This window comes from Paramormyrops kingsleyae, chromosome 9, assembly GCF_048594095.1.
Source record: "Paramormyrops kingsleyae isolate MSU_618 chromosome 9, PKINGS_0.4, whole genome shotgun sequence".
Taxonomy (NCBI): Eukaryota; Metazoa; Chordata; class Actinopteri; order Osteoglossiformes; family Mormyridae; genus Paramormyrops; species Paramormyrops kingsleyae.
The window spans coordinates 11,145,499-11,198,974 of NC_132805.1; the positions used below are offsets into that span (position 1 = coordinate 11,145,499).

Here is a 53,476-nt window from a genome sequence, read left to right on the forward strand (position 1 = left end):
TTGGCGTGGGAATTGCTAAATTACCGAAAAGACTACAAACGCTGCGCCGGTTAAAATAGAAGCGTCCCGTCAGGTTTTAATTAATAACTTAATGTTATGGCTATCGGCCCGGGTCCGTATGGGACAGCTTCTGGGTCCGGACCCGGCCCGCGGTCCGCCTGTTGGTGACCTCTGCCCTAGAGGGGATGCCAGTCCATCTGAGGCACACACACACACACACACACACACACACAATGGGCCCCATAAACACGAAGCTAGAGGAAGCCCTCATCCCCACACATGTCACAGAGTTACCCTCTAAGCCACAGCATCATATAAACCACTCTGCATAATCACTTACTAAGAGCGACTCATAAAATGTTCACATAAACATTTTATTCGCTGGGACATAATTAAACGAGTCCCGTAAAGCATGAATGACTGTCTGCTTTCCAACGACCAAAACCATAAAACTTAACCAGCTGAGTTATAATTACGACACTTCAGTGTATAAAGAGTAACGACCCTTAATGTGAGACATGAGGCTTCATTAGCCAGTCTGAGTAAGGCTACGTTCACACTGCAGGCCTTAATGCTCAATTCTGATTTCCTGCTCACATCGGATTTTTTGTTTGCCTGTTCACATTACTCTTTTTAATGTGGGCAATATCAGATTCCAATGTGATTTCACTTTATTGATTTGAAAACTGCCCGGTTACGATATGAGCCTTTCAGTTTTGCCTGAACAGATTTATCTCCCCAAATACTTATTAAATCCAGCACCTCACTGTTCCTCCACTGGCCAACTTCTGTGCTCTCCTCCATGTTTGGCACTCTGACGGAGACATATGGTGACTTCCGCCTGTGCAGAATTGTGACGAACGTCGATCGGGAGTGACGTAAAAGTCACATGAATTCCGATTTCGCTGTCCAAACTGAGGTCGCATTGCAAAAAAATCAGACCTGTATCCGATTTATAACCACATACTGAAGTGGCCCAAATCGGAATTGAAAAAATCGGATTCCATGTGACTTGTGCTGTTCACGTTCTCATGAAAAAAATGCGATCTGAGTCACATACGAGCAAAAAATTGGACTTGGGCCACATTTGTCCTGCAGTGTGAACATAGCCTTAGATATGTGATTCTCGCTTTATCTCGTTTTGGTATCAGGACAGCTGCATCTTGGTCATACAGGTAGACACACCATTGTCATGAGGCTTAAATCCAACAGTACTTTTTTTTCCAAAGGTTAAAGGCCCTTATCATCTCTAGCCCAATCCATTCCTGCTCAGTTGTCTTATTCCACTTCGACAAGATACACCAAGGAAGGTGAATTTGGGCCAAAGTGGATGCAGTCATCTGCCAACCCTGAAGCAGAGGTTGATCCCACTCTGGAGGATAGAGTCGTTCACTTGGTAACACTGTGGCCTCACATTTCCCAGTTTGTGGGTTCGCTTCCTGCCCCAGCTCTTTCCAAAATTCCCGGTTCAAGATACAGAATGACACCTGTCCCTACTCAGGCATCAACATGCTCTGTGACTGTAGTTTAGTTCCCAGAGAGTCTCCACGCACTGCGGTTCCTTGGCGTATTGAACGTGCCAGATTACACACGCAGCATACCGGTCCTGTCCTTTGTACCACAGTAATAATATCAGGCTTGAATAACAGCATCCTGACAGCCCCCCCCCACCCTATGACCTTGACAGCGTTACCCCTCAGCAGGTGACACCTGCCACCTCACAAGCTGGGACAGAGTGGGGTTCACAGACATGTGCGCTAATGCTTTCTTGGTGCAATTTTCACTGTGCAGTAAGTAAAGGAGGGGTGGGGGTGGGGGGGGGGACTCCAGGGGATCTAAAGTCAAGGGTATTAACGGTGCTCTTTGCACATGAGACACTCTCGCTCCTCTGCTCTTCCCTGACTGTTAACACCCCACTGCAACCACGGAACCTCAGAATGTGCAGCTTGTGGCTGAGCAGCAGATAAACCCTCTGCACAGAAGCCTCAGACAAACAAGGTCACCTTTTCAGCCCAAGCGGTTCACAGTAGGAGATGTTTGTCCAGGTTGGTTCAGTCAGGATGAGAGATTTTGGGGGGGGCCTATGGGCTTGGGGTGTCTGGGGGTTCCCTGGGGGGGGGGGGGTTTCTGGGGGGGTTCGGCGCTGGGACTGCGGTCCTGGCCTGGATGGGGCTTTGGTGGCTCTTGGGTGGCGTCTTTCTGGCGGCTGCATGCAGCGCTGCTGGGGTAGCCTGTGCCGGCGGACGTAGGGTACCAGCCTGGCAGCCGTGCTGCTCCTGGGTGGGTCCGGGGCGGGCTTGGGGTTCTGGGGGCGCTCTGCCTCCGGGCTGGGGTTCCGGCTGGGCTGGGGGGGCTTGGGTCCTGGTGGGTGGGTCGCCGGGGTGTGGGCTGGCGCGTGCACTGGGGCCCGGCCCCGGCGCGGGGACCTTCGGCGCATTGGAGGGGCTGGGGGCCTCTTTAGCTGGTGGGGAGGTTGTTACCATCTGCCCGCAGGTGGTCCCTGCCTTAGGGGTATCCACTCTGCGGGGGTGGGGGGGAATCCAATAGAGTAGGAGAATGGACCAAACCTGGGTGTCTGTTGTCTTATGTAGTCTGGGAGTTGACTGAATGGTGGGGTGGGTGTAGTTTTTCCCTCTGTGGTGGGGTCTGGTTGGCTGCCCCGGGCTCTGTGGTGCCCGGTGGTGCCGCTGCTCTGGGCCCCCGGACTGGATGGGCCTCGGCTCTCCCACCCTGGGTGGATTTCGGGGAACGGGGGTGCTTATGGGGGTCAGCGGGGGGGCTGGCTCCAGAGGGGGGGTACTTTGCCCCCCCCGATCCTTTCCTCCCCATCCCTAAATGCTTCCCTCCTCCCGCTCCGTCACCCTAACACACATATAGGGCTTTGAGGTGCAGGTGCGTCGCTGGGATGCAGGGGATTCCTCCTCTGTCCCCCCGTGGCCACCTGTGTCTCAATCACACATCACAACTTAGACACTCTCATTACTTACTCTCTCATGACACATACATTTAGGGCCTTGGGGGTGGGCACAAGGAATGGCGTCCAGAGGGCGGTCTGTTCATTCAGCCTTACCTCTGGTGCCAGTGCCCACTTCTCAATTTTAAGTTGCATATAGACATTGAGGGTTCTGGGGAGGGGCCGAGCTGACACCAGCTGCTGATTGGCAGAGGGTGGTTAGCACCATGCCCTTCCCCTGTTTTAAAGCACTTTAGAACAACACGCACCAACACCACATATGAGCGGGCGGAGGGAAGCATGGGGTCTTTTCACACCCACGTTCTCTGTTCACCATCTGGGGCCGGGGGCTGGGAGGAGCTGGCCGTCCGGTCGGGGTCTGGGCTGGTGGGCTTCTCGGCTGCTGTGGGGTCCGGGGTGGTCTTCTTGTCCCCATGCCAGAGGAAAAATGGGATCCATCTCCGAGGTCTGGTGGCGGATTGCCCCTCTGGGGGCGGTGGTGCCTAGATCTCGGAGTATAGAGTATATATGGGGAGTGTGAGTGTGTGTACGGCGTTCATTTCTGTGTCTTCATGTTGGGCGAATGGGTGAATATTTGTTTATGTGTGCATGAGGGTGGGAACGTATGCTTGTGTATGTGTGTGCCTGTCTGTCTATACGTATGTGTCAGGTTGGGTCTTAGACTCCACCTGAAATAACATCTCAGGCTCTATTACCCCCCGCCACACTCCCTGCTGGTGGATGAGGCCCCCGGCCGCCGATGCGTTGGTGGTTCTCGATGTCTGGGGCTGGATGCTCTGGTGTGTGCTGGCTCACTCTCGGCGGTTGCCTGCCGGGGCCTGGCCCTTCCGGCTCTGTCGGGGCCCTGGCTGGGGGGTGGGGGGTCCCTTGGATCTCTGGGCCCGGGGTCCGGTCTGCCCTGGTGTGGCCGGCCGCCGGCGGGGCCTGCGTGCTCGTCGCCACGGCCCCCTGGGGCTCCTGTGATGTGGCTGCCGGATGGCCCCCCTCCGGAGCGCTCCTCTGCCCTTTTCTCGGTGGGGGCTGCAATTGTCCCTGCGTTGGTCCTCCTGGGGTTCCCGTGCCCTGGGGGGCCTCTGGATATCTGGGGCCCGGGTCTCCCCCGTGTCGACTTCATGTCCTGGGTGGGCGGGGCTGTGGCTCCCCACACACACTACTAGACAATTACTTGGAGAAACCTTAGGAACACCAGCGCGCTGACACACAGGTGTGCACACAGGTGCTCACGGACACGTGCTCACGGACACACACTGTCTTGATCGGCTGTTGTTTCTGGGCATGGGTTGTAATGCTGGTTGTGTGTGCTGTTCAATAACATTTAACGTTTGATGGTCGTTGTGATTAGTACAGATGTTGTATGTTGTCTTTCTCTTTTCAACAGACATGGAAGCAGATTATCTGTTTTGTTTTTTTCTTGGTTTTTTTGTTTTTTTTTTTTGTTTTTCTTTTGTTTTTTTTTTTTTCCGTTTTCTTTCCATTCCTCTCTCTCCCTCTCTCTCTCTTCCCTCCTTCTCCTTTGTCCCCCCCCTCCCTCTCCTTCTTTTGAGGAAGTAAATAAAAATATAAAATAAAATAAAAAAAAGATACAGTCCCCCGCAGAGGGGGGGTGGAGGAGGGAATATATAAAAAAAAAAAAAAAAAAAAAAAAAAAAAAAAAAAGAATGAGAGATTTTGGGGATGGGACCCAACCATGATAAACATGTTGTTTGTTTTAAACTTGACCTGAAAGTTACAAATTACCCTGGTTCCCCCACACAGTGCAGATACACTTCCCAGCCAAAAAAAAGTCGCCATTTGAATTTATATCAGCAAATACTTAAGAGCCAATGACTGGATCATTATTACAGCTCAGCAACGTCATGCAGCAATAGAGTTAAGTCAGCTGAGTACCTGAATCTACTGAATGGCCAGGTTACACCTCCATCCATCATCAATGGCTTTTTCCTTCCCTAACGGCATGGGGATATTCCAGGATGATAATGCCAAGATTCATCGGGCTCGAGTTATCAAAGAGCGGTTCAGGGAGCATGAGGAATCATTTTCACACATGAATTGGCCACTACAGAGTCTTGACCTTAACCCCACTGAAAGTCTTTGGAATGTGCTGAAGAAGACTTTGGTCTTTCTGGTTTGACTTCACTCATCAATACAAGATCTCGGTGAGAAATGAATGCAAATCTGGATGAAAATCAATATCTAGATGTAGCATAAGCACGTGGAAACAATGCATTGGCGAATGTACGCCATAATCAAAGCTAATGGTCTAACGAAAAATTCAAATGGCAACTTTTTTTTGGTTGGGCAGTATATGTAGTTAGGCTAATCGGTGTGGTTTAGTTGTCTCCTAACCGTCAGCACTGTATGATTATGCGTGTGTATGCATATGTGTGTCCTGTAATGGACAGCTGTCCCGTCCAGGGTGTGCCCCCGCTGCCTGGGAGAAGCCCTAAGCCCCCATCCCATCCTTCCAAGGACAAGCTGCTGAAGATGGATGTCAGTTTCATCTTAAAGAGCGTATTTACAGAAACTCAGGGTTTTAAGGGGGAGAGATTGCTGGCATGTCCCATTCCATATAAAAGCATGTATTTATGGTTTGGAGGGGGCAGAAGCTGTAGGCTCAGACCCCAGTATCCACATGAATTCATTTCACAGTATGCCTCAAAGGCAACATGCTCTAATCCAGTCTTTGCCAGTCTGATCCATGGGGACCCACAGACAGTCCAGGAACTGGAAGGGAGAATGAATGTGAATCGCCTGTGTGGGTTGGGATACAGTGCGCTAATTGCAGAATTCTGAAAAGTTGTTGAGGAAAAATTTGGAACAAAGAACCAGAAGTCAAAGTTACAAAAAAGCAGTGACTTTCCCTAAAGGACAAAACCACTGGCTTGGCACTTTCAGACAGGAAGTCGCCGTGGATGGTAGGAAAGTCTGCCTACGGCATGTCGCAGGGGACAAAACTAATTCTTAATAAGATGTGGTCAGGCTGGAGGCCTACACAGAAATGGTCCCTTTCCTCGCAGCTGCAACCTGAGGCTTTTATCGCAGCCACATCTTTGCTAAAAACTTGAGGCCAGCCAGTGCCACACTGTGAAAAGCGTTTACCTCCCTGCCTGTCGCACTTGCCCCCCCCCCGGGGGGAGGCCCAGGCAGTCCTCCTCAATGCCTGTAAACCACATTTGGACACTCCTTAAACCACCGGGACTCTTCGATCGTTCACACAGCACATCAAATCCAACATTCCCTTTAGAGCTCATACATTTGTTCAACCAGAAGAATATTCAATATTTGTGTCTAGGTGGCAGGAAGGACAAGCAGATTGTTCCCTGGAAGCTTTTCCTTGTTCATTCTGAGACTGTGGGGACTTTGCGGGTTGCTAAAGTCACCACACACATACACACCTCTGTTTGAAATAGCCATGACTGACCGTTTCAAGGTCACTGCCCAGCAGTATTCATCAGCAATAGAAATATATATATAATAAGGAAACATATGATGTTCTACTGGTTTTCTGCAGCTACCGTTATGCACGTGTCATGTTTAGCATCCAGAGACTTCTTCACATAGTCCTGCATCAACGTTTGACAAAGTATGCATCCATTATATATAATAATCAAGGTGGGTTGTGCCTTAAAGAATAATGATAGAGACTGGTTAGGTAAATTAAGGGTCTGTCTAAGCACATTCCAGGATTTTGGTTATGGCCAAGTGCAGAATGGTCCCTGTACCTATCTTGGTGGACCTGGGACTAAAAAAATTCATAGGCAGGACTATCTGGAGGAATGCTAAGAAATGTGATGGAAACAATCACCAAGGTGATTGGCCTGCTCTGATATAATAAAATGCTAAACTTGTAATTAGCTAATTGGATAACAATATCTGCTATGTAGCTGTATAATAATTGAAACCCAGAACAATCGCTATTCACTCGGGGTTGAATAGCATTCTAGGTTGGCCTTTTGGGGGCGCTGTGTGCTGTCTGGCTTAGAGCAGAACAGGGATCCCTGTCCACACCATCCAAGAATCATTCATCACCAGAGCTAGAGGCCCCGTTCAAAATCCCCATCCATCCCAGGGCTGGTTGACCGTGAGCAAATAGGGTTGTTGGGCGATGGGTTGCATGTTGGTTGAACCCCCTCCTCTCGTTATAATTTGTGCGCCTAACGAGCCTGATCTAAGGGCTTCCATTCATCCCAGTCCATCCAATGTTAAATGCACAATCAGCAGGGGCGGTTGGCAACTTTGCTATGGGCCCCAATGTTAGCCCTGGGGGGGTCCAGAAGGGTGACTCAGTGTGGTGCTTCATACAAAGATACAAAGGGAGGGTGAATGGACAGTGTGCTGCTGAGCTCCACAGAGGATGGGACAGCCCACGCCCCCCCCCCCCCCCCCCCCCAGGCTATCACCAGGCTGCTGCACTGGGCGACCCCCAAAAAATTATACTGGATGAAATGGGACATTTAAGGAACAGTGGCAGAATTTTTCTAATTTGTGCTTCGAAATGTTAGAAGTGTCATTTGTATTATATTTCCCCTGTCAGCTAATGAGTAATTAGCATTTGTATGTATATAAAGAAAGTAGTCAAAAGCTCATCTTTCCCCAACATCCTGTAAAGTTAAAGTATTCCTATTCTCCAGAATCCATTCCTATTCTCCAGAATCCATACAAAGCAAATTTATTGACCTGCAACGTAACTGTCAAATAAAATAACCAATACACAACCAAAAATATCACTTAACATGAAACCCAAGAAGGATATTTGAAGACATTTGAAGCATTTGTTACCATGAAACCAGTTAAAACCTGTATATGTGATGTTTGGATGTATTTTGTTTTTAATATGATTGCAACTGACTAGGTTTAATTTACAAGGAAACGCCAAAAAAGTTGCCATTTTATCAGTACAATGTTATTGCCTGATGTCTCAATAACTTAAAATTTTAACTTAATTTGATTAAGTTTGTACTTAGCTCCATGGCTATGAATTGCAGCTCTCGTAGCATAATTAATTACCTAGATATCCGGATACATTTCGTGATTATATAACCATGTAGGTTAGCCAGTTTTATTACAACTAATTATGCTAGGATTGTAACTGGTTGAGCATATATGTAAATATATAAATACATCTTGTGCAGGTTAATACGTTTGAAACGTGTTTATTGTGATTATAATATGTGTATTACGGTATAGGCATTGAGCATTCAGAGAGTGTTAGTAGGCCTGCTATAACTGATAAATGATAAACATAGCCATAAAACATTTAGAGAATGCCACGACGTATAACTACGCGTAACACGATTTATATGAGCATTACGGCAAATTGCGAGCATTAATTGTGAAATTATCGTTGATTTTTGGATTACATTGGAGGAAGGTCCAGAGGTCTAGCGCTGTCCGAGATCTCTGGTGGGCGGAGGCCGAATCAGATTGTGTGTCGGGCAGAAAGGCAGCAATCATTTCATTACGGCAGCATTAGTGCGGCATACAATTCAATCACTGCACTGTTTCCCCCCTTCATCTCTTTTCTTTCTTCTGTGGAAATATCGTTCGGACGTAAGCTTTCTCTCTTTTAAAAACACCAAGACTAGGAAAACGCCCTCTTAAGCATTTCGTATCGTCCCCAGATTTCTTTACTTGTTTTGTTTTCCTATACCGATGACATTTAGGGGGCTATCAGCCGTCGGACACTGTAAAAACATCGCGGCGCCTTTATGTGAAAGACAGTCCAGAGAGCGCTGGGGCTCTAACAGACTGGGGTATCTTTTGGTTGCTTCCGCCCCGACATCACTGTCTCTTGTACAAGAAAAAGTAGGTCTACATAAAAAAAACCCGGACCGATAAAAAGCAGTAGCTTACATTACTGTACTCATCCTTCAACAGCAGAACAAGGCAAAAGACCCAAAATCTAACCTTAAGAGAAGGTTGAGCCCTAAATTTACTTTAATACCAGTGAAAAGTACAGTATTACAATTAATTACAATTTTCAAATGCATAGAGGTTTAGCTACAGGCCAAGTATACAAGTCCGTCGTTTTTAACTAGTGAGACAGTTAAGAGTAATTCATGGGATATAATTAAGAGCATTTATGAAATAAACGCGGACAAAACGTATTGCAGGGCCAAATTGTAAAAACAATAAAAATTAAGAATTTTGGAAAACAAAGCTATGCTAAAACGAGTATTTAAATAAAGATTTTTCATGTTCGATATTTAACTTTTAAGAAAATGTGAAATAAAAGGCACATGCATAGTATTTTAAACACTGGATCCAGAATCCTGAAACACTGTAGGTACCACATTGTCTGAAACGGCACATTAATCCCTAGAAGCGATCTGTAGATCGACAGTAATAAATAGTTCATGACGTATGTTAACACCGTAGTTACCGCTTCTATATTTTTTCCATGTAAATGAGCAGTTAATGTACAATTAATAATTAAGTTTCGGCTTTATTATAAACATCGATAAAATATGTTCCTCAGAGTTTAGTAGGAGATAAAATTAAGAAATTTCAGTTATCACATTTCAAGTAAATCGAATCCGCAGTAGAAAAATGCATCAGGTCCTTGGACAAATGTCTGTGAAATTTGCCATTTTAGGCAGTTCTTGGAGAATGACATAAAGCAACAATAATAATAATCGTCGCCGTCATCATCAGTCCTCCAGAATTTCTCTTATCTTTATATTATTTTTATATGGGCTATTTCTAGTTATTATTATTATTATTATTATTATTATTATTTGTGATTATTTGTCATTGTTGACACACCACAGCACACACGCAGTTAAAAGATACTATTAACTTAAAATATTAATTTGATGACAACCAGATTTATAAATGTGGTACTTACTGTTCTGTCATTTTCAATAAAGTAATGGTTTGTGTTTTGTTGGTTTGTTCTGCTGTTTTTCACATGTATTCGTAGCAGCTGTATTATTTATTATTAAAAAAATACTGAGCAAAATACACGTAGATATTAGTTACCATGATGAAACATCTTTAATCGTGCCTTTATGTCCAGGCCGAACCATCTTTCAATGATGGCAGGTTGTTTGCTCCCAATTAAAGTAATTAAAATGAAGCGGAGCAAATGGTAAAATCACTTCAAATGAGCACAATTATTATCCCATATAGGCTATACAGGAGGTCAAAACGTAAAGCATGTCGGGGGTGATATTTCATAATGAAATGTACTCGTGCTTGTGTAGGTTAATTTGGATTTAAGTGAGCAAAAGACCCCACATAAAGAATTAAATCTATGGATGTCTAAGGCGATAAACACGTAAGCCTATGCCTACTACGGCTCAAACGTTACAGAGAAGAATTCGTTACTTTTAAGAACTTTATGGCGAGCATCTGCCTCCGTCTAAAGACTGCATGGTGTTAGATCTGGGGGAATCAATGGTGTAAATTATAGAAATGGTCTGTTATTAATGATGGTATTAATTAATCTTATATTTAATTTTTAGAATTTAATCTTGTATTAGTTTTTGGATTTACGCGTATTTTCCTCACATATACGGGCCTAACTGTCGTAAAGTTTCAAACAGCTGCGTGGACACCGGATTTGGTAATAACATAGCATGCAAAAATGGGATATGGAACTTACCTTTTTCCACGCTTTATGTTAAGTTTTGCGCACGAAAAGCACAGTTTTATGTATTTCCATGCATAGTCCGTGTTTTTAAAACGCTCTCGCGTCACTGATTATTCCATTGTAAAATAAAAGGCCATTACTGAAGTTATTCACTGAATCACAGAAACGCAAAGCAAAACGAATTATTAAATAAATAGACAACATTGCACAACATTCTTTTAAACTTAAAACAGGGTGAACTGCGGCTGCTGTGCCTTGTATTATCGAAATCAATGAAATTTAATTTCGCTGGGAAACATCCTCTTGTGTTTGTCATATGCGGTTATTATTGGTTCCAGGTTATCGAATATTACGGGCCTAACTCGCGTGAATTACAAGCTGCCAAACTATTCTGTTGACAATGACCTCCGTTTCAGGGTTTGCTGTATCTTTAAGAAGTGCATTCAGCCGCAAGAACAGTAGCCCCCAATGTGTGAATAATTTTCAGTAAGGAGTTACACTAAGTGGCAAAGCTTTTAGCACATTATCCACCGGCAATTGAAAGGTAATCTAATTTGTCAACCCAGGTCTCTTATTATATATCTGCAGCACGGGATTTGCATTTCGAAGTCACCTAATAGGTTTAAAAAGCTGTAGATCTCGGGTTCTTGTTTATATAAGCGTCCATTTCTCTGGCTGAGTGACATTGAGGCTGAAAGGTGATTCGTTGCCCGAGAAACCACGGTGTCAGCGCTTTGAAAATATATATTTATATACATAAGACGAGCGGCAGTCAGTGCGACAAGGTGGGAACCGTGCTTTCTGAAATTGGATTTATAGGCGAGCTCGGCTGCTATAAATCGCGAAGGACCGAACAAACGAGACACACGTACATGTTTAAGGTTTTAAAATTAAAACAAATCAACGAAATAAAAGTATATATTAAAATGTGCCGTAGTTTTAACGTGGACGTTACGTTTCCTTTACACTGACCAACCCTCCTAATTGCATTGTTGTTGTTATTTTTATTATTATTATTATTATTATTATGCAGTGAGCAATCTTGTTTTGCAACCAAGTTTATTTAAATACATTACACACAATATCAATGGACTCTTCCTTGCGCGGCATTGACGTTATTTGTACGCACACTTGCACGTCCCCGAGTTTGCAGACTGTGGGGTCCAAGAAAATAAATTAGTGAAACACGTCGAACTGATATGACGTCTAGAAGGATTTGTGTCGTTATCGAAGGATGAAATGGTAACGGGGATCTGATGACAAAAAATATACGCCTACCCGTTTCTCCACGTTTAATGGGTACGATATTAAATTAAGTATTACCTTAAATTGCGTTTATTATTGCTACTATTTCTGTTGCGAGTATCGTTGTCGTTAAGGACCAGTAACAGTAACAGTAACAGTCATTTTTGTTCTAGGCTACTCCGTTACGCGGTTACGTTGTCCGGCACCGAACCCTTACAGAACCCACCCTAAAAGTAATAAATAACGTGTTATTGAAGCCGATCACGGCATTGGGCCACAAATTCAAATTGACGGATAATAATAATAATAATAATATACTAACAATAATATAATAACAACACCAACAACAACAATAATAATAATAATAATGATAATAATAATAATAATAATAATAATAATATCACGGATAAAAGTTTATCTCGATGCTTATATTAATTATGTGTCATTAACCCCTGTCTGTGTCTCGTCATACTTATTAATATCAACCAACGGTCAACACCATGGCATATTCTGACGGACTTTGTGCTCAAAATGCGTTTTTTTTTACCATATAAAATATTTTAAAATGTAGTCTACATAGTTTTTGTAAATTATTATTGTTTTTTTTTTACACAGACGAGTCCTGCCACTATACCACGGGCGGGTTGACGATCCCTGCTCGTAACTGTCATTGGTACAGCATCAAATGTCTCTCAGATCATTGATTCATAGTAATACTAAGGTATTTTAATAAATGAATAATGCTTAATACACATTATGCGCACGTCCTTGATTTGTGCCTTGTTTCACGCGGGGAAAATTGCTGCAATAGCCCGAAAAGATATCATTTTAAGTTGATATTTTGAACATTGTTCCACCATAATTAACGCAGAGCAAAAAATAACATAAAGGCATGAACAGCCTGGCCATTCTATAATACTAGCATGTACAAATTAGCTTTATCATTCTAAGTTAAACCACTCAAAGTGAGTAATAGTTATTTGTTATCAGTGTTGCGTAAAAGGTCCAATCAGAGTCCCCTCAGGCTTTGCCTAATTGTTGAAATTGGACTGAAAGCTGTTTTTAATAGGCTCTTTGCCTGCTATTTAGTTCACAGGACGGCATAACGATGACGTCGAGCGCAGCACGCCGATTGGCTACCGCCGATAGCGATCGAGGGAGAACCGAAATTAAGGAGAGCGCAAGTGTCCGGTCATTGCAATGTTAAAGATCCCAACAAACTGGACGCGTTGACGAGGAAACGTTTCGCGCTATGATCTCGCCCTGCCGCATAGGTCAGCTTTAAAGGGCTCTGAAAGACTTTACCTTTGTGTCAGCTTTGTTTCGGTTTTTAACAAGGGGAGCTCGAGTTGGCACGCCGAACTCTCGGCACCCTAGAGCATCTTTGGTGAGAAGCTGCTTGGCAAATACACAACTTTCTCCGGCGACTGCAGCGAGCCGTCCCGCCATGGAGTACACGTCTGCGACCAAACCTCAGCTTTCCTCCAGGGCCAATGCCTTCTCTATCGCCGCTCTTATGTCAAGTGGGAAAACTAAGGACAAGGACGCGGAGGAAAACACTATCAAACCTTTGGGTGAGTTGTCTTAAGACTCCTGCGTTTCTCTTTGTGGGCAAAGATAATCACCGAATGAAAATTACAAGTTAAAATGTGTTAGCGGAATCAATTTAAGCTTCACCACTTAGACAAATAAAATAATTCTATGTTTAATTTATATGAAGATTTTACACTTTATTTCCTATCTAAGTGGGCATGGTAAATAGCACTGCTTAAGGAGAGGCAGATTTCTTCTTTTGATACACTCGTCGCTTTAAAGCGCACCGTAATTTCAGTTTCACTTTATTGTCGGTGATTTTAATAAATTCATTTAATGTACCCTATTAATTATCCTATTAACCAAAAATAAAACAAATTCTAAAATAGTGTACATGGATAAAAAAATAACTGGTTATTCACATATGGAAAGCAAAACAATATCGGCTTTCGAAGCGCACATGTAATTTGTCTATTTGCACGAATTGCTTTTGTCTCTGCCCTAAATTACCCACCGGGTCTCTTTGGGTCGCCCTGGTGAAGCGGGCCGCTCCTGCTGTCATTTGAAACATTCAGCGAGGGCTGTAGGCGCCAAGCTATGAAAACGAATGGGGCTCCTTTTCTAAAAACAAACATGTAATCGTCGTGTTTCTTGGACGTTGTCGTATGAAATATTGGTGCTTTCAGGTGCAGAAAAAAATAAGGTTGCGACCTTGTAGATAGAGGCTTTCTGAAAATGACAACACCCGGGGGAAAAACAGAAAAACCTTCTTTAGAGAACGTGGCATAGACCTATACAGTGTGAGAACAAAACAAGCACAATTTATTTTTACCCTTTGCAAACATGCATATTAAAATCAAGAGGTATAAAGTTTGAATTTATATTTGATTTAAAGCCCAACGATATCATCAACTTGCAGACCAAGCGCACATTTTAACGAAGAAAAACTGGAAGGGAATTAGCACGAATGATTTCGGACATCAAGGCAAATATCCACGTTAATGTCATCGGTGTCATGGCCTAAAGTATACGATGAACGTGTTATGACGGCCATGGTCTCAAACAGTTGCCTTTGAAGTGGAGCAGTGATTATTGAGAATTAGTTTACAGGGTACGCTGTGCATCTTAAGCCAGCAAAACTTATCGTAATTGGCTCGGTTTTGTAGGCTTAACTAGTGATGCTGCATTTTCCGTATACTGTAGTCTGTTAATTATAAATCTTAATGAATTTCCGCTGGTCGATTGTAATGAGAAATCTCTTTGGTTTCAAAAAGAGATTGTACTCAATTTATCACAAGCAAAATTCAACAAATGTTAAAAATAAGCTGTACCACAAAAAGCAACAATTACCCTACTACTATCAATAGGGCCTAATAATAATAATAATAATAATAATAATAATAATAATAATAATCATCATCATCGTAATAATATAATCATAATGATAGTAATCATAACTGTACTAACAATATTAATAAGAAATTAACTAGCAAATTATGTATTTTTAGAAATATCTATGGAATTTTAGCTCTTAGGGTACATAAAAATCATATATCATATTTTATCAGAAAAGTGTATTGTGAAAGGAAGGTGATAAATGTTGTAACATTCTTTCAGAGCAATTCGTAGAGAAGTCGTCCTGCAGTCAGTCCGTGGGGGACCTGTCCGCCCTGGAGGCGGCCGGAGAGTTCGGCGGCAGTTCGCCCGTGATCTGCACGGAACCGCTCATCCCCACCACGCCGAACGTCCCCAGTGAGGAGATGGCGAAGATTTCCTGCAGCCTGGAGACCAAGGAGCTTTGGGACAAGTTCCACGATCTCGGCACAGAAATGATCATCACTAAATCTGGAAGGTAGGCTATTTTAGTACAGGGAAAACGAAATCTTAATTAAGTTGTTTGGTCTTTTAAAAAAAACCATTAATACAGAATGCTACGTAAAATGTAAGCTTTTCATACCATGCGATTTGTCTCTTTATTAAATCTTTGTCCTTGTGGAACAAATTGTGATTACAAATGTTCGGTCTATTACTTGCATTAAATATTTTCGCAAATTAAAAATATTTTTCTGATTGAATGAAATATTTCACCCAGGCCTACTTGTTTTCGAATTTCATACAAGGCGGTATATAGATTTAAGGAAGTAAACTTCATTTGACAGTGTCTAAACCTGTCGTTTAAAATGGCTGTGATATTATAAGATTTTTTTAAAGCATTGACATTTTAAAATGCATTTTACATATATAACTATTTGTACAGATTATTTAAAAATATATATATATTTTTCTCCTGATAATCTTAACCGCTAGCTTACTGTTTATAACTATAGATTGTGCGTAACTGTAGATGTTTATTGCAATTGCATTCTGTTGCAATTATATTATGATGCACTTGAGGACAAATTTCTATTTTATGCAAACATTGCGGAGGTATTGCTTTTTATATGTTGTAAGTGTAGTGTTACTGCAATAGGATTAAATTGAAAAGAACATATTATTGATAAATTACTAAGGAATGGAAGTTGGAAATTTAGAATTTCCAACTATTCAATTAACCAATTATTTTTTCTTTTTCGAAATAAATGAGTTATCTTTAGAAGTGTATATGGCTTAGTGATTGAAGCCCGTAATAGGCCTAGCAAGTTACCGTTCCTGGTTCTTTGCTTTGCGGTGGTGATCACAATATCACAGAGAGAAAATCTTCCAGATGTTTTCTTCTCACACGGTTTTTCCGTTTTTTTTTTCCAACAGAAGAATGTTCCCAACCATCAGAGTATCCTTCTCTGGAGTGGAGCCGGACGCCAAATACATAGTGCTGATGGACATTGTACCCGTGGACAATAAGAGATACCGATATGCCTACCACAGGTCGTCGTGGCTCGTGGCGGGGAAAGCGGACCCACCGCTGCCGGCAAGGTGCGTACTTATTAAGAAACATTTTTTATTTTATCTGCGTTGTTGAATTTCCACAGTTTAGTCTCTTACATTGCTGATAAATGGCGGCGAATGACGTATTTTGTTTCCTGTTTCGTTGACGCAGTTAATTTGGATCCTCGACCCAAATAATGATAATGTTGCGTTTAATGTGAATCCAACGGCTGATAACAACCGACGCTGTTATCGCCAGTTATTAGACTGCGGTCAGTTTATATCTTGGGTGGAATTTGCAAAATGGGCCACAGACCTACATGCTTCCCCCACATAATGTAAACCAAAATCCAAAACGATGACAAAACGTGCAATTTTGAATATAGTCGGCATTTAGTTTTGGGATCACGGTCTAAGGGGCCTGAGGATAAGGCCTTACTCTTAAAAATATTTAATATATATTTTTCTAGATCTTAAAAAACAAATATATAGTTGTGGGATTTGTCTGCCATATAAGTGGTCCCTAAAGTAAAGCTTGTATCGAAAGGAGAGCCGGCGACTATTTCTTAAATTGATTAACAGTAATTTTGTTTCGCATTTGATTTTCTAAGGTGACCAGGCTCATAAGCCCACGCGAATTAAAGGCACACGCAGTTGTTTTCACACGTCAATTAGCCCAGTGTTTCTTTCTTTCTTTTAGATTGTATGTGCATCCCGACTCCCCATTCACCGGCGAGCAGCTACTGAAGCAAATGATCTCCTTCGAGAAGGTCAAACTGACCAACAACGAGCTGGACCAGCACGGCCACGTACGTCTTTTATTTCCTTAGCGTTTCATTGCAGGTACAGAAACGGAAGACGAGGAAAAACTGAAGCGCAATGCTGACAGGAAAACGATGCAGTTGAAACACATTCTAAATTTAAATACTTAAAAAAATTGCTTGGTAATGGTGAAGAGTCAATAAAAAAATAGCTAAATTTGTATTTTACTGTAATACATAATTCTACCGCATACTTTAGAAATTTCTCAGATCATTTCAAAGGTCTGAAGCTTACCAGCTTTTTTATTGTTTTATAACGTTTAATGTTTTTATCATCTGAAATATGTTTATGTAATCTCTATGTGTTCCCTAAACCGTAACATTTGCATTTTATGTGATCATGTCAGTCATTTTTCAATGTTGCTTTTGGAAGTTGAGTATTCTTTTGTCTAATTGCTTTTATTTCTTTGTCTAATAATTACATATAATGTATGTGTTTGAAATAAGGTGTATGTGGTCCGTTAGCCCATTGTCATTTTCCTTCCTGGGCCGTTACACGTTTGGGCCATTTCATATTTCATATTCTATTTGGGGAGGTTGCTAACGTTTCCAACCCTTAAACACTGGTAATTCTTACTGGCTGGATTCAAAATTATATAAGGTCATGTGTTTGGGAGCAGGGAAGCTGTCCGTACAAACGTGTCTGTAACAAGACTGTGTTTGTTGTACAGTGTTTTGATTGAGAAAAAAAATAAATAAATTGAGCAGGCTACATTTTTAAATAGACCTGCCCTGTCCATGATAAAAATTGCATTTTGATTAAAACGTCCATCAGAATTTGCTATATAGTTGACTTCTTTTTGAGGAGAATAACAGTGACTATTATGTTATGCTTTCACTAGAGCCATTATAGGTCTTATGCTAAAAAGTGACATTGATAAAAGTGTTAAAGGTCTCTTAATTTCCTCTCATCCATTTTCTGTACCTGCTTGTCTTATTCAGGGTCACAGGGGTCTGCTGATTTGGTTCCCATAATTTTAAACATGAAAACATATATTTAGTTCATGAAACATAACACTTTCGAATTTGATTCCCATAATTTTAAATAAGAAAACATGTCTTTAGGTCATGCACAGTGACATTTTTTATTTGGAATGATAAGAGAAAATAAAAAAAATCTTCCTTTATGCTTGACCTACCCTTAGGTTTTGGCTGAGTCGACCATCTCAGATGGGGGTTTTTCAAATGGCCAGGCAGGACACGGAAGTGAGGTCCAACCAAGCACAGGGAGGGGGTGTCGGACCATCCTGCTAACCCCAGTCTTCTCTCCACAGATCATTCTCAACTCCATGCACAAGTACCAGCCCAGAGTGCATATCATTAAGAAGAAGGAACACACTGCCTCACTGCTCAACCTGAAATCCGAGGAGTTCCGCACCTTCGTGTTCACGGAGACCGTCTTCACTGCAGTTACTGCCTACCAAAACCAGCTTGTAAGTGACACCAAGCAGATCCCAAATGAGATTTATAGTTATGGGTATTGACTGATAGATGGGTATTTAACAAATAATCATTCAAAAATATGTCAGAATAATATTAATATATACACATGATTTTTGGTAGTCAGCTTAGTTAGTTTGCCATGGAATTTTTAAAAATTGTACAGTTATGCTGCAAATAGGTGTGAATAACTTGTGCATAACTTCTCGATGACGTCGATGACGGTGGGTCTTGAACTGGACGCGCCACTGGCTGTATTGCAGATCACCAAGCTGAAAATCGATAGCAACCCCTTTGCTAAAGGCTTCAGAGACTCCTCCAGGTTGACCGACATTGAAAGGTATCTCCCATAATGCTTTGCTTTGTTCATTTCTGTCCCGCAACAGATGGGACAGACGCTGTCTTGAGAAAGAGCTTCTTGGCAGCACAGGGCTTCTTGAATATATTTTGGAAGAGCCTGTTTGCCTGTTATTTGTTTCTAATTGGGATACTAATCAGAGGGACTAGTGTTGAGACTCGTAGACTGTTAGAGACTTAACATTTACTGTACATATCATAGTGAAAACTGAGAATTTTATATACTTACAGTGTCTATAGAGACAGTCCTTTTGCAAATGTTTTTCCCTTCTAAAACACAAATCCACCACCTGCCAACAAGAATTAATGTTACGGTCAAAATATCCAAATTATAGTGCTTTTTCCATTAACCGAAACACATAGTCATTATCCTTTTAAAAGTTTTTTTTTTTCTCATTTTTAAAACACCAAAAATTTAAGCAAACAAACACACATGCACACCAGTCATCTCGAAACTGGTGTTTTGGCCCAGTTCTTTAAATTAGCGGCTTTGATTAAACCACACCATCCCTCTTGACACCGAAATCCAAATCCAGCCCGCTAAACGAAACCAAACACTAAGTCCTTCTCTTAAGGGGTTACGAATTAGATCTGATCAATTGATCTTTAGAGACCTGCAGAAATCGCATTAGGCTGGAGTCGGTTACTGCACTAAAACATGATGTAATTCAATTGGTCTGAGTAACTGATTGAAAACAGTATGCCTCTATTTGCCATGCAGAGAGGTCCTTCCAGGGATCAGATCGGAGATAAACACACACATATTCATATTGCATGCTGACAGATATTGCACTTTGCTAACCTGATTGCGAAGCTAATGTGAATCTATGTCTTTGATGGTACAGAACCACGAGGCCTAGGAAAATTACAGGCGGGGGGGGCATCTGTGGGGGTGGAGCTGATGCAGTTACTTGAGGGGAGGTTGGGGCTTGCTGTCATGCACACCACATGTGGGTGGGGCCTATGAACGGATGAGGCCAGACACCTGTGTGGAGCATCTAATGAAAATTCTGCTGAGTCTCTGCTGAAACAGAATTAGCTGAAGATGGCAGCTTCATTCAAGCCATTAGTGGCCGCTTCAGAGTTCAGTCGCAGCCCTTATCTGATAAGCTCTATTAAAATATGCACTTTTATTGAAAGGGTAAAATTGTAAATTTAGTTTCAGATGAATGTGTCTACCAGTTGCAGTGAAAGTGCTATATTTGTATTTATACTTATTATTATGTATTTATTAGGGCTGTCAAAATTAACGGGTTTACGTGGATTAATCCATCATCATGATTAATCTGATAAAAAAAATTTAACGCAATTAACCCATCTGCAGCGGAGAATGACTCAAAATCCCTGAAATGTCTCTGTCAACCCATTTCGGGCAGTTTTGGTGCGTTCCATTTGCCCTCGGAACTCGTATTCCGAGTCGGATTCTGAGTTTTGAAGCCGGAAAGTGACGGCATGCGTGCTCCCGTTTCTCGGAGATCCCAGAAATATCTCGGAGCAACACAGAGGATCCCGAGTTCAGAATCCAAGATGGCTGCACCTTTTATCAACAGAAGGGAAAGTTGTAGATTTATACTGTTTAAGCACTACTTCTCATTTGTGGCTCATTAAATCGGTTGCACACACTATACCGTCCAACTTATCTGTGGACGTGTTGCTGTGGAGTTTTATACGTAAAGCACCGCGTGTAATGTGTTATCAAGTGGTATTGCTAACAATGGCAATTAATCAGGCTAGAATTGGATTTCATGATTAGTCGGATTATTTGTCGGATTTACGGTAGTTCGGGCTAAGTGAACGAAGATAAAGACCATTTAAACTGAGGTACCTTAAATCCGACAAGTTGTCCGGCTAAGCAAAAAATCTTGCTTTTTGATGGGTCCATGGTATTGCACTTCTGTGGCAGATGGAATGCATCCGACTCGTGTTAAAGATGTGAAGTGCATATATATTCCCTTTTTTCTTGAGTCTGGTTGCTCATGCAAAATGAAATGTGATTAATATAGATTAAAAATTAATGATATTTAATCGAAATTAATCCACAGCAACCCTATGATTAATCTGATTTAAAAATGTAATCGTTTGACAGCACTAGTATTTATACTTACTTATTTTTTTTCCCAAACTTATTAGGGGATTAACTCAAACAGCTATGAGGACCTTGCATATTTAGTCTTGATAGATACGCTCTATCATGCATTTTCTGCTATTTAGTTTTATGTGTTTCTGTTTTTTTTAATTTTGGCTGTTGTGCTACCTGTATATTCACAGAAGATGTGTTTAACTTTCTGTTGTAGGGAAAGTGTTGAGAGTTTGATCCACAAGCACTCATACGCACGGTCGCCCATCCGGACGTATACCGGGGAAGAGGAAGGCCTTGGGGAAGATGGACACGCCACGCACAGTCGGGGTAAGAAACAGCGCCACACTGTGGCGAGTGCAGGCACTGAAGGGTGTTGGTGACACTGAAGGGACAGACAGTAAATTAGGCTTGAATAAAATGCTATATTTTTCCTATTAATTCTGAATGTTCTTTCCATCAGCAGTAATCTCACCCAGTCTATTATTCTCTTTCCCCCCCCACCTCCATTTTTACCCCTCCTTCCATCCTGGCTCCGTCTCTCAGGCTCCGCCTTCACAGCCTCAGATAACCTGTCGCTAAGCTCCTGGGTGACAACCACCTCCGGCTTCTCCAGCTTCCAGCACCCACAGTCCCTGTCCGCCATTGGGGGCAACACTGCCTCGCTGGCCAGCCCGCTGCCCCACCCCATCCAGGGCTCCTTGCCCCCGTACGGACGGCTGGGCGTGCCCCTCACCCCCTCTGCCCTCAGCAGCATGCCGGGCAGTGGGCCCAGTTTCCCCTCCTTCCACATGCCACGGTACCATCACTATTTTCAGCAGGGGCCCTATGCCGCCATCCAGGGACTGCGGCATTCCTCCACGGTCATGACACCCTTTGTATGACTCCTGCCATCCCCCACAGAGACCAGATCCAGCCCCTACACGATCCAGTATCCAACCCCCATCAACAGGCACCCTCCCTTGCCCTCCTTCTCTATATCTTCGTCAAGTTCCTCCTCAATGTAAATAAGAAACCATGTTAAAGTTCAGTGAACGACCTGGAGCCTCCGGCATAGTCGGCCGCTCTGGAGAAGAATCCAGAAGAATGTGGACTTTCTACGGGTTGGAGATCTGTAGAAAATATTTGTACAAAGACCATAACTAGCATACCTCCCCTTCTCCTTGTTTGGTGAGGATGAGCTCATAGTCCTTTTGCCAAAGTTTTCTGGACAGAGTTTTTGGGACGCAAACTTGTTGAGTATCTCACCAACTGGGGTTGGTGTTTGCTCTGCTTGGCTTACCTCTGTCGTGCATGGAGAAGAGCTACTGGCTAGGAAATGATGACACAAGGAGTATGTCACATGATGTGACTAAGACACACCCACAACGGACATTGGCACACGTGGCACAGTGACCTCAGAGGGACAATCTGCATACTTTGTGGCCAGACTCCACGGAGCCAGGAACAAGCTTACATAAACACAGAACACATATTCTGCAAGGCAGGCAGAGTCCTGCTTAAGGTGTGGAAAAGTTGTGAAAAAATCCTGGGAATGAGAATCAGTATATGTATGTGACAGGCCGACTATCAGAACAAGGCAATACAGTTCAGTGCTCTGACTTTGTGGTTTGGCCTCAACTTTCACCAGAAATTAAATACTTTTTCTAGCTTTTGTTCAGCTTGTTATGTATAGCATGATTTCCATGTCCTGATGTCTTTCAGACAAGCTTAGGCACAAACCACTAACAGGAAGAGTAAGAATTGTTTCCACCCTTTAAATATACCTGGAGCTTCTGTCTGCTTTGGGTGAAACATTCTGCATAGTGATTGCAGCCTCCACCGTCACTGCTAGCGGCTCCAATGACAGCGGAGTCCTGAACATCAGCCCACCCCCACCTTCACACCAGACCAATCACAGTGATGTCAGATTAAAGGGCAACAGAGATACAGTCGAGACATCCCCCCTCAGACAAATTAGGGAAATGGATGTATCGTTCAGATGTTCTCCATTTGTCACTCTCCATTGTCTGTGTTTAAGTAAATACAAGAATATACTGGTAATTTCCCTTTAGGATTTTTTTCTGTTGGAAATATATCAATTTTTGCTTACCTGTATCCTGGACTGTATGAATATTACAGGTAAACCCAGGGTTTGGTGTGTAGTTGGCCATTTTTTGGATGCAGACATCTAGGAAGTGTAGTTTATTTATTGGTGCGTGCTTGTTTGCTTAACAAAATTGGGGCAGCTAGATGGCTCTGCCGTGCTGTTGCTTCACATCTCCAGGGTTAGGGGTTTGAATTCCACCCTCGCTGTGTGTGTGTGTGTCTGTGTGTGTGTGGGCATGTCCTCCACATGTCATGTGGGTTTCCTCACATAGTCCATAGACCTGCAATTAGGCAAATTGGTGACTACATTAACTGTAGTGTGTGCATGAATGTGCCCTGTGATGGACTGGCATCCCATGCAGGATGTACCCCAGCCTCGTGTCCCCCGTGCTGCCTGGGATGGGCTCAAGTTCCCCTGCAACCCAGTTTAGGATAAGCAGTTGGTAGATGAATAGATGACTATATTATACAAAAGATCACTGCCTTAAAAAGTGACTTACAGCATAACACTGAGGACGGAAATGCAAGAAATTACTAATTTATATATTTTGAAAAAAGCTAGTTACTATCCTCCTTGTTTCAGATAATGAAATGGCCAGTGACCAACTCTGAGTGGATTTTACATAATATGGCAGCTCTGTGAGGAGAAGAGGACCTGTATGTTTTTCAGAACAATACATTTGTTTAAGTCTCGAAGCTCCCCATCCAGCCCTACACAATCCGCTAATTTGCTCATAATTTACAATCGCTGTAGCTAGTTTGTGGACAGCATGCCCTGGAACACACCTGTAAAGAACGAGCAACCCTGTCCTCTTCAATGCGTGTAGTGACTCATTGCTGAGTAAGTCCTGTCTCACTGAGAGTAATGTGTCAGAATTCAATAACCAATTCACAGCGAATCCTAAAAGGCGTAATGGACTAATAAGCAAACAAAACGGATTGTGTACATATGGGGAAGGGGCGACAGGCAAGACAGACAAAAATCCCCACTGTACTTTCAGCAGACAGTATTCTACAGATCTACCAGCGTTGCTGTAATGGCTCAGCTATGATCCTGCACAAAAGCCAATACGTTTTGTGTCTTGTTATATCCATTACAAAGAAGGGAAAATAATGTGTTACTTTGCACAACATCTGCCAGGGAACTGACACAAAATTATTCATTAATTGATTGTGACATCAACATTTAAGCAATTTAACCAACCAATTTAACCAAAACAAATAAAATAACTTCAACATAAACATTATCTCAGTGCCTAAAAGAAGAATAGGTGATTGCATTTCAGTCAGGCGTTTTTATTGAATACATCCTAAGAATTGTGGGAACTTAGATTGTGCATTTGGTGAGGGAAAAGAATATGTGCGCACAGTTGTACCAAGAAACATATTTTCGTTTTGGTATATGCCATATAATGTACCCTAAAGAAGAACGTTGTTTGGGTTTTTTGTTGTTGATTTTTAAAAGTGCAATATATTTATTTGTTCTCTCGAAATACGAAGCATTATGTAATATTGTACGCATTTAAGATCAGATATTATTTGTAAGCGATGACAAAAATATATCGATCCCATAAAAAATTGTGTGAGTGTTTTAATGACAAAAGTCATAATGTCTAAAAATACAGTGAATCATATTTTTATTGAATAAATACCGACGGCTACAGAAATCTGTTAACCATTAAGATTCATCTATGGATACCTTTCCACGTGACAGCTCTGAATAACTCAGCAGGCAGGTATTTGCATACTCCAGATCAAGTCTACTTATTACACTTAACATATAATAATATAATACACAGCTGAACAGGTTACCACAGAGTTGTATATTATCAAGTTTTATAGAGCAAACTTAATCATTTAAATGCAAGGGCCTATTTATAGGGGAGATGAACAAACCCAAATATATTTAATTTAAGTCAGGGAGTACACATGTCCTGAGTTGCTTTACCGCTAGCTAGTATTTTGTATGTGTGCTTGTGTTATTCACATGCACAAAACATGTTTCCCGGAAGGGGCATTTATAATTAGACATACTAAACACACAGCAGAGAAATCACAGTCTATCTCCATGTCGATGCTGAAGGAGTCTAGTCTAGATAGCTGAGGCGTAAAGACAGACGACTTGGAGATTCCGATGCTATGGCTGAGGTGAGGCACCGTAACCAGTCCCATGGAGGACATGCATGTTGTCCGAGCTTTTGAACAGTCAGGAAGCTCCAGGTGGGGTGTAATATCCAGCCCAGCCCACTCACTCCTAACACACTTAACCGATCGCTGTAAGAGATTCCAGTTCCATGTGAAGGGTGTTTAAAATTACAGCTCTACATCACTAGGCATGAGCGTCAAGAAATCAAGTAAATTCTGGGCTATTACGTAGAACTTAATATTTCAATCAACTTCTTGTCTTATTTTTACCAAGAAACACAGTGAAATTCCACAGAACACAGGCACCTCTAGTCATCAGAATCTGACCTTGCTGAATTCAATTTTTTAAACAAACGAACAACTTGAGTATTGAAAATGTAATGGTCTTACTTCTACCTTGGCAGGCTCAATTAATAAATAACCACCACATTATCTAAAAATGTGACACAGAACTTCACTTAGGTTATTAAATGTGAATTATATCTTTTAAATTGCAATTCACCTCAGTTTTGGTCATTAGGGCCATTCAAAACACCATTAAGTTATTCAAGATATAATAGGGTGGAATGTAGCTATTTTTTGTTTGTTTGTCCTCTAACCAGTGAGGCATGAATAACTTAAAACCTGAATCCATAACATTTGGTCCTAAGATTACGTGTTTAAGATTTTGATCGATTGTTGATGTTGACTTACAGTGGTCAGTGGTGGATTGCGATTAAAAATTGCCCTTGGACTTTGGGGTCCCCCACTATAAATTTTTCTAAGCGGGGGGCACAATAAATTTCCCGGCCCACATACCCCTCATCCAACCCAGAAGATGACCAGCCCAGCCCTAGTACTGATCATATTTTAGCTCAAGTTGCTGCAGTAAACACAAAAAGTGCAGGGGTAATTTGAGTCAAGGCTAAGGTAACGATATCCGTGAGCAGCATTTTCAGAGGTGTTCTCTGTTAAGTTGTTTCAGCAGATGCCGGAAAAGGCTTGCTGCCGATAAAAAAGAACAGTTGTGTCCTTTGACAATATATAAATAAAGAAATATCCTCGTGATTTTGATCAGATTATAAAAGGATGAACAGGCTGTACAGTGTCTGTGACTAATGGTCAAAGAAATTGAAATGACAGACCACCAGAATCACTACAGTGTGAGGCCACCAGGTGTAAAATACACAGCGTGTATTTAAACCAATTTAACTCTTATAACACCATGGCATTGCATTATAATATTACATGTATTAATCGCAGCATTTCTGCAAATATTGTGTCGTTCAGTGTGCAAAGTGAACAGACGATTGATAGGACAATCTTCAGGGCAGCAGGCCTACAGGTCGTACGGTACAGTTGGCCCTCCACATTCGGCCTTCCACATCCAGCCTTCCACATCCAGCCCTCCACATCCACAGATTCACCCAACCATGGGCTGACAATAATCGAAAAAAAAATCCAGAAAGTTCCAAAAATGTGATGATTGTTAACACAGTGTGTTGGTGTATATCTGTGTGTGTGAAAGAGCGACCGATGAATGCATATTTTGAGAGAAATAGAGAATTAATTTATATTCTCTACATTTAAAATTATATTTTTTGTATGTATTACGATGTTTATGTCTGTACTGAACATATACAGGGTTTTTTTTCATATAATTATTCCCTAAACAATATAGCATAACTATAGCATAGCAAATACATTGTATTAGGTATTATAAGTATCACAGAGGTGATTTAAAGTATAGGGGAGAGTATACGGTATGGAGGTTATATGCAAATACTAGAGTATCCACGAATTTTAGTATCCATGGTTGGGGGGGGGGGGGGGGGCCTGGAAACAATTCCCCAAGGAAAGGGAAGGCCGACTGAATGTGGAAGTGATACAGTGATAACAAATAAATTTAAATGTGTATCTTGATTTCCTTTAGATCAGTTTATCAGAGCCCTGTGATGGACTCCCATTTCAGCCGAGATGTCCCCCCTGCCCTGTACGTCTCTCCTCCCTGGGGTGGGACTCATACTCTGTGCAACCCTGTATTGGATAATGATTGGCAACACTCCATGATGCATCGTTGCAGATTGTGTGCCACAGTTTGGAGCTAGGAATTCTGGGACCGATTCCCATCTAATCATCTGATAATTCCAAGAAAATTTGTATGGGGAACCGGAAGGTTACAAGTTCAAGCTCCAGATGTAACATTCTTAATTGTTTCTTTACTTTTCCAGCAGCATTTTTGTGAAACTGGAAGATACCTACAGTCCATGCATGTCTGTCAAAGGGAAATCAGCGAAAATCCCGCAAATCGAACCATTAATAAAATCGAGTGTCTGATAAAATCCTCTCCTCCAACCCTGACCACCAATGTTATCTTAATCTACTCAGTTACTTAGAGGCCCCATAACAAAATAAAAGTCTAATACTGTCACTGCCATGAATAATTAATTGGACTTAATCGATGTACTAAATAAAATCCATTTTCATTCGATTAGCGGTTTCCTCAGGATGCAGAACGTCTCCTGCATTTACGAGACTTACCTTACTATCTGCCTGTCTCCATCGCTCTCTGATTCCCGAAGATTTACCCTTCTTTCCAAAAGCCAGTGACAGGGGCTGTCTTGGTGACATCTATCAATTTGACTTCAGCTGCTGGTTCTTCTGCCTTTCATGTAACTGATTTAGTGAGCTTTTAGCAAGCCTGGTGATGGATCCCAGGGAAGAGAATAACCACAGAGTGCAACGCAAGAGATCAGATTTTGGAATTTCAGCCGTTTTCCAGAGTGGCGGCTGGTGTTAATGCTTTGGAAGGGTGACCATATGGTTTCTGGTGTTAGTCCCAGGAGATGTTGTGCTGTCTTGCTCCCAAACCAGATACTTAATCTCAACATTTCAAGTAATATGTCCAGCTGTATAAACAGCTAAAATTGCAGTTTTTGTTAAGTAATTAAATGTAGCTGGTGTGGTGGTTAAGGACCTGAATATAAGTAATGAGTTCCCATGTTATAACCCTACTGTAATATATATGAAAAGCACTTAATCTGTAGTGGTGAAAAATATAAAGTTATTTAAAGCACTTTAGCTCTTTTGCATCAATTTAGCAACATAGTATTTTGAAACATTAGCCTATCCTAAGGTAGGTAACTGTAAAAGCCTATCCTAAGGTAGGTAACTGTAAAAGCCTATCCTAAGGTAGGTAACTGTAAAAGCCTATCCTAAGGTAGGTAACTGTAAAAGCCTATCCTAAGGTAGGTAACTGTAAAAGCCTATCCTAAGGTAGGTAACTGTAAAAGCCTATCCTAAGGTAGGTAACTGTAAAAGCCTATCCTAAGGTAGGTAACTGTAAAAGCCTATCCTAAGGTAGGTAACTGTAAAAGCCTATCCTAAGTTAGGTAACTGTAAAAGCCTATCCTAAGGTAGGTAACTGTAAAAGCCTATCCTAAGGTAGGTAACTGTAAAAGCCTATCCTAAGGTAGGTAACTGTAAAAGCCTATCCTAAGGTAGGTAACTGTAAAAGCCTATCCTAAGGTAGGTAACTGTAAAAGCCTATCCTAAGGTAGGTAACTGTAAAAGCCTATCCTAAGGTAGGTAACTGTAAAAGCCTATCCTAAGGTAGGTAACTGTAAAAGCCTATCCTAAGGTAGGTAACTGTAAAAGCCTATCCTAAGGTAGGTAACTGTAAAAGCCTATCCTAAGGTAGGTAACTGTAAAAGCCTATCCTAAGGTAGGTAACTGTAAAAGCCTATCCTAAGGTAGGTAACTGTAAATTCCTACGAGGAAACTTGCCTTGCCCTATAATAATTAGGCCTACTTAAAATATCACGTTTTAAGAAACGGTATGGGGTATTTCGATAATTTAATAAATGCGTCAAATAATTAACGAAATAATTAAAATATTGAGCATAACAGCTCAATAAAGCTCTACTTGATGTGTCCACCACCCCCCAGCCTACGGAGATGGCGGACCACCCTGTAGCGAAACCCTCCTTCCCCTTCACTCGCTTTCCCCGTAGCACAAAAATAAAACCTCCATCATGATACACGGAATTCACGAAAGCAGAGAAACACTGGCGCCACGCTCCGAAGATGCATCAAAGCTACATTTGCAGACAGCACAGCCAATAAAATCTTAATGTAGGGTTTTAGCAAAAACCATGAAGTCTTGCCTCTTTGGATATCCGTCCGAGTTTCCATGGCATTCCGACGTTTGTTTGCATAAAGGACACCGCGTGAAGTTAGGGTGTGTGTATGTGTGAGTGTGTGCACATACTTCAACTGTGCATTAGGTGAAAATTATAGCATATACTGTAGGTTAATTCATGCGGGTCAGTTACGTTCCGATAACTTGGGCTTAATAAAAAAAATCAGGGCAGAACTAATGAACTGCAATATACCATATCATAGTCCTTTGACTGAGAAATCAGGGAATACAAAACATTAAGTGTATTCATTATTGTTACCCTTGGAATAACAACGTAACAACGTTCACAATGCTTTTCTCGCTCAGGCGAGAAAAGCATTGTGACCTTGGATTATTTCACTAAACCATTTTTTAAATATAAATTTTATTTAAAGTATTAAGAAAGATTTTTAAAATGCACATTTTGATGTTTCATTATTACATCACTATTGATTTAAAGCGAAACGGTAGGTTTCAGAAACATTTGGAAACGTTTAAGTCTAAGATGGAAACTTAACAAACAGCGCCATCTCTCGGGAAAAATAATAGTTGAATGTAAGCTCACCCCAAAATCTAAGGCTATGGTCACACTGCAGGACAAATGTGGGCCAAATCCGATTTTTTGCTCATATGTGACTCAGATCGCATTTTTCATGACAATGTGAACAGCACAAGTCACATGGAATCCGATTTTTTCAATTTCGAATTGGGCCACTTCAGTATGTGGTCATAAATTGGATACAGGTCTGATTTTTTGCAATGCGACCCCAGTCTGAACAGCGAAATCGGAATTCATGTGACTTTTACGTCACTCTCGATCGACATTCGTCACAATTATGCTCAGGCGGAAGTCACCATATGTCTCCGTCAGAGTGCCAAACATGGAGGAGAGCACAGAAGTTGGTCAGTGGAGGAACAATGAGGTGCTGGATTTAATAAGTATTTGGGGAGATAAATCTGTTCAGGCAAAACTGGAACCAGTTTTCGAATCAATAAAGTGACATCTTTGTTTTTGCGCATGCGTGTCATTGTGTCTTTGTTTTGTGCGCATGCGGGTCAGTTCAGTATAGTGAACCGTTCACATTGAAATCTGATATTGCCCACATTAAAGAGTAATGTGAACAGGCAAACAAAAAATCCGATCTGAGCAGGAAATCAGAATTGAGCATTAAGGCCTGCAGTGTGAACGTAGCCTAAGACGGTACCGCGATTCCGGTCCTGGAGGAACAGAATCCAACACCGTTTGCAGATTTCCCTGCTCAAACACATATTAATCAGCTAATTGGCAGGTTAAGCAGGTGTGTCTGAGCAGGGAAATCTGCATACTGTGCTGCAAACTGGCCCCCCAACACCAGAATCAGAGTGTTGAGAGACATCGGATCGATGCACACGTCAGGGACATTTTTAGGAGTAGATTGGCAGAAAAGTTCATGCGGATTTGAGGAAAAAGTAAAGCAAACTAGCGGAGGCAGCAGAAGCCGGTGTACACTAGCTGTCACGTCAGCCAGGAAGGCACTTGCACAGAAAATAACACGTTCACCACATACGAGATTCTATTCTGGTTCATGGTTTATTACGAAGAGTTCTGATTCAAAGAGCCCCACATAAGACAGACATGTAGCAAATATGTGGTTTACCAAGTAGTACATAAAAGTCGGTCATACTGATATATTCAAAAGACAGCAAGATCCAGATATATATGCCACCACAGATGAAGTCCAAAATAGAGACCACAGGCAACCAAGATACACCCACAGACCGATCTTCACTTGTCAAGTAAAACGTCTCAGTGATGAATACAGGAGCTCAGCAGTCTTGGTCCAAGTTCTTGGGAATCTAGTCTGCATGAGATATTCAACTGCTGGGACTATTGCTGTGATATATTTCATACCAGGACTATGCAGCTCTGTTTGATACGTTAACAGCATAAACAATGAGAAAAGGCCAAATCAGTGCCATACTAATCTCCATGAAATGCCTAACTGTTTGACCAGATTGAAAATATGTACGTGTCAAGGGCAGCTAAGAACATAGGATGAGTGCTGACCTTTATTCAGCTACCAGGACACAGGGTGACACCACACTATACGGATCTATGGATAATGAACATTAACACGAGTGACTGGTCCGGCCCTTAGAGCTTCCGCAGGACATCTTTGGCCAGCTTCTTGCTGTACTTGTTGATCTTGTGGTGACCCGGCATCCAGCCCAGGAGAAAGCGGTGGAAGTCCGTCCAGGCAAAGGCAAACATCTCACGCCACTCAGCCTCCAGTCCTGCGACATCCACCCCCTCCCCCAGGACGGCCCTCAGCTCCATAAAATAATAATCCAACAATGGGGGCACCTGCTGCTCACACTCCCTCTCATTAAGGCAGCTGCCCAGGAAGTAGGCCACGTCCTTCATCCCACAACCCCCGCCGACATACTGGAAGTCCACTGCCGCCACATCTGTCCCGTCCCCGGAGAAACAGAAGTTAGCCAGCTTTGCATCACCGTGGACGATTGTCTTGAACTGGCACTTGGCTAGGACTTTGTCGATCTTCCCAGCAGCAGCCTTCAGCTCTTCATCAGCCATGGCTTCCAGCTCATCTGGACGGGTTTCCAGGTGCCAGTAGGTACCAGTGGGCCACAGTCCCTTTGGGTCCATGCCTAGAAAGCGAGCGTGGAAGTGAGCAAGCCAATGTAGGCACAACCTTGCTTCAGCGTCGGTGACCCTAGACCGCCTTTGGTCAAACCCAGCCACGTCCAAGTCTTCCAGGACAATCAGGAGCTCATCTCCATATGAACGGGCCGCAAAGCAGGCAGGTATCCGGCAATCTTCTCCAGTGGAGTAATGGTGGTACCAGTGAGTCTCCACTTGATAGGACTTCACCTTGCGTAGATGAGACAGTTCGGTGTCCCAGCCGCCAGGGGGAGCCGAGTCCTGGGGAAACACTACGTGCTTCACGACAACGGAGGGCCGGTCGGCACCTTGCAAGTGAACCCTGACAATCTGCCCGTAGCCGCTCCATAGCGTCTGGATTTTCCTGCCGACACGTAACGCCTCCGCCCCCGTAGCTTTCAAAATTAGGTCCTGATATTCTGGTTTCATTTTGTGATCATGCGTGTTCAGTCCATGCAAACTGCCCACATTTAATACTAATCTGAAAATAAAATTTCATTGATTTTCTAAGCAGAATTATAAGTTATCAAAAATGGCGACCCCAAATAATGATATGACTCATATTTATCACAATAACATTTAAAAGAGTATTAGTATGACAGAATACGACAGAAGTCCTTCTTAACCTGCGATGACCGTAGCTACTTGCCGGTTAAATATTAACGTTGACCCTTTGAATCTCTTTCATCTGAATCTCTTTTCAGCTGTTGACTTGAGAAAAACTGTTCCTTCGGCCGCACTTCTATCTTAATTACAGTTAAAATTCTGAAATTTATTTGTAATTTTCTTGCGTATTATTGAGTGTTCCAAAGACCTGCCATGACGAACTGCTTCTAAGGGAACAACAATTTGAAACACACTTCCTGTGCATGGCATCCTGGGAAATGCTGTTTTTATTTACGTACTTTGTAATTGAACTATCTGTGCATTACGTGAATTATTGGTAATTTACTTAATATGCATGTGTTATTGGTAAAATAACATAACTGGCCATTTATGCATTTCACAAAATTTTCGAATTAAACTTTAACTTGTTTCAGTGCATTACGAGATATTAAGAACAATAATGTTGAAAAAAATAGTATCATTGATGGTTCTGGAACTGGCCTCGGATTATTTTCGTCCAAGCTTTATTTGCACCTAAGAATTTAAATTATGTGTTCACCTGGGGGTTAAATAGGTCTAATAAGTACACAATTGTCACGGTACATAAAGACGGTACATAAAGACCAGATTTAATTTTTTTATACATATATTTTTTAAAAGTTATTTTACACTGTTTTGAAGCAGACATTACGTAATTAAAAAAAGAAGAAACAGGTTTGTGGTGTTAATCCTGGTTTAATTTTGAATTCGATGTGAATTTGGGAAAACTTGAAAAGCGTACCATCTTGTGGTAAAAGAGGAGAACTGCTGTTTTGTGAATGGAACTGGATCTAGGGGCGCATTAGACGGAGGGGGGGGATTGGTCTGGGTTGGGGGCCCGGATTCTCGGATATGCTTTGATGATGCCCGGATTCTCTAGCAGCGCCCCTAATTGGACTGAAGTAAACTATTTAAACATATATTTTGGAAAGAAGAAAAACACCATTTCCAACCATTATGAGTACAGTAATGATAAAAAACACCACATACTTAGGTTTGTAATCTTGATGACTGTTCAAACAAGTGCTTATGCCATATATCACTATGGGCTCAGAAAGCAAATTAAATCAAACACCATTTTAGGAAAAAACAATAGAAAGATATTTTAGTCACTGTGGCCAATATTTTAGGTACACATGTTTGCTAAAGCAAACAGCCTGCTCTTCCAGAGAACAAATCACATGGCTGCAACTGAATACTGGATACATATAGTCATTAGGTTCACTTTCTGTTTGACTCCATATGAGAATGATTACCACGCTAAGTGATTCTAAATATGGTGAGATTGTTGGTTCCAGATGTGGTGGTTTTCGCATCTCAGAAATAGCTGCCCACCTTGGCTTTGACTGTTTGTTTTAATAGATACATTTTGCAAACTGCAAAGCTTTGACATGCCACATCTGGATCAGTGCCTGGAAACCATGAACAGGTCCATCAACTGGGATGCCACCATCCATTGGCATTTCAGCCCCAATTCCAGTTCAGGTGTCTTTACCCCCCATAAGAGCGGCTTTCTTTTGTTCTGTTTGTTCTGCTTTTCTCTGATTATGTTTTTTTGGTGACCTTCTCTCCATCTCTGCTCCTCAGGAGTACCCATGAGCTTGGCCTGATTTCCCTGTCTGCTCCAGAGCTGCCCTGCTCAGCATCACTCCAGTCGCTCTGACACAGATTCCACTCCCATCCTCCCATCCTTCTAGATTAGTGCCCTCTCTGCCACCAGCACTGAGGCGATCAGCTTCTTCATCTCAATAGTCATTTTCACCTGGATTACAGTCTAAGTCTCCTCCAACCACACTGCCACAGCTGTGTTGAAGCTCTTTGCCCAAAGCCCCCCACTGTCTCCTGCTAAATCCCTGTAGATCTATTGCAGCGGCAGTTGTGGGTTCACTCAACACCCCTCATGAGAATCTGGTTGTGTTGCCTGCTTGGTGTTGGCCCTGAGGGAATGCAGTCTTGCAGCCTGCTGGTAGGTTGCATTGGTGGTGCTGCATCTGACATAGTAAGTAAGTAAGTAAGTAAATGAACTTTATTGTCATTCACACCGTACAACAGTACAACAACAGATGCATAGCTGAACGAAATTGCATATCTCCAGGCTCAAAGTGCAGACATAAAAAGAGAAGTGCACATAGACAACATACGGATATTACTAACAAAATTTCACTTTTTACACAGAAGTAAGTAGGACTGTGTAAGACAGCATAAGGCAGCACAAAACAGACACTAAACATACAAAACAATATACATATACAGAAATGTGAAACCAGTCACTGGTGAATATGATGAAAAATATTGCACATCGTTTCACAGTGATTGTATTATTGCACTATATAGATACAGTATTCACAGTGATTGCATTATTGCACTATATAAATAAAATGTAAACTTAATACCTATTGTGGTAAGAGAGTTAGGGTTTCACATGAACGGGATATTGGTTTGAATGTGTATGTTGATAGTCTATGTACAGTATGTGTTAGGGTTCAGACATTTTGTCACGTGTGTGATCCGACAGTCCCTGTATGTGACATGTGTACAGAAGTTCAGTTTAGTATTCTGATGTCTTAGGGGAATAAGCTCTCGTTAAATCTGGTTGTTCTGCAGTGCATATTGCGGTAACGTTTACCAGAGGGCAGAAGTTCAAGCAGCTCATGTACCGGGTGCGTGGGATCTTTTATGATCTTAATGGATCTGTTCTGGCAACGTGAGTAGTGTAGTTCTTGAATAGATGGGAGAGAGGTCCCGGTGATTTTCTCTGCCATCCTCACCACTCTCTGAAATGTCTTCTCTTCAGCGAAAGTGCAGCTACCGTACTAGACTGAGATGCTGCTGGTCAGTGATCTCTCTATAGTGCCTCTGTAGAAAGTTGTGAGGACAGGAGAGGGGACATTTGCTCTTTTCAGCCTTCGGAGAAAATGAAGTTGCTGTTGTGCCCTCTTCACAAGAGAAGTGGTATTTGTGGTTAGGTCATCCGTGATGTGCACTCCCAGAAACTTGGTGCTTCTCACTGAGTCCACACTGTTACCATGGATTGTAAGTGGCTGGTGTGGCATGTGCTTCCTTCTGAAGTCAAGTGGTGATCTCTTTTGTTTTGTTGACATTCAGTGCCAGGTTGTTTTTTCCACACCAGGTAATGAGTTGGTTAACTTCCTCTCTGTATGCGGAGTTGTCGTCATTACTGATGAGTCATTCTACTGTCGTGTCGTCTGCAAATTTTATGATGTGGTTCGAATTGTAATTTGCACAGCAGTCGTTTGTCAACAAGGTAAATAGTATAGGGACTTAAAACACAGCTATGGGGAACTCCAGTGTTCATGATGGTGGTCTCAGAATCATTTGCTTTGGACAAAGGCATCTGCCAACGGTGTAAATGTAATTTTAATTGTCAATATAAATGTGAGTTTCTCCATTTATTATATGTTTATTAAGTATAGTGTGCAGTCCTGCACTGATGGATTATCTTTCAAGCAATGCTGATGCTTCTCTTCCTGGAAATCCTGCTGGTCAAAAGGCATAATTATCCAAAGAGATTGTCCAAAATGTGGGTATTTTAACCGGCTGTCAGCACAATGCCACGAGGAACCGCCAGTCCATAGCAAGCAGTCTGGATGGCATCACATTCACATGTTGTGGAGTGTTTGCATTAATCAGATAGCTGATACATTCATCTCTTTCAATGAACATATCAAGGTTGAGACAATTTCCTCATGGTTGCAAAGTCTGCTGATGTCGCCTTTCCACAATGAGGGGTATCTTCTTTTGCCCAAGGAAATTTTGACACAGTTTACAATAAATTTCTTAACAAGAGTATAAAGCAGACAATGGTGAAAACTGTTTTAACCCTTTGATGAGCAGGCAGATCTGACTTTTTTTCTCTTGTGAAATTGGTTATTTCATGTCTGGAGTAGTATGTCTGGAGTAGTATATCTGGAGTAGTATGTCTGGAGTAGTATGACCGATGTGTATTCCTGATTTTGATTCTGTTGACAAGGTAAAACTAGTGAGAACTGGATTTATAACATTTAGTAAAATTAGTCAGTTTAATTAAATTAAAAGAGCCTCAGGACTGTATCTTTAAGTGTGATATGGAGTGGAAAATGTGGCCCTCACACAGGAGGTATACCACTTTGGAAATGTCAAGCTGAATTGAACAAAACTAGGTTAGGTATCTTCTGTATGATGGAAACTGGTGGCCGGTGAGCAACAAGACAACAAAAGAAACACTGATTGGCAGAGCAGAAAGATCAGTTAAAACAGACGTGTGCTTAGTAAATGTAACCACAAGAGTGATGTCATGGTTTCTCTTTCAGCCTTTGCCTGAAATCTCTGCCATCATCTGTGTGAGCATTTCCACATTAGTTTGCCCTTAATTTACACAAACACGGGTGTGCACAAACATTTTATCTCTAAAATGACTTTACTTTAGCTGCAAGTAATCCTGCAAAGATGCATATATCAGGTCCAGGGAGTGTTTAAAAATCCCGTACTGTTATTTATCTTATTCCAAAAATAATTTTGCAGATACGGAAACACGTCCATGAAAGGCATTACCTAAACTGTAGCTGTTCATTATAAGCAACATTAATGTTTTCAATACACAGTTGTATCTTGCTGGCATTAAGCTGACAGCTATTTCCATAATAAGACATGCGACTCATTTTGTGTGGAAAACCTTACCATCGATTAACCATGCAGAAACAGCACTTCTGAAAGAATGGAGTAGGCTGTGTGTTTGCGGGGCGGAGGGGTTCAGTTATTAACAGTGCTGCTGAAATGTTTAATTAGTGCTAATCTACAGTAGTATTCTGAGTTGTACAGTAGATCATAGATCATATCGTTGAGATAATCATGCTAACAAAGCAACGTATAAGGCCATTGGTTGATGATGCTGATTTTTCTTTCCATCTTCTGGTGAAGTGCCTGTAAAGCAACCGCATACGCCACGTCATTCATTACACACAGCGCTGCGTTTTGACCGATTACGATATATTTTCCATGCATTTATTACGATCTTGAATCGGAGTTTTCACATTTCATCAAAGGAAATTATATTTCACCATGCATGAAAAGACTAAAATGCTAACCAGGGGAAAATGAATGAATTATTGTTATTTCTGATCATGCGTAGAAGAACAAAGGAACTTGCAGAAGTTTTATTGCTTTTTGGGAAAATAAGCTCATTTCATGAGAAATGGTGCAACTTGGAAGAGACTGTATCTTCAATCAAATGTATTTAACTGTTAGTTCTGTATTTCACTTTTTGAAGACATTTGTTAAATATTCATGGCTGCATTTAAAATTGTAATAATGCAATGCAGTGTCATGGTTGCCTGAAGAGAATGAGAAATTCGAGTATTACAACTGTTCATCATTGAAAGTAAAAATCAGAATATCTGTGAGTTTATTGTTTAAAGATGTTCTTTCCTTTTCAAAGCAGTATACTATCTGCATTGTTCGGATACTATCTGCATTGTTCGGATTCAGATGAAAGTAATTTGGGAATGCAAGGGTGTTGACTTAATACTTTATAAAATTATTGTTTGATTATTTATCAGTTCGTAAAAATGATTATGTAGTAGTAAGATATTAATCTCTGTTGGAGAATAAGGAGCAGGGACAACTTTCTGTAAATGATAAATGTGCAATAAAATGTTTCTAATTGCTATAATATGTATCACATTACCAGTAAATTATTTGTATTTGCTGAAAATCTAATAACAGAGATGTTATTTCAGTAAATTCTTGAACTCATGTACTGACTATCGCCATTATTCTTAATGCCATCTTCATCTTAATAATACAAGATTCAGTAAACTGTTGAAGAATGCAGCCATGGAAAACCACACTAAGATGGTTCCAGGTTCAAAATTTCTAAGACAGCAGTACACAAGAACAAGGTGAGACAGGAGACACTGGGAAATGACCAGAAACCAGCCAGATAGAGGGATTTTCTAATGCCAGCGATGACTGTCAACTTATCTGACACTTTCTCATGAATCATAGGATGACATCAAGTGACCTTTAAAAGGAATGGGAAACATTAAGTGTAGGTGTGAAGTGCACTGCTAGGACAGTTCGTATCAGGCTCCTAGAAGCAAGACGGAAGTCCCATAAAGCAAAGAAGAAGCTCTTCATTAATGATAAACAGAGAAAAACTAGGCTGCAGTTTGCAAATATATATATATATATATATATATATATATATTAGGGCTGTCTAAATTAACGGGTTAACGCGGATTAATTCATCATTGTGATTAATCTGATTAAAATCTTTTAACGCAATTAACCCATCTGCAGCGCAGAATGACTCAAAATCCCTGAAATGTCTCTGTCAACCCATTTCGGGCAGTTTTGGTGCATTCCATTTGCCCAGGGAACTCGTATTACGAGTCGGATTCCGAGTTTTGAAGCCGGAAGTGACAACATGCACACTCCCATATCTCGGAGCAGCACAGAGGATCCCAAGTTCAAAATCTGAGATGGCTGTGCCTTTTATCAACAGAAGGGAAAGTTGTAGTTTTATACTGTTTAAGCACTACTTCTCATTTGTGGCTTATTATATCGGTCGCACACGCTATACAGTCCAACTTATCTGTGGACGTGTTGCTACAGAGTTTTATATGTAAAGCACCGCGCGTAATGTGTTATCAACTGATATTGCTAACAATGGCAATTAACCGGCCTAGAATTGGATTTCATGATTAGTCGGATTATTTGTCGGATTTACAGTAGTTCTGGCTAATTGTAAGTGAACGAAGATAAAGACCATTTAAACTGAGGTACCTTAAATACGACAAGTTGTTCGGCTAAGCAGAAAATCTTACTTTTTGATATGGGTCCATGTTATTGCACTTCTGTGGCAGATGGAATGCATCCGACTAGTGTTCAAGATGTTCAATAAACATGTTAAGTGCATATATATTCCCTTTTTTCTTGAGTCCGTTTGCTCATGCAAAATTAATTGTGATTAATATAGATTCAAAATGAATGATATTTAATCGTGATTAATCTAAATTAATCCACAGCAACCCTGTGATTAATCTGATTAAAAATTTTAATCGTTTGACAGCACTAATATATATATATAATATTTTTTTTTTCCACGGCTGTATATGCAGTATACTTTTAGTCTTCAAATATTCCATAGTCCATTTATTCACTAGAGACATTCCACCATTCAGTTTTAGCTTTGAATGTCAAACTGTAGAATAGTTAAAGTCATGGAAAGACAAGCAAAACCAGCTTTGCTGAAATAAATAATTGTAGCTTTTATATGATTTCCCTGCAGGATCTTGAGTAGCAGAATGACATCATTCTTTTCAGTCTAGGTGCATGGAAGATGATGTTGCCACTGAGCTTTGTGTTTGATAGGGTTGGGATTGGGGTTCTGATGACTGACTTTCTGTTCCATGGAGCCAATTCATTCATCTTCCTGCTGCTTTTCCAGTACGGGGTCATGGGAAGGAGCCTGGAACATATCCCAGAAATACAGGGTACCAGGGCCATCCACACACTGGGCAATCACACACTGGGCAATCACACACTGGCCATCCACACACTGGGCAATCACACAGTGGGCATTTAGGAGCTATCAATCTGCCAGACTGTATGATTTGGCCTGGTTGAGGACTGCTGAATGTCTCTACTCAGCTACAAGTACACAGGGTGACACTGCACTAGTATCTAAGACAAAACTTGTTGTACTTGTTGATGTTGTGGTGACCCAGAATCCGGCCCAGGAGAAAGCGGTGGATTCAGTCCGGGAAAAGGCAAACATCTCACGCCACTCCAGTCCCGCGACATCCACCCCCTGCCCCAGGACGGCCCTCAGCTCCATAGAATAATAATCCAACAATGGGGGCACCTATACATATGAATGGGCAGCAAGGCAGGCAGGTAAGACAAGGCCAAGCAAGGCAAGTTTATGTGTATAGCACAATTCAGACACAAGGCTATTCGAAGTGCTTTACATAGGCAAAAGAGCACATTTAAATAAAATACATTAAAATCACATTTAAAAGAAAATAATAATATAATATATAATAATAAAATTACATAAAAAAAACTAAAATCAGACAAACAGTTAACTGAAAAGAAATGATATTGTAGTGATAATGTATGACTCAACTCGGCAACAGGCATTCGGCGATCTTTACCTTGCGTAGATGAGACAGTTCAATGTCACAGCCGCCAGGGGGAGCCGAGTCCCGGGGAATTTACGCGTTTCTCGTCGGAGTATTTCTCATTTAGAATCTTCGCAAGCCATTCGTCATGCACAATGACAGAAAGCAGGTGCTATCCTTGACTGGGTGGCGTAGTTGCGTTTTCCCGGCACCTCGCAAGTTTCGATGAGGACAGGCTCTTAATAGACGTTTGATAATGAAGCTATTCGGGAACCAGTCCGTACTTTAAGAACTGGTGTGTGTAAAGTGTATTAACGACTATTTCGGTCTATCGCAGTCTCCGTGCGCATAAAGTACTGTAACCTCGTGTTGAACTGGTTGGTTTTTTTCATGCATTTCAGTAGGTGTGAAGTACGAGGCTTTAGTTGGTTCCTTATTCGCAGCTCCTTATTCGGATTTTCCGGTCTACCTTAAATGCTGCACACCCGAATGCAATGACGCGATTGCGCCTGTAAGGGGGTCATTTAGCGAGGCTTACCTTCAGAACTACATTTGGCTTTCGATTCGTATTAACTGAACACGATTCTATTGACTTGTTACCACTTTGAGGAAAGTACATATCTGGGCAGTTTCAGTAATAGTATGTGTGCATTTTATCAGAAAATGAGACAAACACAAACGTATTTCCACCCCTTATCAGGCCTGGAAATATGCCCCATCAGGCAAATATGAACTTCTCAGTACACGTCAGGTATCCCACTCTATAGAAAAAGTGACATTGTCCTGGCCCAAACTGATTTAATGCTTTAAAAATCAGATGGAAACAAGGCATGTCATACTATAGTGCATAAAGGTGTGAATGAGAAGCCAGATTTTCATGCCCATTTTAGTGCCATAAACCTCTCTGGGACAGGCAAATATGAACATCTCAGTACACGTCAGGTATCCCATTCTATAGAAAAAGTGACATTGTCCTGGTGCAGACTGATGACCGTCAACTTATCTGACATTTTCTCAGTTTGACTCAGTTAAGTCAAATCACTTTCAGATTTAAGGCTAATCTTGAGTTTCGTGAACAGCTTGGTGACTATGGCCTTCATTTTCTGTCCATGATCTTCTCCATGGATAATGTGAACCAAACTACTGAATCTTGGAACCAAAATGTCCATGGTGAGGAGAAATCTCACCAACCTCCACAGTGGAGTTAAGGCAGAAGACTGTGATGATGAAGATTATAGCAAGGGCCTGTATCACAACGCGAGATTTGTTGGTTAGCTAGATTAGTAGTCAGATTTAAGGTACCCCAGTTTAAAAGGACTTTATCTTTGTTTGTTTACATTTAGTCCACACTACCTTAAATCCGATCAGTTAGTTGCAAACCCAGAAATCCAGCTTTGTGATGCAGAACCTAGATTCCAGATTGCAGTACACAGAAAAGGAAACACCAGCCAACCCACTTCTAATAAAGACAGGTCTTTCGGGGTAACCCAGTCCAACTGATGTATTTTCAAATGCTAATCATTAGCATGCTAAACATTAATTCTAAGAACTCTATGTGGAATTGGAATATCTGAGGTCACATGTGAATCATCCAGTGAAGAGAAACATATTTAAAGCTGTTTTCTCTCAAGGTTGTCGGTGATTAATTCAAACTCTTCCATTTTCTTCAGAGTCGCAAGACAAAAAAGACTCCAGCCATAAAATGGCAGTGGTGTTTGGCACTTTGGTCACCTCTCTGCTTGCACTGCTACTTCTCTGCATGGTTCTTCACTGCAGATATAGAAGATCTTCAGGTGAGACAAATTGTTGCACAGTGACACAGTGATGGGGTCTCTGGGAATGTAAACAGCATGCATGTCTCCTTTTTCTGGCCCGAAAGACATTAAAACAGGTTGCTGCCTCTTTTTTTTTATCATTTTGCAGATGTTTCAGCTAATAAGCACTTCAATCAAGAGTGGAAACACAGAAATACAGAAAGTTCCATACTAGAGGTACATTAACAGAGCTGTATTCACCAGAAAACTCCCAGACAGCATGTAATTTCATGCTTATGGCATAGATAATGCTGTAATCTATTATACACAGCCTTTTTGACTCTATATGACTAATTGTTATATTACAGCTGCTGTGCCATTGCCACTTATGATGCTTATTACATTATTAATGTATACATTTTTTATTATTTCCTTCTGTTATTTTACAGGTTGGTGAAACTGAATGTGAGGTAAATCCTGAACAGATCTGTATTAATGAAAGTAAGAGCATTTGCATATATCATTTGCTGAAGACCCCATCAGCATCTGCTCCTGGGAATCAGGGTTCACAATGACTTTCAGCGAAGGCACAAACTCATCAGACACAAGTCCCTTCGTTCCTTATTGGATGAAAAGTCCATCCTGACCTGCAAATTGTGTTGAGAAGATGGATTCCTTTACATCTCATTAACGTGAGATACGCCTTATGGCCAAAAGTATGTGGCACCCCTATTACTAGAGGCATTGAAGAGCAAATTTTGAAAAGTCAATCATTCAGTTTCTTGTTGTATTTGAGAGGGGACCGTCAATGTCAGGCTTCCTCATCGCATGTTACAGTATTGGGAAGCAAAATTCACTCAGTCCTCATGTCGTCCAGTGACGTTCTTTTGTTAAATTTCACAGTCCACAGAAATGGTACTTATCCCATTTACATATCCTGTGGACTGAGTGAGCTTTAAAAATTTGCTCCTCAATTAGCTAGTTACACCATAGCCATTGCTAACACGGGTATATATTTAAGCATGCAGACATGCAATCTCCTTCAACAAGCATTAGCAGTAGAATGCTTCATCGTACGAAGAGGTTAGTGACTTGTGACTTGGCACTGTCTTAGGGCACCATCTCTCCAATAAGTCTGTTCCCCAAATTTCTACCTTGTCAGAGCTGCTTTGGTCAGGCACAAAATATTGTGCAGTGATAATGTCTGGGAGCAAGTTCATTTGCAAAGTGGTCGATCATACAAACTCACAGAAAGGGACCCAGTCTTCCAACATAAAAACTCCACTTGATTGGCAGCAAATCCGACCAGCAATGTTCTAACAAAGCCTTCCTGGAAAAGTAGAGGCTATTATGGCAACAAAGGGTGGACCAACTTCATATTAATAATAATGGCATATGATGTTGACAAACTATTTCCACATACTTTTGGTCATTTAATGCACACTGCAGAAGTTGATGACACAGCTGGAACTAACTTAGATTTTTTTTAAACCTTCTTGAACCTTTCATACTACGATCGTACATAAAGCTGGATGTGCACCCATTGGATGTGCCCCATTGGATGTGCACCCATTGGATGTGCCCCATTGGATGTGCACCCATTGGATGTGCCCCATTGGATGTGCACCCATTGGATGTGCACCCATTGGATGTGCACCCATTGAATGTGCACTATTAAAATAGTCACATACCTATTAATTATAGGAGCAACAGTGAAATGTAATAAACATTGCAGTTGTTGTTTTTAGCACCACTGTTGACTCTCAAGGGTTTTTATTGTACATTTTGTAGGTCGCACAACAGTGCTAGATGCAAGGGTGGTGTTGTGTTAATTGCCTGCATTTTATGTGAACTTAATGCTCTATTCGTTTGCAGAGCTTGTATGGAAAGTGTACACCAAATAAATTCTTTTAAATGTAAAGATAATGTGCAGGCTCTTTCTTGCTGTCCTTGACGAATGAAACAACGAATAAACACATTTCTTATGAAACCAGAAATAGCAATTAGTACCATTTTCACCCAGCTTAACCAGAGATGAACTATGTGTTTGGTTGCTTATTAACTTTGGTTTTTGTTATCAAGTTTGTCAGAAAGAAGTGGTGTTGAAAATGGCATTTATACCACTGTTAATGTGAAGAAACAATATGTTAACCTCAAGTAGTGGTGAGACTAAAACACTGCAAGACCACTTCTTTAGAACAGTTGCACACATCTGATGTTCTGACATTTATATAATTCATAAGACCATTAAATATGACGTTCATCATCAGGTAATATAAAATTACCAGTATAGTAAATCAGTACATTTCCCCCAGAAACGTGCATCTTTGAGAACACAAATAAATGACAAAGAGCACTTGGTGGATTTATCCATAAGGTTTGATGACAGGGCAGCACATTAACTGAGTGGGTACTTCTGCTGGCAAAAACATCCACATGGGTTTCCTGCTTCTGCTCTCTTTGTGGGGAGTTTGCATATTCTCTTCTTGTTGCACAGATTTCCATGGTAAATATGTGGCCAGTGATTGACTTGCCTCCTATCCAGGGTGGGCCCTAGTCTTGCTTATGCTGTCTGAAATAGGATTTATCTGACCCCCACCATAACTGCAACCATAATAAACAGTTCATAGGTGGATGATTGATGACTTAATTTAGGCTATAACTTCCCCCGTAAACTCTAGTCATTCAGTGTCTTATTTATAGTGTGTCAATGTACTGCCAGGTCAGCAATGTAATACAGAAAGAACATGGGTCAGTCTTCTAATTGTATTTTAATTTAACCTCGTGACTGTCACTTTTTGCCTATACTATCACAGAAAAGAGTACAACTCAAGTACAGATTTGTACCCCAAGGTACAAACAGCATTATTGTACCCCCAATGGTACAAAAATGTTCCTCAGAGTCAATTTCTGTACATTCTGTACAATTTCTGTACATTTCTGTACATGTAACTACAGCTGATGTACAATTGGCTCGATCCCCCCAATATCTAAAAAATAACTTAACGATGTATTTATCCTCCATCGTTTTGGGATGGCGGTGTACACTGGCGTGCACAGATAGAGACGAGGTGGTGCTGAAGCACTTGCCCTTTTGCCCTCAGTCCAAAAAAGTGCCCTTTTGAAAGACGTGATTTTTTTTTTTTTTTATAAAGCTGCGCGATTTAAAAAGGTGTGAAAATAATGGCTTGATTTGTGCCCCTTCTTCAAAGACACCCGAAGCCTGTCGCTTTTTCACTGTCACCGTGTCACGTGAACACGCTTGCAGTTCATTTGTTGTGAGGCGTGTAGCAGCGGCATGACATAGGACTACTTGGAGTAGGCATAGTAGGCTAACTATAGCGACTGGGAGCCACGGCGGACAACACGGCAGCTCTTTCCCTTCCCAACCAGTCAGGTAACCCATGAATCGAGTGAAATTATTCTGTTTGCCCTCTAAGACCAACCTGCAATTGTTTTGTTGTGAAGTAGCCTGTCAGAAACTGCACATGACAAACTTTGCCAGCTTGCCCCCTCCATCCATCCATATGGATAAACAAAAAAACGACACATTTAAAATGTAACCTAAACCATTTAGGCAACCCCACTCTCCATCAATTCCGACCTTTTTGCATACACTATTGAAAATATCACGTTATGCTATAGGCTACATGCCGTTAGGCAGAGGGCTCTTTTGAGCCTATTTTTCGTTACAAATTTTAGGATGATCTCACGGAAATCTGTGAATAAATACAAAGTTTTCAAACTGAAGTCAGTGACGGGAAGACATCACACTTTTTAGAGATGGAACTGCAGAAAAACCTAAAACCTTGACATGATTATGAATAATAGAATTATGGACGTTTCTCCGTTTTTGTGGATTAGCCTTTCCATAACTAACGTCAACTACTGTCCTACTTTGGTAAGATTGAAATTAATGTCTTTGACTGTCTTTAGTAGGTGTCTCCTGTGAGAAAGTTAGAACACCGTCCAACTGTCTAAAGATGCAGTCTTTAGCCTAACTGGTTGTTACTGACTCAGCGATGCTCGCAGACATTTACGCACTGTGTTGTGACCTGATTGTGACAGAACAGTGACGTTGTTATTGGTAGTTTGAAGGGTACGGTGTTGGGGGTGCATGTTAAAAGTTTTGAGAAGCACTGGTTAGACATGTTAATTTTTTTTGGTGTAACATATTGGCAACATTAACACATTAATTTGCTAAAGGAAAAATAGGCAGTTCCCAATTGCCTGTGAAAACGACCATTCTGCCCTGTTCTTGTAATGACCACAGTCAGTCTTATTCGTTCTCATACATTTTCGTCTATTTTTAGAGAATGTTTTGAAATAAAAGTCAAATTGCATTTAACCTGTGCGTTTTTTTATTATAAAAAGAAAAGGTTTTCCACATATGCAAAAAGTGCCCTTTTTTCCCCCTGGAGCACTTGCCCCCCAAAATGTCTGTGCACGCCACTGGCGGTGTAGTTTCCTACGAAATCATACGTCAAAACGTGTTGCGTTTCCTATGGCTATTTAGCGTAAAGGTCCCATTTGCTTTTGTGCAGAGTACAAATGTTCCCAGTCGAGACGCAGGAACCTGTAAACCGGGACCAGGTTATGACATGACGTGCAAATGAGCCGATAGAAAACCTACCGCGCAAATGTCACAAGTGGTTTTTTACGCTCCCCTGCGTGTCTGCCCAAGGCGCCCATACCTAAATGCGCCAGTTGGTGGCGTAGTTGTGTTTCCTGGGTACCTCGCAAGCTTCAGTGACTGACAGCCGTGCAGAACTGGTGCGTGTGAAACAGTTACTTTCTGCAGCTGTCTGAGATTGTCGGATGACATTAACAGGTAAGCACTTATGGACATTAAATAAGCTTATGAATAGGCTAATTAAACAAATCTTGCCAGCGTCTAAACTAGAATAATCGAGGGTGAAATCGCTAATGGATTTTTTTTTATTTGATCACAGTAGTACATCTCATTTTTTCGTGATGACTATGGTAAGCTGATAAATTTTCTTTGATGTTTGGCATCACATTCCACTAAAAAAAAAATACAATGACGACATATAAACCACAAAAAGTTACTCATTTTATACAACATATTTGTTCTATCGAGTACAGATATATGTTCGCAGAACACAGGAAGTCATGTATTTCGTTCTCTGCGCCCATGTTTAGCACTGAAATTGCCTAATGAATAACTGGAAATGCGTGTTAGCTGGTGTAAACAATGCTAGTTTAAAAATATTTTTAATTACGTGTGGAGTATGTGACATAGCCTATTTGATTTTTTTAACAAGAAATCTCTGACATTTGTATGTGTAAAAGTAGTGAATTGAAATGTTCAGGATGTTGCGTAAGTTTGTTTTTTTGTTGTTTTTTTGTTGTTTTTTTTGCACATTTCTGTCGGACCGTACAGTCTTCTTGTGTTCAATGTCCCGGCTGTCAATATGCTACCGTTTCTGATCTGGATCCAGATTTTATCAATAAACGGTAAGTAATTCAGAATGATGTCACTGATGTCTAAGCAATTATACGTAAGTCGCTCTGGCTAAGGACGTCTGCCAAATGCCATAAATGTAATGTAAATGTAAGATCGTATTTGTGCAAAACATCGGCAGTTCTGAAAAAGAACCAAATTTCGATCCTCATATTAATAAAATGGATCAATGAATTGTTAAACTGGGCTATTGGGTTTATTTCTCTTGAGTTTATTAATATTTCAACACCACTATTTACGGGTATGTATAGACTATTATTAAGGAACATTAAACGTTGTGATTTGCCGTTTTGCTAAAGATATTAACATTTTTTCATGTTTAACGCACTTAAAAATGTTACCACATAATGATAATCGTAACTTGCGTTAGAAATTCATCTTGGTAATGTACTTATAATGATAACACCGGAAAGGAAACAAGTAGGCTAAATAAAATACAACTGCAGATGTTTATTTTATGCGCATTTAGGCTACTCGACGTCGCAGGCTTAACCTTCTAATTTTAATTGACCATTTTTATTAAACATTTTGAATGTAATTTAAGGTTTCTCTTTCTGTTTGCCCTGCACAGCTGTACAGTTATGCGCCCGGCCGGGGGAAAAAGTTGAAATCCCTTGTCGAAATGAAAGAAAACTCTCGAAAGTGAAATGGAGTTATTATAGAAACGGCGCGAAATCCTTTTTAATCTCCAGTGGTACAGATGGAGTGAGGAACTACAACGCAAACTTACAAACCCAAGTCAGAATTTCACACGACAATTCACTTGTTATTGAGAGTATGACAGGAGAGATTGAGGGAAATTACTCCTGTGAACTGTGTAGAAAAGACGATCTTTGCGAAGTAACAAACGCTTCCCTGTTACTGTTAAAAGGTAAGACGTATATGGAGATTAAACCAATGTCAGCTGACTACATGTTGATCAGATTTCACCCTTTTACCTTGAATTACTGTAGAGACATATCTGGGGAACAAAACGAAGGCGATCGCCGCGCCGGGCAGTGTTTTTACTCATTCTTGTCCAACCGAAGAGGCAGATAAGATGGACAGTCCAGCCAATGTGAAGTGGACGTCTGAATCAATTGGAAAACCGGTCATAACTTTCACCCTCCATGGTCGGTCTGCTACGGAAAAGCCGAAAGACCACAAGATGCTGCCAAACGGATCTATTTATTTGTCTGGTGTTGACAGCAGTGATGCAGGGAACTACAGGTGCTGGGTACAGAAACGTCCGTGTCACTGGATCAACCTGCTAACCGTTAACTTGTACGTTCAGTCAGGTAAGGAGAACTTAATAAATAGCCGGGGAAAGATTCATAAGTTAAAGTGAATAATAGACCATGATTCTCAGCCCAAGATCTGTAATATCAGTAGTTTGTCCAAAAAAAAAAAAAAAAAAGTAGCATATTTTGTCCTCCATATCAGAAAATTGGCAGAAATCTGGTATTTTACTTCTATAGATAATGCAGTCACTTTGTTCTTCCAATAACACCAGGAGGAATTTTAACCAATCCAACAGAGATGTTTTATAATAATAACAATATAATTCTGCTTATTAATTAACTGATCATTTTAAAATGCATATCTCAGTGCTCCATCTCTTCCTCCTCTTCATCAGCCTAAACTGGGAAGATTCTTATTTACTTATTTTTTAATCCTTTGTACTTGGGGATCATATCGACAGAAAACTTGTAGGATGAGGCATGTTAACCCATGGCGTGACTCAGTTATTTCTCAGATTTAAGGTCGGCTTAGTTAATTTTGAGTTTCATGCACCGCTTGGTGACTATGGCCTTCATTTTCTGTCCATGATCTTCCCTGTGGTAGGAAGCCCCGTGGATAATGTGAACCATGGGGGTTTGGGCCAAACTACTGAATCTTGGAACCAAACTGGCCATGGTAAGGATAAATCTCACCAAACTCCACAGTGGATGGTGTAGATCAGTGTTTCCAAACCCAGTTCTCGGGGAATCCCGGACAGTCCAGGTTTTTGCTTCCTCTCAGCTCCCAGCGGACCTGTACCAGGTATTTGGTGTTCCTGATTGGCTGGGAGCTGGGAGGGAGCAAAACTGTGGACTGTTCGGGGTTCCCCGAGGACTGGGTTGGAAAACACTGGTGTAGATTCAAAATGATTCTGGTTTTTAGTATACAGAAATAGAAATGGCACCCAGCTCACTTATAATTAAGACAGCTCTGTCAGACACCTAGTCATGCATTGTGTAACGATGGGGATTCATTCTGAGAAATGAGTTGTTAGGGGATTTCATCATTGTGCGAAAATCATAGAGTGTACTTATCTAGACCTAGGTGGTATAGCCTTCTACAAACTTAGGCTGTACAGTATACCCTAAATAATGATAATCAGTAAGTATAGTAAATACATTAACTAGTCACATGGTTATGTATCATCATTATCAAGTATTATATAGTGTGCATAATTGTTTGTGCTAAACTTGTATAAGACTGGCAGTGCAGTAGGTTTATTTACATCAGCATCACCACAAACAGCTGAGTATTGCGTTGCTCTATGACATCAGAAGGCGACAGGAATTTTTACATTATATTGTAATCGTATGGGATCACTGTCATATATGCAGTCCATCGTATAACGAAACTTTGTTATCTGACACATGATTATACTGACTATACCTTCAAATGCTAATCATTAGCATGCTAAACATTTATTCTAAGAACTTCATGTGGATTCTATGTGGATTAGGAGTATCTGAGATCACATATGAATCATCCGGTGTAGAGAGACATATTTAAAGCTGTTTTCTCTCAAGGTTGTCGGTGATTAATTCAAACTCTTCCATTTTCTTCAGAGTCGCAAGACAAAAAAGACTCCAGCCATAAAATGGCGGTGGTGTTTGGCACTTTGGTCACCTCTCTGCTTGCACTGCTACTTCTCTGCATGGTTCTCCACTGCAGATATAGAAGATCTTCAGGTGAGACACAAAATGTTGCACAGTGACACAGTGATGAGATCTATGGGAATGTAAGCAGCATGCATGTCTCTCTTTTCTGGCCTGTAACACATTAAAACAGGTTGCTGTCTTTATTATTTTTCAGAGATTACCACACCTAATGAGCAACTAAATCTAGAGCCTAACTACAGAAGCACAGAAAGCTCCAGACTAGAGGTATATTAGCAGAGTCTTATTCACTACAAACTCCTCTCCCAGTGTGTAATGCCATATGGTACAGACAATACTAAGAATCTGATACACAATATTATTAACTCTATTTACTAATTATTGTGTGCTGCTGCTGTATCACTACTATTAAGGCTATTGATACTTTTTTATTACTGTTGTAATTTTATTACTGCCTTATCCTTTTTCACAGATGAATGAAACTGAATATCATGTCTATTCTGTGGTGAACGTAACAAAACCAGAACAGAACTGTGTCATCGAAAGCCAGGACACTTGCGTTTATAGTTTAATCAAGATCCCATCAGCATGCACTTCTGGAAATGAGGGTTGAGAGTGGCTTTCGGTAAAGGCGCAAACTCACAAAGCCATCAGACACGGGCCCTGTTTGGATGAGGACCTGCCATTCTTTTTCTTCCCTGAGTTCCATGTAAACCATGATCAACATGAGATATGAACTGTGGAAGTTAACAGATAGAATGGTAAACATCAGAAAAGATAATTCCTTTTTTATAGATGTTAAAATACAGATTGCAAATATAAGTTTGGTTTGTGGTGAACTACAATTAAGATAACAATTATTTTTAAAGTTGGAAAATATTAACTTTTATTAAGCTTTAATGGAAGACCATACTTAGAGCTGGATAAAGACGGCAATACTGTGCACCCATTGTAATATGCACCCATTGTAACGTGCACCCATTGTAGCTATTAAAGTCACCACATACAGAGGTGACAGTGAAATGTCATAAACATTGCAGTGGTTGTTTTTAGCATTACTGTTGACTCTCATGAGCTTCTATTGTATATTTTGCAGATGCAGATGTGTTTTGGTGTTAATTACCTGCATTTTAGGTGAACTTAACGCGCTACTCATTTGTACTTTGTATGGAGGGAATCCAGCAAATAAATAATTTAATTAAAATGCTAAGATGATGTGCAGGATCTTTCTTACTCTCCTTCATGAATGAATCAAAGAATAATCATTATTCATATTAAACCAGAAACAGCAGTTAGTGGAATTTTCACCTAACATAACCATAACTGAACTATGTTTTTGGTGTCATAAGCAAATTTGTTAGAAAACAGATAATGACATTTAAACTGCTGTTGATGTGAAGAAGCAATGCGTTAACCTCAGTGGTGTGACCATCACTGTAAAACCAAACAGCAGACTGAATATCTTTTAACCTTTAACTGTGATATGGGAGCTTCATTAACACCTCTGTCTTAAAAAGATGATGGTGCCACATCCAATACGTTCGTTTTTTTTGCATAATGATTGTCACGCTTGGGCTCGGGCGAGCAGGGAAGCAGTCGAGAACAGCCAGGTAGTTAGGGAAACGGGGGTTTATTTGGAGGCAGACGGACATCGACGGACACTGCACACGACAATACAATGACAAGTCTGGGGTACATCGACTGAGACACGGACTAAATGCACAAGACTAGGCAAACGAAACAGGAAACAGCTGGGCACGATCGGGAAAGCACACATGGATAATGAGGGGGCGTGGCACACACTAGGAGCGGACGGAGCGGGGCGTGACAATGATATGAAAACATTGCAATTTCTTTAGAACAGTTCTACACATCTGATGTCCTGATAATTATATAATCCTTAAGACTATTAAATATTATGCCTGTCATTGGGTAATGCATAAATAACACTACAGCCCAGTGAATCAATACATTGCTCCTGAAAGATTGCATCATTGTGAGCCCAGTGATGGACGGCACATAATTGCATTGTTCACATGGATTGATGGCAGGGCAGCACATTCGTTGCCACAATCCTGCTAGGCTGTGGGTGTGAATCACCGCTATGCATGGAGTTCATATGGTATCTTCTCCTCATAATGCGTAGGTGTTGTCCAAGTAATCTGGTTTTCTCCTGCAGTCCAAAGAAATGGGTAGGCAAAGTGGCATTTGCTGTAATGAATGATTGTGTGTGGGTGTGTCTGCGTTCTGTAATGGACAGGTGTCCCATCCAGGGTGTGGCCCAGCTTTGAGATGCCTATGAAAGGCTTCAGGACCACCAAACTGACCAGGACAAGGGGATGGAAGATAAATGATTGATTTATTACATGATTTTGCCATTAATCCTGTTGTTCACTAACACAGTTGCAGTTTCTTTATGTCAAAGGATACTTTATCAATAGAAATACCAAACTTGGTCACAATAAACGCAAACGTCCCTTGCTCTATCTACGCACATCAACTAACAAAGAAAAACTTTCTTCTTCCTTTACATTTAGTTTATACAGAATATCATTGACAGAGCCACCTACTGGCAGGTTCTGTAAATCGTCCCAAATTAAAATAAGATTTCCTATATTACAGTTTTTTACAGACGC

General features: G+C 41.1%; 2 protein-coding genes and 1 long non-coding RNA gene across 6 annotated transcripts; all 3 read left to right on the plus strand.

Moving 5' to 3' along the window:
- Positions 1-12,423: 12,423 nt before the first annotated feature.
- Positions 12,424-22,560, plus strand: tbx20 (T-box transcription factor 20). 2 transcript variants are annotated; one of them, XM_072716323.1, is made up of 8 exons: positions 12,424-13,387; positions 14,964-15,198; positions 16,095-16,259; positions 16,912-17,020; positions 18,307-18,465; positions 18,736-18,811; positions 21,120-21,236; positions 21,453-22,560. In XM_072716323.1, exons 1-8 carry the CDS (start codon positions 13,261-13,263, stop codon positions 21,788-21,790), a joined length of 1,326 nt encoding a protein of 441 aa, XP_072572424.1. In that variant the 5' UTR covers positions 12,424-13,260; the 3' UTR covers positions 21,791-22,560. The 2 variants fall into 2 exon arrangements, with proteins under 2 accessions (XP_072572424.1, XP_023663320.1); XM_023807552.2 differs by having other exon boundaries at positions 12,425-13,387; positions 18,736-18,812; positions 21,124-21,236.
- An 18,321-nt stretch (positions 22,561-40,881) lies between these two features.
- On the plus strand, positions 40,882-43,998 carry LOC140592488 (uncharacterized). Its single transcript, XR_011992793.1, has 4 exons — positions 40,882-41,023; positions 42,399-42,521; positions 42,652-42,719; positions 42,932-43,998. It is a non-coding gene; the product is annotated as an uncharacterized lncRNA (long non-coding RNA).
- A 3,130-nt stretch (positions 43,999-47,128) lies between these two features.
- LOC111841675 (uncharacterized) lies at positions 47,129-52,037 on the plus strand. Of its 3 annotated transcripts, XM_023807586.2 has the most exons (9): positions 47,129-47,313; positions 47,435-47,465; positions 47,887-47,960; positions 48,539-48,838; positions 48,921-49,244; positions 49,792-49,863; positions 50,790-50,912; positions 51,037-51,107; positions 51,313-52,037. In XM_023807586.2, the coding sequence occupies exons 3-9, from the start codon at positions 47,918-47,920 to the stop codon at positions 51,451-51,453; spliced, it is 1,074 nt and encodes a 357-aa protein (XP_023663354.1). In that variant the 5' UTR covers positions 47,129-47,313; positions 47,435-47,465; positions 47,887-47,917; the 3' UTR covers positions 51,454-52,037. The 3 variants fall into 3 exon arrangements, with proteins under 3 accessions (XP_023663354.1, XP_072572425.1, XP_023663355.1); XM_072716324.1 differs by having other exon boundaries at positions 47,129-47,465; XM_023807587.2 differs by having other exon boundaries at positions 48,539-49,244.
- The last annotated feature ends 1,439 nt before the right edge of the window (positions 52,038-53,476 follow it).

Coding starts and splice junctions, on each gene's coding strand:
- tbx20 (XM_072716323.1), top strand. CDS start 13,261: ATGGAGTACACGTCTGCGACCAAACCTCAGCTTTCCTCCAGGGCCAAT. Junction 15,199..16,094: donor ATCATCACTAAATCTGGAAG/GTAGGCTATTTT, acceptor TTTTTCCAACAG/AAGAATGTTCCCAACCATCA. Junction 21,237..21,452: donor ACACGCCACGCACAGTCGGG/GTAAGAAACAGC, acceptor TCCGTCTCTCAG/GCTCCGCCTTCACAGCCTCA.
- LOC111841675 (XM_072716324.1), top strand. CDS start 47,918: ATGCTACCGTTTCTGATCTGGATCCAGATTTTATCAATAAACG. Junction 49,245..49,791: donor TAACTTGTACGTTCAGTCAG/GTAAGGAGAACT, acceptor TCCCTGTGGTAG/GAAGCCCCGTGGATAATGTG. Junction 49,864..50,789: donor TTGGAACCAAACTGGCCATG/GTAAGGATAAAT, acceptor CATTTTCTTCAG/AGTCGCAAGACAAAAAAGAC.